At 35.5% G+C, this 72,089-nt stretch overlaps 2 protein-coding genes across 14 annotated transcripts in view; both read right to left on the bottom strand.

Annotated features, from left to right (window-relative positions):
- Positions 1-3,160: 3,160 nt before the first annotated feature.
- Positions 3,161-59,188, bottom strand: foi (fear-of-intimacy). 8 transcript variants are annotated; one of them, XM_067790659.1, is made up of 8 exons: positions 59,049-59,090; positions 29,281-29,368; positions 19,245-20,037; positions 18,725-19,178; positions 16,951-17,120; positions 16,100-16,877; positions 6,832-7,100; positions 3,161-6,764 (listed from the first exon to the last, which is right to left on the bottom strand). In XM_067790659.1, exons 3-8 carry the CDS (start codon positions 19,797-19,799, stop codon positions 6,588-6,590), a joined length of 2,403 nt encoding a protein of 800 aa, XP_067646760.1. In that variant the 5' UTR covers positions 19,800-20,037; positions 29,281-29,368; positions 59,049-59,090; the 3' UTR covers positions 3,161-6,587. The 8 variants fall into 8 exon arrangements, with proteins under 8 accessions (XP_067646760.1, XP_067646766.1, XP_067646758.1 ...); XM_067790665.1 differs by lacking the exon at positions 29,281-29,368 and having other exon boundaries at positions 18,833-19,178; positions 59,049-59,188; XM_067790657.1 differs by lacking the exon at positions 29,281-29,368 and having other exon boundaries at positions 59,049-59,188.
- Positions 59,189-65,115: 5,927 nt separating this feature from the next.
- The window catches only part of Ncc69 (sodium chloride cotransporter 69), an 86,475-nt gene continuing 79,501 nt past the window's right edge, over positions 65,116-72,089 (bottom strand). For 5 of the 6 annotated variants that reach the window (XM_067790654.1, XM_067790652.1, XM_067790650.1 and 2 more), the window contains 5 exons: positions 71,628-71,675; positions 68,842-68,939; positions 67,487-67,716; positions 66,749-66,972; positions 65,116-65,864 (listed from right to left, as the gene is read on the bottom strand). In XM_067790654.1, coding sequence (XP_067646755.1) covers positions 65,620-65,864; positions 66,749-66,972; positions 67,487-67,716; positions 68,842-68,939; positions 71,628-71,675 — 845 coding nt within the window. In that variant the 3' untranslated portion in view covers positions 65,116-65,619. The remainder of the gene's footprint in view (positions 65,865-66,748; positions 66,973-67,486; positions 67,717-68,841; positions 68,940-71,627; positions 71,676-72,089) is intronic. The other variant, XM_067790656.1, reaches the window with a different exon arrangement.

Here is a 72,089-nt window from a genome sequence, read left to right on the forward strand (position 1 = left end):
CGGCACCAATGACTCCAGCTTTACATGTATGATATGTATGAGAAGGAAACAATTCCTTTCTCTTTCTAACACACTGCAGTTTGACACTTCAGTCAGTGTCAAACTATTGTGGAACTCAGTGGAACCTGCGTGGGACATGCGGTTGACACTGAACGAAGTGTCAAAATTACCGGGGTTGCTGTGGTGGAAAGCGACACAGGGAAACAAAAAACGGAGTGGAATATCAGATATGGGTTGCTGTGATGGTAAATTTTTTTGAACGAATTTAGTTTGAAAATGTAGTGCACCTATATGGGTCCTACAGAAAATTATACAAAAGTCTTCGATTGGGGTATCTGAGGACGCGTAGTTATTCCAGTATTAAGAATACAAACACGGGTGCTAAGTTTTTCTACCCGCTCCAAAGTTCTCCGCGAAAAACAGTTTGAAACCGAGGTCGACTGCAATAAACCAGGGATGCCCTTAACGTTAAGGTAATCGTTTATCAAAAAATTTCCACCGTTTCCGTTGAAACACTTCGAAATATTATCGATAAAGGAATTATCAAGATAAATTGTATCTCGTTTTTAACCGAAGCGAAAAGCTTTCGTTAACGTTAAAAACGTTAACGAAAACGTGATACTTTTTGTTTGAATTGTGCTGTCAATCCTATAGCCATGGTGAAGCCGTAAGGTAGTAACAGCGAGCGGACGTACACACACAAACTCCATATAGTTTGTTTGTGTAATTCGTTGGTAGTAATGTCAAAAATACTCTGAGAAATGTTCGTACTGTCAAAATTCATGAGAAAAGTTGCAATCAGCTTGGCTAATGCTTTCACCTTTAATGACTCCGCCATCACAGCTTTGCCAGCATAGTTTGAAATTAATAATCAACATAAACTAATTGATTTCGTTTTGATATGGCAGAAAACGAAACGAAATCATTTCGTTAATTTGACGTTCTTAACGTTAATAAACGAAATGAAATCACTTTGTTTCGTTTATTAACGTTAATTATCGTAACGAAATGATATCGGTTCGTTGGTTAAGCATGCCTGCAATAAACCGTCCAAAAATGTGGAAAGAGAAATGAAAAGATGCGTTTTGTCCTGTTATCAATAGTCCAAAGGCGAAAAGGTATTCGAATTATTGGAAGCGAGGCAAAAACGCGTCTATTAATACCTCCCCCGACGGTTTTGGTTGCGTTTTAGCAGTCGTCCCCGGTAATAAAGTATCACAATTTGTTAATTAAAATTGTCCAAGACATATGGATTTTAAAGAGAGATGTAATTAAGTGCTCGTTTGAAAGTAAATAAGGATATTTCTTTGTAATATATCAATAAACATTTTACGCAGTTCTCGTTAGCAGCTAGTACACTTTTCTTGGACCTAAAGGGCGAATTAATGGGACTTATAACCATAAAGCCATAACCAGATAAAACAGCTCATCGAACCTACCTTAAGGAAATCAATGTAATCAAGTTAGCGGTATGTTATGGCACCATTAATCGATTACATTGATTTCCATAAGGTAGGTTCGATCAGCTGTTTTATCTGGTTATGGCTTTATGGTTATAAGTCACCATTAATTCGGCCTTAAGAAGTACAACAGTGCCAAATAGCATCCACAAAAAAAAAAGATCAAGAACAAGCATTTGCCGTCTTTCAGTGAGTTTTACAGCTCCGGCTCACGCTTAATTCTCACGGGAATGCTCTGGATCATTGAGAGACTTGAGAAGCAGATGTCGTAAAATTTTGGCACACGTGAAATGTTATAGGCAGATGTCGCCGCTGTTTTTCATTAAACTCATACGGCGAAAGGCTAAGCAGCGACATCTATTTTTGAAAAAGTAGGTATATTAAAGGCCGTTGCCAACCTAAAAAGAAGTAATTAACAAATTATCTGGCTCACAAATTGAACAAGACTTCTATCTGGATTTATCTGGCTCAAATCGTTGTTGTTGCATTTACGTGCAAAATTATTTATCTGGCTCAGGATTTTGCCACCGGATGATAAGCTATTTTATCAGATGAGCGTGGCTGTGTATGTGTGTGCTGGTACATATCCTACTTGTAGACCTGTACTAAGGCTTTATCTACTGACGTAGCTGCGGTCATAGTACATAGTAAACCTCTACTATGGCTGCGGTGCCAAACGCCAAATCTCAAAATGTGCAAAACTTGGTCCTTTCAAGTTCCTAGTTGAACATCAACGTAGTCTGTGGTATTTTAATTGTTGAACTGTGCCGATGTCTGTATCAAGCTCATACAGCACAATATAGTATCTTTTCTCATCAATCTTTCTCGAGTACTCGAGAAACCGTCTCATCTGATGTAAACGTCCAGGCTACTGCACCCTAAAGCAGGACGGCTACGATAGGTAGCTTATAGATCTTGGCTCTCGTTTGCAGAGAGGAGACTTCACTTCTCGAATGGTCGCTCAGTCCGTAGGGGAATTGTTTGGCAAGAGCAATTCTTTGCTGGGTTTCCAGGCTGACATTGTTGTTTGTGTTAATGCTTGTTCTTATAAAAGCGAAATACTTTGCAAACAGCCAATAGTGAGGTGTCAGCGGGTTAGGGGGTCAGAATATACCCGCGGTAGTAGGTATGCCTGTCGTAAGAGGCGACTAAAATACCAGATTCAAGGGGCTGTGTAGCGCAACCCTTCAGGTTGCCAGCGCAATATATAGCTTCTCCAAACCCAATTGTCAACCTCGCCTATCCGCGGCGAATCCTGTTTCACTAACAGACGAGGCTCTGGCGACCCCAAGCTCCTCATGGAACTTGGGGGTGGGGAGGGAGGGATGGCCTGAAGGTTCAATGTGGCCATATAAATCGTTCCCGAGATGGTCGGGCCAGCACCTTAATGGTGCTGTGTTACCGGAGCGTATCGGATCTGTATCCGACAAAGGACCATCACATCGATAGCACTCCCCAAAGCCTTCGGGGAGTAACCTAATCGCTACAACAACAACAACAACAGGGAGGGATGGCCTGAAGGTTTAATGTTACCATATAAATCGTTCCCGAGATGGTCGGGCTAGCACCTTAATGGATCTGTATCCCGCAAAGGACCATCACATCGACAACACTCCCCAAAGCCTTCGGGGAGCAACCTTATCGCTACAACAACAACAACAACGTGGTTGCATATGCATGCCGATATAATATGAGAACTATTTTCGTTATTTTAATTAAGTCAAGAAAGTTGTATTTATATAATTTGGTTTTTCTTGCACAGTTTAGATTTATAAATATATATATATATACATATATGTATGCATGTATGTGTGGAAATGTGTATTTATGCATATCGAGTAATAGCTTCATTAGGTAACTCCCTAAGAGTTTTGCTATGTTTTGTAAGTGTGTTGTAAAAAACATTTATTCTCAAAGTTATTTTTTATTTTGTTAAGTTACTGTTATTCCTATGAATTTAATTGAATTTAATTTTATGCATTCTATTTAATTTTATGAATTCACTTTAAAGGTAAACATCACAATTTTTAATTCGTTTTTTATTCATTCTTTGAAGTTCACAGTTACTATTAGGAAATCCTTTGCTTATTTTTTAATTAATTTAAATTTTGAAATGTTCCAATGAAAGTTGTCAGTAATAAATATTAAACAGACAGAGTATACTACTACATATGTGACCCGGTCTATGAAAGGGTGGCTTATGACTAAAAAAAAAAACAAAAACAGCTGTTAACAGCGGTTTCTCGCAATTTCTTTTTTGAGTCATAAGCCACCTTTTCATAGACCGGGTCACATATATGTATGTATGTACTATACGCCCTTGAGAGAGAAACTCTAAAACCGATAAATGGCAGTGTCCAAATTAAGCAAAATACATAAACAAAACGCAAATTATGTATGTGTGTATATAGGTAAAGTATTTATGTAAAACTAATTTATATATTTATTATTTTGCGCTTAAGTGAGCTGCCAAATTGCTTGCGATTGTTTACAAATATTTTTTTTTTTTTCGTGTGCCATTAATCTAATTTTAAATTTAAACAAAACTTAACTTACAACTTGTACAAATTTCATACTTAGTCAGTGATTTTAGAATTGTGTTAAGTACCAAATAAATGTAAAAAAATAAGATACTACAAGTACAATTGAATTGAATGATGAATGCAAAAGTGCTGTTTCGAAAATAAAATGAAATAACAAATAACCAGTGTCTAAAATATATGCTCTCATGATGAATATAGTTTACCTTGAACTTGTGTTAACCGATGATTCGACATATTGTTTTAAATACAAATTTGTATGTATTTTCTGTAACATTGTGGAAAATTATTTCAACGGAACTATTTTAAAAAATAAATGGATATACTTAATTTGGTTAAACTCCAACTACCAAGAGTTATCTTTTTTGGCATAGCATTTTTGTTATTCTACAAGAAAATAATCTTTTACATCAAATGTTATATTAACCTTCGGTTCACGCGGTGACAAATATCCAAAACCATAGCAAAAGGCATCAGTAAAAAAACAAAAACGGCCTGATGTGGCTGGTATGCGCTCGAAGCGTAGTTCTTACGTTATTTGCTAGCTTCCAGCGCATCACCCCATGTTAACATCCGCGGGTTATCGTTCTTCTGCCGTTGCAATCGGAACACTACATTTTAAAGAAAATCACCTTACTCAGTCTTTTTCCACCTCTATTGATAACAAAGAAAAAGATTTATCATTTCCGCGCTTCAAATAAATCTCGATAATGACTGCTCTACACGCTTCCGAATTGAATTATTAAATATAAAATGCTCGTCAAGAAGATTTGCGTTTCTACTTAACTTACAACTTATACAAAATGCATACTTAGTCAGTGATTTTAGAATTGTGTTAAGTACCAAATAAATGTAAAAAAATAAGATACTACAAGTACAATTGAATTGAATGATGAATGCAAAAGTGCTGTTTCGAAAATAAAATGAAATAACAAATAACCAGTGTCTAAAATATATGCTCTCATGATGAATATATTTTACCTTGAACTTGTGTTAACCAATGATTCGACATATTGTTTTAAATACAAATTTGTATGTATTTTCTATAAACATTGTGGAAAATTATTTCAACGGAACTATTTTAAAAAATAAATGGCTATACTTAATTTGGTTAAACTCCAACTACCAAGAGTTATCTTTTTTGGCATAGCATTTTTGTTATTCTACAAGAAAATAATCTTTTACATCAAATGTTATATTAACCTTCGGTTCACGCGGTGACAAATATCCAAAACCATAGCAAAAGGCATAAGTAAAAAAAACAAAAACGGCCTGATGTGGCTGGTATGCGCTCGAAGCGTAGTTCTTACGTTATTTGCTAGCTTCCAGCGCATCACCCCATGTTAACATCCGCGGGTTATCGTTCTTCTGCCGTTGCAATCGGAGCACTACATTTTAAAGAAAATCACCTTACTCAGTCTTTTTCCACCTCTATTGATAACAAAGAAAAAAGATTTATCATTTCCGCGCTTCAAATAAATCTCGATAATGACTGCTCTACACGCTTCCGAATTGAATTATTAAATATAAAATGCTCGTCAAGAAGATTTGCGTTTCTACTGCCGAAAATCTGGTGCGAGTATGATCAGTAGTTTCATAAAATGCTATGAGGCACATAGTTCAGCGAGTCAACCAAAACTTTATTTAGAATTGTTACGAGGATCTGTAACGTGTGCTTTTTTTAAATTTTACTATTGCAAAATACATATGCAAATAGTACCAGTAGTTTGAAGGAGTTGCACATCTACATTTTTTGCACTTTTTAAAAATAGTGTTCTGCATTTAGTCTTTGTTACAATTGTGTTTCTCAGGTGTACGATATAAAAAAGTATAAAAAATATAATTGCTAACGCGTTTTATAAAGCAACTTAATTTAGTAAAAAAATTGTATTTTCGACTGCTCATTTCTTTTTTTATTTTTGTATCTACAGAAATGGTACAATAAACTTTGAACGTACTTTAAAATATCAAGCAATTTATGGATTTTGAGATAATGCTGGCCTCAAATCAATTTTCTCTTGGCAAACAATTACATAAATTTTTCCTTGTTGTTGTTGCACTTGCACATGCAAAAATACTGCAGCACCATATTTTACATATCTTAGTTATAGAGCAGAAAAATATTAAATTCCACTGGTTACATTTCAATTGATTCCAAACCATTACTTTCTTATATTCTTAATACTAAAATGATTCACTTGCTTTGATGACATTATATGTTATTATAATAAAGTATGTAGTTAGGTAATATATTTAAAAAAAAGTGTTAATTTACGCGCATAGCCGCAGTTCAATTCATATTTGTTGGTATGCTTTTGAAAAGTTCACAAAAAACTTTAAGGCCAAAAATGATGCGTGCTTAAATTGCTCATATGTATGTACGTATGCTATGCAAATATTGGTTTATACAATTGCAATTAATAACATTATGTATTTTGCATGCATGTAGTTTATAAACAAAGAAACGCCACCTGCTATATGTTTTTGCGTTCATTGTACGTATGTGTGAGTAATTAGTTCGTTTAGATTGTTATTTGAGTACACTTTAGATCAAATAAATAAATAAATTTGTGTGTACTATTGTTAACTAATGCTTATGTTGATGGCTAATAGTTGATGTCGTTGACGATGAAGATGAAAATATGCCTAGCAGATCGCCCTCGTATAATGCAATTAATAACATAATAAAAATGCCTGTACACATGCCAAAAATTTGCAATACAAATTGAACCACCGTTTTGTGTGCTGATGACAATTCTGGCATCTGTTTCGAATAAAATAATTAATTATAGAAAGATATCAAAATTGATTAGTATTTTCTTTTTACTCACCATATCGACCAGTGCAATGTAAATGAAAAGACCAGCAGCAACAGCAAACATCCATTGGGCAACATTCGGTGATTGTCCGAAAATAATTCCAAATATCATGCCAATAAAGCTAAGTACACTCGTTAATAAGTTATAATAAACCGCCGATTTGATGGACATGCCTGCTTTGATTAATATCGCAAAGTCGCCAAGTTCATGTGGCAATTCATGACAAAATACAGCCAAGGATGTTGAGAAACCACCAGCAATGTTTTCAGCGAATGCTGCGCCTAAACATAATTTTATTGGTATCAATGGGATAAATCAGTTGTCTTATTATGTATAACCGCATTTTATAAAACGGATACCTAAAAATTATGACTAAGTGTTTCTGTATATGTTATGAATTGTTGGAATGGGAAATAATCATTTACTCTTTGGATTTGAAGGCAATCAAAATAAAATGCATGAGCTACTATTTCATAGATGTTGTATCTAACCAAATATATTCCTTTTTTTATAAAGCTATATAATCCTTTGCTTTAAAAATTAAATTTTGCATTTACTATAAAGTGATAAATTTTTGATTGTCATCTGTTATGATGAAATTAATATTCAGGGTTTCTCATTCCGTTAAATTTTTCCTTTATTATACCAAGATTGACATGCGTCTTTTAAGAAGGTTGCCTATCAAACATAACCGGAACACCATCTACATAATGATGCGAGAATACTCCCCATTAGGGAGAGAAATGAAATGCTAACCACACAGTTTCTGTTGAATACCCAGAAACACGGGCATCCCAACAGACATCTGACTGATGAGCCAACACCGCCCAGGGATTTAAGGAGTTGTTGTTGTTGTTGTTGTAGCAATGTTTCGCCCCACCTAATAGCTGCGACCGATCACAAATTGTCATCAATATCCTCTAACGGGAGTCCAAGGAAACTTGCTGTTTCGACAGGCGTGGACCATAATGAAAGGGGTGTTAGAGGCGTTGGTTCCACATTACCATTAAAGAGATGGTTGGTGTCATGTGGGGACACATTGCAAGCGGGGCATACATTTTGTATGTCGGGGTTGATTCTGGATATGTAAGAGTTTAACCTGTTACAGTATCCAGAACGAAGTTGAGCCAGAGTGACTCGCGTTTCCCTGGGGAGTATGCGTTCCTCTTCCGCAAGTTTTGGGTACTGTTCCCCGAGTACTGGATTCACCGGGAAATTCCCGGTATAAAGGTCCGAAGCCTGTTTGTGGAGTTCACCAAGGACCTGCTTGTGTTTTTTTGCTTCATACGGCTGAGTTCTCAGGTGCCGTATTTCCTCGAAAAGCTTACGGAGATGACTCCTTAAGTCCCTAGGCGGTGCTGGCTCATCAATCAGATGTCTGTTGGGATGCCTAGATTTCTGGGTATTCAACAGGAACTGTTTGGTTAGCATCTCATTTCTCTCCCTGATGGGGAGTATTCTCGCTTCATTGTGTAGATGGTGTTCTGGGGACATAAGAAGACAGCCCGTGGCGGTTCTGAGCGCAGTATTTTGGGAGGCCTGCAGCTTCTTCCAGTGGTTAATTTTTAGGCTTGGCGACCATATAGGGGACGCGTAGCACGCAAACGGCTGGCCAATTGCTTTGAATGTGGTAATGAGCGTTTCTTTGTCTTTTCCCGAAGTACTGCCAGCAAGAGATTTGAGGATTTTATTACGGTTCTGGATTTTCGGAACAATTGCGGCTGCGTGCTCACAAAAATGTAGTAAAATAAGGCCTGAAGAAGGAGTTAAACGAGTTAAGTGCTAGAATTAATCGCATGGAGGGTATGTTTGAGAGGATTGGGCACCTCAAAAATGAAATAGCCACACTAAAGCAGAGAGTATGTGTGCAGGAAAACTTTATATCTAAGCAAGAACTCCAAATTGCTGCATGCGACGTCCGAGTTCATGGGATTCCCTTCGAGGAAGGGGAAAACTTACAAAAGATTTTCCACCACCTCTGCTTCACGATAAACTTACAGCCACCCCCCCTAAAAAGTGTTTTCGGCCGAAACGTAAACTACCCCACGGTACGGTTGATCCGGCCGTTATCATTAAATTTTACACACCCGCGGACCGAAATACGCTGTTGAAAACGATTGCGAGCTTCAGGCGCCACAACAACACCAAAGGGCTGCGACTCGTGCATGTGGGAATAAATTCCAATCAGCCTATCTTTGTTAATGCATCGCTGACCAAAAACAACTATGAGATCTTCAAGGCTGCGATCCATCTAAAGAAGAGGAAAAAGGTTTCATCGGTCTTCACAATGCGGGTTATGGTGCATATAAAGCGAAAAATCAGCGACCGACCCGAAGCAGTCCCCAACTTGAGTTTTCTCGACAGTCTCGACCCGGAAAACAATACTTCCTTTCGTGAAAACGACACGCCGGTTGCGAACAACGCCCTGGAGGGCCACCAAAGGCTTAACTAACAGCCTCCTGCTAATAAATATTTCTCTTTGCTCTCTTCTAATCTATTCCTTCCCTGTCTTTTTCTCCACCTACAACATCACAAAATCTTTAATTATGTTGTTAGCCAAATTCAGTGTAAATCATTCACTTAATTATTTTTACAATGTTGGTCTCCGATAGTGAGTCCCCGAGTTCCAAAGACTGTCTATCTACTTTGTTGCGCATAGTCAGCAAAAAAGCCAACGGGCTGAAAGTTGTTCATATTAATGCGCAAAGCCTTTATAAAAAGCTTGACGAGTTGAGGTTTCTGTCAGAAGGCTCCGATATTGATGTCATATGTGTTTCAGAAACATGGTTTTCTTCGTTTCATAAAAATGATATGGTGAAGATAAATGGATACCAACTTTTCAGAGTTGATAGAAGTGGTCATGGTGATGGTGTTGCGATATATGTAAAAAGTAGTATGTCCTGTAAATTGTGTTGTTGTTCTAGTCCAGGTGATCCTGTGGAATATGTGTTTGTTCATATGTTTTCTGAGAATAATAGTAGGCTTCTTATCGGCTGTGTATACAGACCGAGGCGACTAGTAGATTTTTCCGCGTTTATTGAATTTCTTCAATCGTTACTATTAGACTATGACAATATTATCATAGCTGGAGATTTTAATAGTAACCTACTGTTGGATGCCACTTTAAAACAAAGCATGGAATCTCTGGGACTTTTTCCCACAAACTCTGCTATACCAACACATTTCACAAATACTAACTCTTCTCTATTAGATTTATTCTTTGTCAATGATCTTCATAAAATGATTCACTACAGGCAACTATCCGTCTCCTGCTTCTCAAAACACGACCTGATATTCCTAAACTACAACTTCCAAACATCATATAGGCCAAGTTCGTTCGCGTATCGCGATTACAGAAGTATAGATTATTATTCTCTTGCTGAGTCCGTTGAGTCCGTTGAATGGAGCTTGATTCGTACGTTAACATCGGTTGATGACCAGACAAAGTTTCTGCAGGATAACATAAATAAGTTATTCGATGATCACGTTCCACTAAAAATAAAAACACCTAAATACAAGAATAGCCCTTGGTTCAATGCTACATTAAAACACCTTATCCATCTTCGTAACCAAGCCTACTCACGGTGGAAAAGGTACAAAACAGTCGAAGCGCATAGCTGCTTTAAAACAGCTCGGCTTACTGCAAACAAAGCCATAAGGCTGGCTAAGGCAAATTATTTTAAGTATAAGTTTAGTTCTGATTTGAATACAAAAGAAAAGTGGAACAAAATCAAACAAATAGGAATTGGTAAGCCCAAAAGTGACCCGTCTCTTCCCCCTGATGTCGACATCAACGAAATAAATAACACTTTTGTAAGACTACCAAACTCAGCCGACAATGTGTGTATTGATAACTACTCCGTGCGTGTTAATGTTGACACTAGCCCTTTCGAGTTTGTTTGTGTCGACAATTGTGATGTTGTTCAAGCCATACTTTCTGTGAAGTCTAACGCAATGGGGCTTGATGGTATATGTTCAAAGATTTTAAAAGTCATTCTTCCCGAAATCCTTCCCCACATTACTTACTTGGTCAATTCAATTTTGACAACCGGTGTCTTCCCAACATAATGGAAAGCTGCAAAAGTAATTCCAATCCGTAAACAAAATGATGAGTATCGACCAATAGCCATACTCCCTTTCCTCTCTAAGGTCGTTGAACGTATTCTACATGGGCAAATCGTATCATATGTACATGAATACAAGCACCTGTCAAACAGTCAGTCTGGTTTCAGGTCAAAGCGGAGCTGTACAACGGCACTATTATCTGTGACAGAAGAAATTCGTGAGCGAGTGGATGAAAGTTACATTGCCTTCTACGGAATCCAAACATTATACCCGAGTCTAACTTCGCGAATCACATGGTCGAGAATGAATGTTCCCCAGCAAACATCAATAAAACAGTTAGGGTTCTTCACATACAAGAAAAGGGCCGACGTCTCAACGTACTCGAAAACATGGAAATCTACAAACAGAAAACATTCGACGGTAGAATAATAAACGAAAAGATAAACACAATTTCTGACACAATATTCGAGCCTTTAAAACTTGTTTACAGGAAACAACGTAATCACACAGGTACAACAGACAAACACACAACAACAAATAAATACAAAACAATTAACACAACAAAACAAAAAACCGACAAAGAAGGTCAAACGACTAAAATCACAGATTTTTACCTACCCCAGTCAGCCACACAAATCGATTAGTAAACCACCCTCGGTTCTGAATGAACACACAGCACAATTTGACAATACCTGCTCATATACCTACGAACTATAAATACAGGACAAACGACAACAACAGATCAGAACGAAAAGCGACACTGATGATGGCACAACGCCGAAACCGGTTTGTCTCAAAACCAAATTTGACAAGGGATGACGGAAAATCGTTCCAATATACATCACTTATTGACCACTCTAAAGCTTTTGATTCTGTAGACCACACTCTGCTCTGTAGGAAGCTGGTAAACTTATTTAACTTCTCTGGTCATGCAGTTGCCCTTATAATATCATATCTTGGCGATAGGACTCAAGCAGTATGTATAGATGGTGAAAAGTCTGACTTCCTACATGTCTTAAGAGGCGTCCCTCAAGGCTCTATCCTGGCTCCTCTGTTATTTGTTCTGTATATCAATGACTTACCCGATGTCCTTAAGTATTGTAATGTTCATATCTACGCTGATGATGTGCAGTTGTTTACGTGTTGTCCTCGTGATCAAACTAGCTTGGGCATAAGTAACTTAAGCCACGATTTGAATCAAATATTTTCATGGGCTAATATGAATGGCTTATGTATAATCCCGAATAAGTCAAAATGTATTGTTATTCATAGAAGGTCTTTTCCCACTAATGATTTGGAGAATGTAGTGTTCGACAATTCCGTTATAGAATACGTAGATACGGCGAAAAACTTAGGTGTAATTTTTAACAAAACATTGACATGGAAAGACCATATTTTCAGAACGGTTGGAAAAGTGTATGGAATGCTTCGTACACTATGGTTAACACAGTATTTCACGCCTTTGCACGTAAGACTACTTCTGGCTAAATCGTACTTAATACCTACGCTACTCCATGGTTGTGTGATTTACTCAAACTATGACTATCTGTGCAAGAACAAACTAAATGTTGTTTACAACAACATTGCTAGATATGTTTATGGGTTGAAAAGACTTGACCACGTATCACAACATGCTGAAAGGTTGCTAAGCATTTCTTTCGAAAATCTTTTAAAAGTCAAAACACTGTCCTTCCTCCATAAATTGATACACACGAAGGAACCTGACTATCTATATCGTAAGCTTATTTTTCTGCAATCATCAAGATCGGTGCTTCTTCTTAAGCACATTAGATACCGCACGCTAACCTCTGACCGCCATTTCGTGCAATACGTCTTGCGTCTACCTACAAGTCTTCGACTCTTAAGTAATGCTCTGCACTTAAAACAAGAGCTAACATCATTTTTTAACGACTCTTAAACTGGATCTCAAATTGTTGTTGTTAAAATGTTAATTTCTAAGTCCTTTTCCTTTCTCTGTGTCTTCTTCCTTTATTTATTTGTTAAATACTATTCGATCTATAACCAGCCAAAGGTTATCATCACTACTGCTGTCTTTTAATATTTATTAATTACTTTTCTTTAGTTTTAAGATTTACATTTACATACATAAATATTTCACTATTATCTGTTATATTTAATTTAATTCATCTAATTTATTATTATTATAAATGTTCAATTTTTATAGCTCATGCTATTCATGACTAGCACTGTAGAGATCAGGGAGGTAGCCGTTTATTCTGTTCCAAAGCTCATCGATCTTTGGGCCCGGGCCTGTGGCCATTATTGTGCAGTCATCGGCGTAAGAAACGATAGTAACTCCTTTTGGTGGCGAAGGTAGTTTTGATATGTAAAAATTAAACAAAAGTGGGGATAGGACACCACCCTGAGGCACCCTGAGGCACCCCTTGTTTAATTCTTCTTAGCTTTGATATTTCGTTTCTGAGTTGCACCGATGCCTGCCGACCACCCAGATAATTTGCGGTCCACCTTTTAAGACATGGGGGAAGGGTAGACCCTTACAAGTCTTGCAGTAACGTGCCATGGTTGACCGTATCAAAAGCTTTTGATAGGTCTAGCGCTACGAGTACTGTTCTATGGTGGGGCTTCTGATTTAAACCACAATTTATCTGGGTGTTAATGGCATTTAGCGCGGTGGTGGTGCTACGGAGTTTTCTAAAGCCATGCTGATGACAGGCTAGCTGCAAATTTGCTTTGAAGTGGGGGAGCAAAATGGCTTCAAGCGTCTTGGCTACTGGCGATAGGAGAGATATCGGGCGATATGACTCTCCTATGTTAGCTGATTTCCCAGGCTTTAGTAGCGGGACCACCTTGGCCATTTTCCATTTTTCGGGTATGACAAAGGTGGAAAGAGACAGGTTGAAGACATGTGCTAAATATTTGAAACCCTCTTTCCCTAGGCTTTTAAGGATCGGCATGGCTATGCCATCTGGGCCGACTGCTTTGGATAGTTTAGCATGACCGATGGCATCCACAACCTCTTTGGCGGTGATGGTAATTGGAGTCATCTCCGTAAGCATTATGAGGAAATACGCACCTGAGAACACAGCCGTATGAAGCCAAAAAACACAAGCAGGTCATCAGTGAACTCCACAAACAGGCGTCGGACCTCTATGTCAGGAATTGCCCGGTGAATCCTGTACTCAAAGAACAATATCCTAAACTTGCGGAAGAGGAACTCACACTCCCTAGGGAAAGGCAAGTCACTCTAGCCCAACTTCGATCTGGATACTGTAACAGGTTAAACTCTTACCTATCCAGAATCAATCCCGACATACAAAACATATGTCCTGCTTGTAACGTGTCCCCACATCAAACCAACCATCTCTTCAATTGTAATGTGGAACCAACGTCTCTAACACCCCTCTCATTATGGTCCACCCTGTTGAAACAGTAAGTTTCCTTGGACTTCTGTTAGAGGATATTGATGACAATTTGTGATCGGTCACACGTATTGGATGGGGCGAAGCACTGCTACAACAACAACATCAAACATAACTGTCTTTGAAACAGAGATCTGCTTTGAGTACTCATAAAATTAGTGCACTTAGTCATGCGCCAAAAAATTGTGTCAAAATGTGTACTGAGTCAAGTACAGCAAAATACTATAAGTGATTAGCACATAAATAATAAATTATATTACATCCATATCTCGAAGCTACCTTCTTTAACATTATTTTCCCCTAGACACCTATTAAATTTAATTCACACAATGTTGACAAGAAGCGATCTGGATATGAACCAACTGCAAGTAAAAACGATTTTTCCAAATTTCTTAAAACTTTCGCTATCTATGTAGAACATAATCATATATATCATTTCTAATTGCTGTTTTTATGTACGGGTCCCTTTTTTGCTCTTATTTGGAGTCCAAATCTATAAATAAAGTTTTAGTTGTAAAGATGGATATTCGGGCTATTAGCGAGCTTTGGACAATTTTGGTCGTAGTGCTTTTGTTTACCTATATTTTATTAAAATAATTTGTTAAAAACAAACGATTGGAGCACACAAAGAAATCTATTTGTACTATGGCACTATTGTGAATATTTGCACTGCATTACCGACAGTTGCTATCATACGCCAGATGGCAGCGCAAGCTGCTGTTGTTGTTGTAGCCATGCTTCGCCCCATCCAATAGGTGCGACCAATCACAAATTGTCATCAATGTCCTCTAACGGGAGTCCAAGGAAACTTGCAGTTTCAACAGGGGTGGACCATAATGAGGGGTGTTAGAGGCGTTGGTTCCACATTACAATTAAAGAGATGGTTGGTGTCATGTGGGGACACAATGCAAGCGGGGCATACATTTTGTATATTGATTCTGGATAGGTAAGAGTTTAACCTGTTGCAGTATCCAGATCGAAGTTGAGCTAGAGTGACTCGCGTTTCCCTGGGGAGTATGCGTTCCTCTTCCACAAGTTTTGGGTACTGTTCTTTGAGTACTGGATTCACCGGGCAATTCCTGGCATAAAGGTCCGACGCCTGTTTGTGGAGTTCGCTGAGGACCTGCTTGTGTTTCTTGGCTTCATACGGCTGAGTTCTCAGGTGCCGTATTTCCTCATAATGCATATGGAGATGACTCCTTAAGCCTGTGGGCGGTGTTGGCTCATCAATCACATGTCTGTTGGGATGCCCAGGTTGCTGGGTATTCAACAGGAAGTGTTTGGTTAGCATCTCATTTCTCTCCTGATGGGGAGTATTCTCGCCTCATTATGTTGATGGTGTTCTGGGGATATAAGAAGACAACCCGTGGGCAAGCTGTAAGTTTTAATTGATTGATAGTATAGCTAATTTCTGTTTATATTTGATAAGAGACTTTTATATTGGTTACGCAAGATGCGCACGGGTCCGGCTCGTTTCATTTAAAATTGTAACGCGTCATTGGGCTCTATACTACAAACGTTTAGCTCACGCGAAATTCTAATTAAAAATAGGCGCAAGATTTCACAAAAAATCTGGACAAACAAGAAAGCAAGTTTATAAAAGCGTTATAATACAAAGCATAAGTATGCATGTGTGTAAGCAATCACAACGTAAACTGAAATGTAAAATGCACTTTATGTCAAGTATAATTGATATATATCTTTAGAATTAGCAGCACTGAGCAGTTAACATCAGTATTCACTAAACTTGCATAGTAAATATTTAAATATTACAACGTGTGCACAATTCAAATTCTAAACTATGCAGATCATACCTATTGCCATGCCATCTGTAAAGTTGTGCAATCCATCGCCCATTATAATCATCCAAACAACTGCGCTCAATGATTCTGGTGGAGAGTGCACATGTCCATGCTTATGACTATGCCCATGGTGCGCTGATTCATGCTCACGCAATATTACAGTCGGTACTGACTCAGTGGTCATCGAACGCTCCTTGGCGTTACCATTAGTAGCTAACGTGGAATTATAGGCCAATGCATGCCTGTGTCCATCGCCTCCACCACCCATTGAATTACCATCCAAATCAGTGGATATTGTATTGCTATCGGGTAGATGAATGTGGTGGTGGTGTTGTTGTTGTTGATGATCCTCATGATTACGATGCCAACCAGGTATTAAGGACTGTGCTACAGCTTCATTACCGTCAGTATCTGTTTTTCCATTGCGTTTACGTTCAACATTATTACTAACGGCCAATATATCACCAGACAAATCCGATATATTATTCAGCTTGGAGCCAGGAAAATGCATATCATTCTTCGTATCCATTGCGATTTCATCATAACAATAAGGATATGAGCTGTATTTCGATTTGCAGACTTTATCACCGGCGACAGAATTGTTTACGGAAGAGTCGGGGTCGCGTACGACTTTAGCGCGCGATTGTTGCTTTGTATCGTTTTTTTCAATACGTTTTCGCCATTCCGAAATCATGGTAAGACCATGCTCTGTTATGTAAAAGAAAACAATGCCACTCATGCAAGCCAATCCTTTAAGTACCATATTTTGTTCGCTTTGTCCAGCTAAAGACTGCACAAATTCAATAATTTCAATATATAAATTAGAAATGTAATATGATGGAGATTTAGGAGTTTTTACTCACATGTGGTAATAAATGCAACAATGCGTCGCCAGTCATTGTTCCCACAGCCAATGATACGAAATATTGAATAATATATTTATAATATCTGGAATCCATAAATGGTATGATTCCCACTCCAACCAAACCCAAAATACTGCAGGCAAATACGGAAACAAATGCGTAAATCCACACTGAAGGAAAAATATACAAAATTTAAAAAAATCAAGTTTGCTTGAATTAAGTTGCAAACAAATATTTTTGGCTCTACTAGGGGTCGCATTTTTGTATTATTTTTTTTTTTCGTTTGGATGTCCGGATATTTGTTTTTTGTTCAACCACGTCAGAATAGTAGGAAATATGTATGTGTATGAAATTTGGCCCAAACGTAGTCTGGCTATATTTTTCTGAAAAAAAGGGGGCTTGAATGCCCCTAAGCAACAGTTTCTTTTAAATTATTTTTCATTCATCTCTGTGGTTGAATCACGCCTGACGTGACAGATAGACAGCCAATACTGTTGCAAGATCTACAGAACAAAGTTTTTTTGCGAAAACGGGAAGTAGGCTAAGCTTACTGGGAACAGTTATTTTTTATTACTATTTATTGTTTCTTGTTAAGTAACTTGACCTTCTTATATTATTATGCTATTAAGTCTATACTGCCGTCCATAGCAAACATGCAGTAAAGTGTAAAAAGTGAAATCAGAGAAATATGAAGTGCGAGTTTTTCGGTTGTTTTAACTAAATCAATAGTTTTATACAGTAAAAATTAACGAATATGGCCTAATAAATGACGTCATAGAGAGCCATTTTCATATGATTCTGTCTGGTACATAATTTTTTTCGGAGCCCAAAATCAGACGCGAACTGCATTTATGTCTTGGTATTATGAAAGCAGTAAAATGAAATTTATTGCTTTTTCTTTCGTTTTTTCATAACATAGTTTGAGTAACAATGCTTTTATGCTTCGAAATCATTCTTACAGAAACATGATAGTGTTTTTTTTTTCATCTTAAGATATAACATTTTTATGTAACACCAATTTTCAGAAAATAAAAGCAGTAATATTTACTTTATACTGCTTTCTTTCCTTGAAAAACTGATTTACTGCTTATTGGGTTGGGAAGTTTAGTTGTTGGAAACATGAAACAAATTTTAAATCTTACTTTATCTTTAAATTTGAATTTTTAAGTTAATGAGTAATGATGGTGTCGCAGAAATATATTGGCATACAAATTCCTAAAAGACAGTAAGTGAACTTTAAAGCCTTTTTGCTATGGACGGCAGCAGTTATAGCTACTTCGACTACAGCGCCATCTACGGAGCTCCAAGTCTATTTGACATAGACTATCTTGGGATAACATCGGGTTTGGGTTCCTTTCGGGATCTTTTTGGGTTTGTTTGGATGATTAAGGATCATAATGGGACTACTACGGTTTATTTCGGGATAAGTCTCGGATTATTTCGAACATTTCAGATTAGTTTTTAGAATTACTTTGAAAAATTAAATGCTGAGTCATAAGTTAGTGTTGAAAAACAGTTTACAGAAATAGATATTAAGCTTACAAAAAGCTGATTTTTCGTTTACAAAACGTAAGATAATCGAAATGGAACGTTGGTTAGAAGCTTAAAAATGTAAGCTTAGATACAATTTTAAGAGAAAGCAATACATTTGAGTTTTATATTTAAAACAAAATCATTAACATTCGGTCTCAACGCTTACAAAAAGATTATTGAAGAAAATTAAAATTGATTTAATATTGAAAGTGTTTATACTTTCTTTATTATGTAAACTTACTTAAAGCTATTTTCATAATATTTACAGAAACTCCTGTTGGGGTGCTATTTTCCTCCACATTTATACAAATTCGAAAATATATCCGAGTATTTTCGGTGTTAAACATACCATACACGATATCCTCTTTGTTGCTTTCCAATTGTCGCATTTCAATATCAGAAACATGCGATAGAATTGATGGATTTATGCAGCCAGCACGCTCGTATACAAGTGGTGACGCCATTTGGTACAGTAACACTGGACAGAGATGCAACATATCCTGTTTGCTTAGTGTATAGTTTTCAGAATGCTCGAGACCTTTGTCGGTATTATTTGATTGTTGTTGATGTGTTTGTTTACAGTGTTCGTTTGTACCGTTAGTACTATTGCCACTGCACACAACAACCTCACTATGTGATGGGTGGAACAGGACGTGTGATTGAACATGACGCACCAGTGCTGTGTCATCGACACACTGTGTAATGAAATATTTTATTTATTACATACTAATTCTCCTTTTATAGATCTTGTATATACTTACAGTTTTATTACTCGGGGCTTCTTGCTCTTTTTCCTCTTCAGCATGCGGCATGTATTGGGTGTGGTCTTCGGGTTGCTTTGATTTTTTCCTTTCAACTAACTGATTTAAGCCAAGCTGTTTTAGGATGCGTTGAAACTCATCAACTGTCAAAACACCATCTTTTTCATGGCCATACTCATCAAATATGCGCTGAAGAAAGTCTGCTGTGATTTCTGGCGTATGCGACATAGTCACCTCTTCGTCGTCACTATGCGCATGCCCGGCATGTCTTTTCCGCCGATTAGGACTTTTATGAGCTTTACTCGCGGGTAAAATTTGTGTTTCTGTAGAATCAAAATTAGTTCCATGTATTGTGGCTTCGCTACCAAACGATGCAGCATTGGAAGGTGAGGTATCGCGGCGCTCATAGACTTTGGCGTTTAGGTGCTGGTATTCAAGCTGCGACTGTTGTGAATTGGCATTGGTCAGGTAATCATTAACAATGTGCTCCTGGCAAGGGATGCGGTCAGCACATAGCAGACAAACTACACATACTGCCATTATATGACGAGCCATTTTTGTAAGCTCCTGAAGCCTCGACACAATTATTCAAGCGTAACTATTCAATATGTTGGTTGAGCACGAATGCTTATAGGAAATCAGTTTTGCCTCCACTTTTCTATTATTTCGCACACACCCACACATGCATAAACGTACACCGGCACACATGCGCTATGTTAGTGTATTTGATTGCGATTTTATTTAAATTTAAATTACCAATTGAGGCGTCTCGACGCGCATGCCCACTTGTTATCTTCAATCGAGAACAATAAAAATTAATGAATTTAGATCGTAATTTTTTATCAAATTTTGTTGGTAAAAGCAAAAAGCTTATTATTTAAAGACTGAATAAATGCATGCCAATCAGCACCTCAAGCAAATGAAAGAAATAAATAATCGCATCCCACTTGAGGAGTTTGCAACTGCCATAAATGAATCGACAACTTTGGCCACTTACTCAGTACTGAATTCCTTAACCAAAACAAATTAAATAAAACCTACACAACAATCCATAGATTGATAGTTTTTTATACATACATACATATGTACATCGGCTACATTTATGGCTTAGAACATATGAATAAATGCTTATTAAACCGAAACGAAAAAATAAGGTTGTCTGCTATGCACTTTCGACAAGAAATATATTTTGATTGTCAGCCTAGGCAACCGCCCAATTAAGTTGTTCATACAAAGTGTTTCGTCTTAATTGTCGTCTTTGTATCGTGTGTAACGCGCTTTCAAATAAAAATAAAGCATTTTCTCATGAAGGCCATTTTTATCTCTGGCCCTCTATTTTCAACAAAACAGCAGTGTATACATATCTTCCTGCACTTGCACGTATAAAAGTTGTGTATATGCTCAGAAGCTTTAATTAACATGTAGCTGACGTCTTTGCCTTGAGTTGCTGTGTGATTTCGCCCATATCAACTCTACCTTACACCTTGTTCCCACATTACGCTACATTTTAGCGACTACACTTACGCTCTCAGTCTCTAGCATACCAATAGCCCATACTACGCCTGCAATTACTTTCTTTATATATCCCCTTACGCTTATACTTGCGTTTACACCTTACTCTTAGATTCAGGATTCCCGCATACCGTGACCAAAGATGTTTACTTTATTTTTTGTTAAAACAGTTATACTTCTTTCATTGAAGGACACAGCATAAGATTGGAAGATAGCGTTCGGCGTTGGTAGATAAATACCGCCAAATTGTAGGCACTAGGGCCTAGTTTCTTATAAGGGGTTAAACTCAGGTTTGTCAAATTTCAATATTAACTCTGAGGAAACAAGTTATGCATGTGGGTCTAAGTGTGCCAGTGGATACGGGCTGGAAAATTCAAATTTCTTCTCGCGCTTTTGGGTGGGGCTAATTAGTAAGCTTTTTATGGTACGGTCTTCTAATGTGCATACATAAGCCATTTGTTTCATTTACAACTATTGCCATAAGCCGACTATTAAAAATTAAAATAATTCAATTTCAAACTCCGCCAATTAACAAAGAAAGTAAAACAGACTCAGGTTTTCCAAATTATTTTGATATTCGAAAAAATTTATTGATTTTCGGCAATCAATACTAGATGGAACAAAGTAAATTCGATATCAGACTTACGACGGGTACAGGTCTCTCAGAACTGTATTCGAATAAACGAGCATGGAGAAAAAAATAAATGAAAAATACTTGTCCCGATATACCTCCGAGGAGATTTGGGCCCGGAAATTTCTCTTGCAGTTTACGTCGTGCGACTTTTTAATTATTTCCACAAATTGGCTAGGCGGTATGTACCTTTTTAAGCCCACCCGAGCGGCATCTGCAAGCAGATGAATTTTCGCTGACATAAATAAACTCGAAGTATTTGCTAAAGACCTTTTGAGGGGCGAACTCGCTTAGAAACGCTTTTTCAAAAGTACTTTGATGTTGCTTTCCCAGGACCCAGAATTTTCAGTGTGCAAAGCGAAAACACTACCACAACACCTCGGCAGCCGCTGGGGAAAATGGCAGAAATAAAAACGAGATAACAAAGAGGAATATGGAAAAATCTTGGTACTCCAATTTTTTGACCACCCCACCTGAGGGAGTGTGGTTTAAGCACAACAAAATCATGAGGAAATGACAAATATGGCGGTGAAGCGTTAAAACATAAATAGGATACAGAATTGACTTCCTTTGCAATTTATAATTGGTTTCATGTTATCGTATATAAGAAGCCTGACGCGATTTGTTTAGCTCGGACAAAATGACGTACACCGGAGAAAATCTAAAATTTTGGTACAATAGTATTGCTGGACCTAAATTAAATTTTCATCATCATTTGACTACATATATGTATGTTATACTCCTACATTGCTACAAAAGGCTAGTACGTTTCCAAACATCAGAGTGCCGATATATTGCTGTTTAAACGTTTTTGTTTTTGTATTCAATAATCGAATGAACCTAATTTAAATTTTTTCTTGTCACACTTATGCTGCTACAAAAACAAAAATTTTATAGGCTGTCCGGTTACACCCGAACTTAGACACCTTTACTTGTTTTGATTTCGAATTCAAAACACATTGCGAGCATTTTCTATTAGCAATATAGGCAATATAGGAGATTTACATATATGTTTGACTATCATTGTTTGCTGAATTACATCAATTAATCCAATTATTTTTGTTGTTAATATTGTATGACGTCAAGAAAAGTGGGTACTATTGTCATTTATTGAATTGATTATGACAATACGGGATAAGTTTTAACAAAAGCATATTTTCAATAGAAGTCGGTTTCCGCATTCGGATTTCAATAACAACATATTAACCCATATTAAATTCATAGAATAATCACAGACGGTCGATTTGATTTTATGATCTATACATTAATCAATTCAGAATGGAGAACAACAACAACGTAACATGACCTTGATTAAATTAAGTAAGTCTATTTGATCATTTAAAGATTCCTCGTAAAATTTCACTATACATCCCAAAACAAAATACATATTTATCTCCGTAATGTTGTTTTGATCTTTGTTAAAATGGTCACAGCAAATAGGCGTCAGTTATCGCTAGGAAGAAAGGAGTGACGTATTTAGCTACGAGACGGGCAACACCGCCTAGGCGCTTCATCGCTAAGTAGTGATTAAATATTTTTAAATATTTAAATATACGAAAAATTGTTTAAATACAATAAAATAAAAATAATAAACACTTGGCGCAATTTACCTCCGAGGAGATTTAGGCCGAGTTTCTTTGCGTCGTGCTTTTTTTTATTTTTCCTACAAATTGGCGGGACGGAACCTACATTATCCATGCCGACTTCGAACGGCATCTGCAAGGCAAATTAATTTCCACTGAGAAACTTTTCATAGCAGAAATACACTCGGGAGTGTTTGCCAAATGACTTCCGAGGGGCGACCAGGATTAGAAAAACATTTCTAATTGAAAAAACATGTTTCTAAATTTTAGATGTTACTTTGCCCGGGAGTTGAACCCAGGATCCTCGGTGCGGTAGGCGGAGCACGCTACCACCAAATCATGGCGGCCGCCGTTTATATACAATTAAGGAAAGAAATGATAAATTTTCTAATTTCTTTGTTGAGCAATTTCCTTAAAGCAAATACATATTAAGTCCAAACAGAAGACTAACGGCAATTCATAAAAACGGAGTGCGAACGAACGATCGCTAGTTAACGTTCCCGACCGTTGCAAAACTGGTTAACTGTAAATAAGACGAAACACGCCGATCCAGGCAAATGTATACATATAATTAAAAAATTACGTTTAGGCCAACTAGTTTTAGTTTTCGCGCAAAAACTATTACACAACCCCATTCCGTCACCGCCTTTCTTTTACTGACAAAAATTACATCACTGCGGTTATTTTACTTGAATTTGCGTTAGATTTACGTTTGCGCGCCAATAAATGGCAGAGTAGGCACATTTAATGTATCGTATATCAGTTATTGATAAAACTTGCTAAACATTTGCAAAAAGCCAAAACTGCATTCGTATTACGTAAATTCACTTAACTCCCACGTTTGGAGCGTAGGCGGGCGTTAACACAATGCGTTGTTGTGGTTTGGATTAAGAAAGTTTAGTGCATAAACGTGCGAAATTCAAGGATTTACACCATAACCAACCCAAACTTAGCTTTCAATACCAACTACATACATACATACCATCCTAAAGAAAATACAAGTGATGATACTATCGAGTATCGCTTGCACGTCGCAACTATCAACAGGGGAACTCATTTAACCTTATAAATGCCTTATAAAGTGTGTAAACGCGTAAACGAACTGTCAAATTTTGTATGAAATATCATTTACACAATTTGTATAAATTTAGGCGCACATTTCATGGTGTAAACTCAAAGGAATGCAACCTTGCAAACATAACAGCCGTAATTTTCATCAGAAATCTCCAACATCAGCAAGTCATTTACAAGAATTTCTTAGTAAAGACGTTTTAGTTTTGATTTTGCACTTAAATCTTGGCATTTTTTAATTTGTATAACAATCAAAAATTTTTTGCCAATAATACAGCTTATCGACAATTAAGTTTATCAAGAATATTACTAGGTGCGTTCATATACCAGCGTGTGTTATTTACAAAAATTTCGGATGATATTTTGCAGTTTTATGAAATTTTCCAAATTTTAATAAGAATGTTTGAAAAACTTTTGTATACGCAGTTTTAAAATGTTTTCTAAATTTGTATTTTTTGCTGTTATAGTTATTTATTTGTTTTTAGTTTGGACAAAGTCTAATACCGTCAATGTTATCAACTACCATCGATATAAACTCACAATTAGGATAAGAAGCCTATGCTGACAAGAAAGAAAACTATTGGTCATGACTACCATCAATAGCTTGCCATCCCCCCACTAAATACTGTTTATTGCGACCATGAATGTTGAATAATTTTTATGAACAAAGCCGGCAAAACTTTGTTAAACATTATTGACATAATAAGGATTTTCGTACCATGTACCTACCAAGTTAATGGGAATACGATTTATATGAATGTGTGAAATAAAAATATACACTATTGTACAAAGATGGGTATTGAAGTTTTGGGAAACCGCGTAAATGACATTTGAAAAAGTTTCGTGGTCGATAATGTGACGACATATTTTTTCGCTGTACCTATTCCTTAGAAAAATTTTGGTTGTTCTTTTTTTGTTTTGACATTTTTTGACTTTTTTCAATTGGGGTATTCAAGCGACCCTGCCAACTTATCTGCTTAGGTGGTTCTATTTTTACACTGGACGAATATCCACTTTCATATTTTGTATTTCGTAGAAAGATTCATTAACTCATTTGGATTATGAAAGTATTTATCTGAATTGCACAGTACAAATTTTTTGTTTCATTATTCCTCCAAACCAGGCGCGGATCTACGGGGGTGGGGGATAGGGGACACCCCCCCCCCCCCCCCCCAAAGGTCGAGAAATTTTATTATTTTATTATTATTATTTTATTTAAGTCTAAGGTGTGGAAATAAAAATATCTAGCATCAATACTGCGGGTCATTGTTTTCTCAACGGAATATCATAGAGAGTAAAATTTTGCGTATGTGCTTTTCCTTGCGTGCAAAAATGTGCTCAAGAACAATTTTTTTGCACGGTTTTTGCAAAAATTTTAAAAATATACATTGTCAGTTTTATTTCATATAAAATAAGATTTACTGGAGCACTTACATAAACGAAATGTTAGATTTCATTGTTTGATTTGCTTACATTAATTTTTTCTAAATATGTACATTTTAAGAGCTTGAATCAGCCAAGGAAAACCTTCCGTGCTTTTTGGTCTGCGAATATGGAAATTACCGATTGAAAACTAATGCTGCGAGCAAGGCAGGACTTCAACGCCAATGTTCCATGGCTTGTCAAGCGATTGTGGCTCATAGAACGTAAAAAATTGTTCACGCGAGACAATAGACTAAAAGAACGCTCCCCTTCAGCCACACTGACTGGAAGTGTGCAAAATATTCCTAATGCTATGCAGATGTTCGGAAATAATACTTCCATCTTCAAGTAATGAAATTTTACAATTATTTTTTTTTTTTGGTATCCAGTTTTGTAGCTGATTGAATTTTAGTACAATAAAGTATTAATCTTACGGCGTTTTCTTTTATGAAAAAAATTTTACCCTCATGCTGCACTCCTAAATAACAACTTTTGAACTAAGTTACCTGGCGCTCTGCGAAAAGGCTGAATTTACGGTACCAATTTATTTATTCCCTAGGTTCTGTTTTGTAAAAGAAACATACAAACTTACCAGTGAGCTGAGAAAAATTAAAACAAGGCGACATTATTTTCAGGAGATTTGCCAATTTTTTTTGTGAGCATTTTCTTCCAACAAACTTTTAAATTTTTAATAAGGACGAAATTACTCAGCTCAACTGACAAAAAAAATGTCAGAAGACTTTTTAGAGGATTAAGATTAACGCTTCATCTCACTAAAATTCAACGATTTCCAATTTGCATATTCAGAAAAATTTTAAAAGTTCTTGTAAAAAATTTTATTAAAGATTCGTGTTTCGGATTCTAATTTTTGCGAGTTCCACTTGAGATGTTGATTTATATTGATTTTGTTTCATATCTGTACATTTTTTTATAAGAAAAGCTAAAAATTATTTTGCTTAAGCAAAACTAGTTGAAAAAAGTCCTTGTGCCAATACTTTTTCCCGTGAGTGTACATGCTATCTGCACCATAACTTTGTTAACAACATATGTATCTTGGAATTAAAAATTTGTCTCTTGCTTTCACGGTTTTGCAATTGCTATTTAAGCGATTTTGCACATTGACTACGTTATATAGAAAAAAAAGCGAGTGAGTCTTCAATCAGTAAATCAACTCGAACGAATTTCTCTATCACGTTGGTTACTTAGTTGGTCAAGTGCAATCGATTCTTCCCCTTTTGATGTAATCAAATTCATTTAAAATTCAATTCGCATAATTGCATGGAATTGAAATTAAAAAATATAACATCATTTTAGCGACAAATTTAAATGCAAAGTACACATCAAGCATACAATTTAACATAAATTATATGAAATATTAGAGTGGTCTTTAAATATAAAACTTTTCTTTTAAGAAACTGTTTTTTTTTTTTTTTTTTTTTTAACTGAAGAAGCAATCTGGAGCAAGTAAGAGCGGGACTGTCTTTGGCTTTGGCGAAGATCCTCTTACATGAATGGAACTTAACAACAATCTCATAAAGTTTTAAAAATTCACAAAATCTTTATGGGATATACATATATTATATCGTCGCTCGCTAGCCAGGAACATGAATGTACAAATTTTCGGATTTTGTGTTAGAAGCTTCGTTGGATTGCCCTTTAGATTCTTTAGGACCTACTTAAATCTACAGCTTCCTACCTTACATGGAAAGCCCAATAATTTGCAATGCCGTTTTCATAAATGTATAATTCAATCACATAAAGTTGGACCAGAAAAATGAATGTGGCACATTCATGTTTCTGGCTGGCAACAAAGTAATGATGTTCCTGTTTGTATGACACACTCGTTGATATGGCTCAACAATTTTTGAAAAAAAGTAAGAACAGCACACATTCGTACTCATATTTACTAATAATTTTAATTATTTTAAATATTTAATTATTTCTATAATAATTAAAAAAAAAAATGCTGTTCGGCACTACCTTGCTGATAATTACTGTGCTATAACAACGCTATTCGAAAAAAGGTCGTCGTTGTTTAATTGAAGGCAAACCAGTTTATTCGAGACCGTTGCCTATCGCCGAGGCAAAACTAAAAGACTTGAGAAAAATGTGCGCAAAACTGGTTATACTAAAAGAATATCAATCAAAATCTAAAGGGCAACAGTGATTTCAGAAGATTCTGATTCCGAAAATGAGAACTAGTTCTAAGTTTGCAATAATATCTTAGATAAAAACACATTAGTGTATATGAAATTTAATTTAATGTTTAATTTTTTTCATTTACATACTTTCTATGATTCCGCCAACGGAATTGGCCTGCATGAATTTTTTTTACGACTTTTGAAGTTGAGGCCATACCATGACCAGTTGGGCCAATTCTTATAGCGTATTCGGACTAAGCGCATATAAAGGCACAGAAAACATGAGTGGCATTACGTGCTCCGACTACTTTGAATTTTTTTTGTATAGATGTCTTAACAAAAAAATTAGATCAGTTTTTAAAACTTTTGTTGTGCCAGAAAAATTAATGTGCTAAATCTCGGAGAATAAAAGTGATGCGAGCAAAACAGCTATCTCAGTTGAAAGAGCATATTGTGAGTATAATTTATTGATAAATTTTTACATTAAAAACTAATACTTCTAATTTTAAGGGAGCAATAAACTTTGAAACTCGATTTTCCAACATTTTCATTTTGGCACATTCATGCTTCTGGCAAGCGGGCGACGATATATACAATCGATCCGACAATATTATATGCCATATATATAACCATCCAGTGAAATATCAAGCTGTTGCGTCAGCTTTCTTTGTATGCAATAAGCCGCATTTTAAACAAAATTTGAGCAGCTCACTATAAAAGCAATATATCTTATGAATGTACATACCAAATTTGCACTTTAAAACTAAAATGTAATATATGTACATACATATATATATCAATAAGTCAACAGCCTAAATATTTTGCCTAAGATTGACTCCTTCAAGATATAAGCTCAATATGAAAAATTGACTTATTTTTATTTACTAATGAGCCACCGTGGTGTGATGGTAGCGTGCTCCGCCATCAACACCGAAGATCCTGGGTCATCAAAGATTTAGAAAACAGTATTTTCAATTAGAATACAATTTTTCTAAGCGGGGTCGCCCCTCGGCAGTGTTTGGCAAGCACTCCGAGTGTATTTCTGCCATGAAAAGCTCTTAGTGAAAACTCATCGGCGTTGCAGATGCCGTTTGGAGTCGGCACAAAACAAGTAGGTCCCTTCCCGCCAATTTCTAGGAAAAACTAAAACGAAGCACGACGCAATTGGAAGAGAAGCTCGGCCTAAAATCTCTTCGGAGGTTATCGCGCCTTACATTTATTTTATTTTTAATGAGTTTTGATTAATCAAAATGATTTATTCCCGGATAAAAACATTTTATTTAATCAAAACATAAATCATTTGCAGCAGTATAAATAGGCTTTTTGACCATTATTTGCTTAGTGCAAAGCTAAATTAAACTCCACTATTTCGGCTCAACGTTTCGCTAAGCACCTTAGCTTCTTCAGGAGCGAAACTGAATTTATTTAGTAATTTTTGTCACAAACACGTAATTTTATCACAACAACAATGTACATGAAAGAAAGTTATTAAAAGAAATTTCGGTTAGAATTAAGCAAACAGATTGCTTAGTAAAAAACTTACATATATAAATGTATGTATCCCTAGATTACATTAGGCGTCACAAATTGCACAATTTTAGTATAAACTAACTAAGTTATGCATGAAGATTAAAAATATAAAAATGGTACTAGTAATATGTAGTAAGTACACTTACTTACTTACTGGACTTTGATCATCAAACATAATTGGTATGTTTTGTTTACATATGTACGTATGGATGAAAGGATGTGTTCAGTGAATACCTAAGAATGAGAAAATGTAAACAAAAACTTTATAAACATAAAAGATATGCGGCGGAGATATCAGCTGTGTCTTCCTTTCTATTGACAGTTCTCTCTCTATTTTGCATAATTCTTAAGCTTTCTGTTGTGTATTTCACTTTTTCCCGCCTTTCCTTGTCCAATTTTCTCACTTTACGTAGATCAACAGAAGGGCCCATTACTGATACTTAGCATAGACTTGACTTGACTTGAGAACTGTCACAGTTCTGTTAAATGAACATTGCATGTTACTGATTACTCAAAACTTAACTTGACGTAGAAGTCTGTTGAATTTTGATTTTCTATGTAAGTTCTAAGTGACGTTTACATTTTGAGATGCCATTTGTTTGTTTCCATTTCATTTTGACATTTTGTCATACAAATTGACATTTATTGATTATGATGCCAGATTGTATGCGCTAAGTGGAGTATAATCGTGGCTAAGTTGCCAAGTTTACGCCAATTCAAGTCAAGTCTATGCTAAGTGTCAGTAATGGGCTCTAGAGTGTCCGCTTTCCGTTGTGTGTTGCGATAGTGCTGTATTATTTTTATTTTTATTTATATCCGACTCATATTCTTTGAGTCGAATACCCAAAGTACGCTTTGTTGTACCTATATATATTTTATTACATTTTTCGTTTTCGGTTCCTTCACATGGTATTTCGTATACTATATTGTTGTGTTGTGAAAGGGGGATAGGGCTTTTTGTTTTAGTGAAAATACTTTGTAGAGTTCGATTTGACTAATACGCCAAGCATGTGTTATTTTTGTTGTATGGCATATCAGAGCCGAAGTTCTCTGTTAATTTTGGTATGTAAGTCACACTGAAGAACTTCTTCGTTTGGCTTGCGTAAAGTAAGAATATTGGACAAGGAAAGGCGGGAAAAAGTTAGATACACAACAGAAAGCTTAAAGGCTACATTACTGATACTTAGCATAGACTTGACTTGACTTGAGAACTGTCACTTACAGTTCTGTTAAATGAACTTTGCATGTTACTGATTACTCAAAACTTGGCGCAACACTTAACATATTACTAGTACCATTTTTATATTTTTAAGCTTCATGCATAACTTAGTTAGTTTATACTAAAATTGTGCAATTTGTGACGCCTAATGTAATCTAGGGATACATACATTTATATATGTAAGTTTTTTTACTAAACAATCTGTTTGCTTAATTCTAACCGAAATTTCTTTTAATAACTTTCTTTCATGTACATTGTTGTTGTGATAAAATTACGTGTTTGTGATAAAAATTACTAAATAAATTCAGTTTCGCTCCTGAGGAAGCTAAGGTGCTTAGCGAAACGTTGAGCCGAAATAGTGGAGTTTAATTTAGCTTTGCACTAAGTAAATAATGGTCAAAAAGCCTATTTATACTGCTGCTAAACACATAATTGACCGGCTATCTTTTAATTCATAAATCATTTGATTAATCAGAAGATTTAATTACATTTCTATTTAAGCGAATAATCGCACATCTCATATTTTGGACCAACTTTCGTCACTTACGATCACGGATCGAAAACTAATTTCACTCAAGCGATACAAATTAGGCTATCAAACTATTTAAAACAAGTAAGGAAGGCTAAGTTCGAACATTACATACTCAGTTGAGAGCTGTGGAGACAAAGTAAGGGAAAATCACCATGTTGTAAAAAGAACCTAGGGTAACCCTGGAATGTGTTTGTATGACATGTGTATCAAATGGAAGGTATTAAAGAGTTTTTTAAGAGGAAGTGGACCAGGCCTGACTCTAGAATTTGTTTGTACGATATGGGTATCAAATGAAATGTGTTAATGATAATTTTAAAAGGGAGTGGGCCTTAGTTCTGTATGTGCACGCCTTTTCGAGATATCGCCATAAAGGTGGACCAGGGGTGACTCTAGAATTTATTTTGTACGATATGGGTATCAAATGAAAGGTATTAATGAGTATTTTAAAAGGGCGTGGGCCTAAGTTCTATAGATGGACGCCTTTTCGAGATATCGCCATAAAGATGGACCAGGGGTGTCTCTAGAATTTGTTTGTACGATATGAGTATCAAATGAAAGGTGTTAATGAGTATTTTAAGAGGGCGTGGGCCCTATTTCTATATGAGGACGCCTTTTCGAGATATCGCCATAAAGGTGGACCAGGGGTGACTCTAGAATTTGTTTGTACGATATGGGTATCAAATGAAAGGTGTTAATGAGTATTTTAAAAGGGAGTGGGCCTTAGTTCTATAGGTGGACGCCTTTTCGGAATATCGTTATAAAAGTGGACCAGGGTTGACTCTAGAATGCGTTTGTACAATATGGGTATCAAACGAAAGGTGTTAATAACTGTTTTAAAAGGGAGTGGGCCTTAGTTCTATAGGTGGACGCCTTTTCGGAATATCGTTATAAAAGTGGACCAGGGTTGACTCTAGAATGCGTTTGTACAATATGGGTATCAAATGAAAGGTGTTAATAAGTGTTTTAAAAGGGAGTGGGCCTTAGTTCTATGGGTGGGCGCCTTTTCGGGATATCGCCATAAACGTGGACCAGGGGTGACTCTAGAATGCGTTTGTACAATATGGGTATCAAATGAAAGGTGTTAATGAGTATTTTAAAAGGGCGTGGGCCTTAGTTCTATAGGTGGACGCCTTTTCGAGATATCGCCATAAAGGTGGACCAGGAGTGACTCTAAAATTCGTTTGTACGATATGGGTATCAAATGAAAGGTGTTAATGAGTATTTTAAAAGGGCGTGGGCCTTAGTTCTATACGTGGACGCCTTTTCAAGATATCGCCATAAAGGTGGACCGGGGCCACTCTAGAATTTGTTTGTACGATATGGGTATCAAATGAAAGGTGTTAATGAGTATTTTAAAAGGGCGTGGGCCTTAGTTCTATAGGTGAACGCCTTTTCGAGATATCGCCATAAACGTGGACGAGGAGTGACTCTAGAATGTGTTTGTACGATATGGGTATCAAATTGAAGGTATTAATGAGGGTTTTAAAAGGGAGTGGCCCTTAGTTGTATATGTGAAGGCGCTTTCGAGATATCGACAAAAATGTGTACCAGGGTGATCCAGAACATCATCTGTCGGGTACCGCTAATTTATTTATATATGTAATACCACGAACAGTATTCCTTCCAAGATTCCAAGGGCTTTTGATTTCGCCCTGCAAAACTTTTTCATTTTCTTCTACTTAATATGGTAGGTGTCACACCCATTTTATCAAGTTTTTTCTAAAGTTATATTTTGCGTCAATAGACCAATACAATTACCATGTTTCATCCCTTTTTTCGTATTTGGTATATAATTATGGCATTTTTTTCATTTTTCGTAATTTTCGATATCGAAAAAGTGGGCGTGGTCATAGTCGGGTTTCGGCCATTTTTTACACCAATACAAAGTGAGTTCAGATAAGTACGTGAACTGAGTTTAGTAAAGATATATCGATTTTTGCTCAAGTTATCGTGTTAACGGCCGAGCGGAAGGACAGACGGTCGACTGTGTATAAAAACTGGGCGTGGCTTCAACCGATTTCGCCCTTTTTCACAGAAAACAGTTATCGTCCTAGAATCTAAGCCCCTGCCAAATTTCAAAAGCATTGGTACATTTTTGTTCGACTTGTGGCATTAAAAGTATCCTAGACAAATTAAATTAAAAAGGGCGGAGCCACGCCCATTTTGAAATTTTCTTTTATTTTTGTATTTTTTTGCACCATATCATTACTGGAGTTGAGTGTTGACATAATTTACTTATATACTGTAAAGATATTAAATTTTTTGTTAAAATTTTACTTTAAAAAAAATTTTTTTTAAAAGTGGGTGTGGTCCTTCTCCGATTTTGCTAATTTTTATTAAGCGTACATATTGTAATAGGAGTAACGTTCCTGCCAAATTTCATCATGATATCTTCAACGACTGCCAAATTACAGCTTGCAAAAGTTTTAAATTACCTTCTGTTAAAAGTGGGTGGTGCCATGCCCATTGTTCAAAATTTTACTAATTTTCTATTCTACGTCATAAGTTCAACCCACCTACCAAGTTTCATCGCTTTATCTGTCTTTGGTAATGAATTATCGCACTTTTTCGGTTTTTCGAAATTTTCGATATCGAAAAAGTGGGCGTGCTTATAGTCCGATATCGTTCATTTTAAATAGCGATCTGAGATGAGTGCTCAGGAACCTACATACCAAATTTCATCAAGATACCTCAAAATTTACTCAAGTTATCGTGTTAACGGACGGACGGACGGTCCTGATGATTTTGATATATGGAAGTCTATATCTATCTCGATTCTTTTATACCGGTACAACCAACCGTTATCCAATCAAACTTAATATACTCTGTGAGCTCTGCTCAACTGAGTATAAAAAACGGTGTTGTCGAAAATTTGATTATAAAAATTGCGCGAACTTCAAAAAACAGTGAATACACAAACAACACTTAAGTATATAGTTACAGATGCCAATATGTCAATTTATAGCTGGACTAAGAACTATCGCAGAAATCTGATTCGGCATTTTATGTAAAACTTCAAGCTGGCAAAGTGTGTGAATGTGTATGAAATATGAGTCTGGCGATTCAGACATTTTTGTATAATTTAAGGTAGTGAACAATTTTTGCGTTCCAATGAACAGTGATCCAAATACGGATGGAAATTTAACATGCAAATGCAGCAACAATGTGATCCATATGGATCAATTTGTTGTTGCATTTGCAAGTTAAATTTGTATCGGTATCTCGATCACTGTTCATTGGAACGCGAGGAATAGTGTTGGGAACTATCGAATGAAAACTATCGAGTTATTCAATTCATCGATAGTCATTTGAAATTCGTTCATTACTAATTTTTCGAATCCTTCGTTCTATTTAAATTTTTACTGTGCATATATCAATGATCTCTATTAAAAAGCTATTAAAATAAATTTTAGCACTTAGCATACTTCAACCTAATCGACAAACGTTTTAGGCGTGGTAATTATTTCAAATTTTTATCTGAGGAAGTGCTTTTAATTATTTAAATTGTGTAGGGATATTTATATAGCGGCCTGGATTGAAGAGATCTTCCGTTTGGGATTTTTTCACCAAAACTGGCAAAGAAGTTAAATGCCATATGTATATGAAAAACAAATTTTACATTTTCTGGAAAAATATCAAATTCATATGACCATCTACGCCGTAAGCATCCGTCTTCCTCAGAACAAAGGAAAGTAACTTCAGGAGAATTAGCGCCTGTAATTTCTGTAGAGGAACGTGGTTCTACTTCTCTTTCGTCAACTACTGCAGTAAGTACAGCGAGCAGTTCCTTAACAAGAAGAAAGACTTAGAGAAGAAAGACTGTTCAAACAAAATGGCTTGCTCCCAGCACAGCTTTGAACAATACAAATACAAATAAATTTTCACTAATTTTCTGTCCTGTTGTTGTTGTTGTATCAGCATAAAATCTCCCCAAAGGTTTGGGGGAGTACTGACATATTGGCCATATGAAGTGGTAAGACCAAAAAACTTAGTGGGTGCGAACCAAAACCTTTTGCATATCATGCATGCGTTTTGCATAATATGTCACAAAGGCATTTATATTGAATATCTGCATTTACTTGAAGCAAAATTTACCCCTTTTGAGTCACATTCAATATTTTGTCTTATATATGTTTGTTCTTTAGCTACCCCGGGGGGTAACCAAAACAATCCAAAAATTGTTCTTTGGTATAGTAAATGTACTACAAACAAGTAAGGAAGGTTAAGTTCGGGTGTAACCGAACATTACATACTCAGTTGTGAGCTATGGAGACAAAATAAGGAAAATCACCATGTAGGGAAATGAACCTAGGGTAACCTTGGAATGTGGTTGTATGACATGTGTATCAAATGGAAATATTAAAGAGTATTTTAAGAGAGAGTAGGCCATAGTTCTATGGATGGACGTCATTTAGGGATATCGCCATAAAGGTGGACCAGGGGTGACTCTAGAATATGTTTGTACGATATGGGTATCAAATGAAAGGTGTTAATGAGTATTTTAAAAGGGAGTGATCCTTAGTTCCATAGGTGGACGCCGTTTCGAGATATCGCCATAAAGGTGGACCAGGGGTGACTCTAGAATGTGTTTGTACGATATGGGAATCAAATGAAAGGTGTTACTGAGCATTTTAAGAGGGAGTGGGCATTAGGTCTATAGGTGGACGCCTTTTCGAGATATCGCCATTAGGGTGGGCCAGGGGTGCCTCTAGAATGTTTGTACGATATGGGTATCAAACGAAAGGTGTTACTGAGCATTTTAAGAGGGAGTGGGCATTAGGTCTATAGGTGGACGCCTTTTCGAAATATCGCCATTAGGGTGGGCCAGGGGTGACTCTAGAATGTGTTTGTACGATAAGGGTATCAAATGAAAGGTGGTAATGAGTATTTTAAAAGTGAGTAATCCTTAGTTCTATAGGTGTACGCCTTTTCGAGATATTGCCATAAGGTGGACCAAGGGTGACTCTAGAATGTTTGTACGATATGGGTATCAAACGAAAGGTGTTACTGAGAATTTTAAGGAGTGGGCATTAGGTCTATAGGTGGACGCCTTTTCGAGATATCGCCATTAGGGTGGGCCAGGGGTGACTCTAGAATGTTTGTACGATATGGGTATCAAACGAAAGGTGTTACTGAGCATTTTAAGAGGGAGTGGGCATTAGGTCTATAGGTGGACGCCTTTTCGAGATATCGCCATTAGGGTGGGCCAGTTTGCACGATATGGGTATCAAACGAAAGGTGTTACTGAGCATTTTAAGAGGGAGTGGGCATTAGGTCTATAGGTGGACGCCTTTTCGAGATATCGCCATTAGGGTGGGCCAGGGGTGACTCTAGAATGTGTTTGTACGATATGGGTATCAAATGAAAGGTGGTAATGAGTATTTTAAAAGGGAGTAATCCTTAGTTCTATAGGTGGACGCCTTTTCTAGATATCGCCATAAAGGTGGGCCAAGGGTGACTCTAGAATGTTTGTACGATATGGGCATCAAACGAAAGGTGTTACTGAGCATTTTAAGAGGGAGTGGGCATTAGGTCTATAGGTGGACGCCTTTTCGAGATATCGCCATTAGGGTGGGTCAGGGGTGACTCTAGAATGTGTTTGTACGATATGGATATCAAATTAAAGGTATTAATGAGGGTTTTAAAAGCGAGTGGCCCTTAGATGTATATGTGAAGGCGTTTTCGCGATATCGACCAAAATGTGGACCAGGGTGATCCAGAAAATCATATGTCGGGTACTGCTAATTTATTTATACATATATGCAATACCACGAACAGTATTCCTGCCAAGATTCCAAGGGCTGTTGATTTCGCCTTGTAGAACTTTTTCATTTTCTTTTACTTAATATGGTAGGTGTCGCACCCATTTTACAAAGTTTTTTTTTAAGTTATATTTTGCGTCAATAAACCAATCCAATTACCATGTTTCATCCCTTTTTTCGTATTTGGTATAGAATTATGGCATTTTTTTCATTTTTCGTAATTTTCGATATCGATAAAGTGGGCGTGGTTATAGTCGGATATCGGCCATTTTTTATACCAGATAAAGTGAGTTCAGATAAGTACGTGGACTAAGTTTAGTAAAGATATATCGGTTTCTGCTCAAGTTATCGTGTTAACGGCCGAGCGGAAGGACAGACGGTGGACTGTGTATAAAAACTGGGTGTGGCTTCCACCGATTCCGCCCATTTTCACAGAAAACAGTTACCGTCATAGAATCTATGCTTCCAAATTTGAGAAAGATTGGTAAATTTTTGTTCGACTTATGGCATTAAAAGTATTCTAGACAAACTAAATGAAAATGGGCGGAGCCACGCCCATTTTTAAATTTTCTTTTATTTTTGTATTTTGTTGCATCATATCATTACTGGAGTTTAATTTTGACTTAATTTACTTATATACAGTAAAGATATTAAATTTTTTGTTAAAATTTGACTTTTAAAAAATTTTTTTTTAAAAAGTGGGCGTGTTCTTCATCCGATTTTCCTAATTTTTATTTAACACATATATAGTAATAGTAATAACGTTCCTGCCAAATTTCATCATGATATCTTCAACGACTGCCAAATTACAGCTTGCAAAACTTTTAAATTACCTTCTTGTAAAAGTGGGCGGTGCCACGCCCATTGTCCAAAATCTTACTAATTTTCTATTCTGCGTCATAACGTCAACCCATCTACCAAGTTTCATCGCTTTATCCGCCTTTGGCAATGAATTATCGCATTTTTTCTGTTTTTCGAAATTTTCGATATCGAAAAAGTGGGCGTGGTTATAGTCCGATATCGTTCTTTTTAAATAGCGATCTGAGATTCATCAAGATACCTCAAAATTTACTCAAGTTATCATATTAACGGACAGACGGACGGACGGACGGACATGGCTCAATCAAATTTTTTTTCGATACTGATGATTTTGATATATGGAAGTCTATATCTATCTCGATTCCTTTATACCTGTACAACCAACCGTTATCCAATCAAAGTTAATATACTCTGTGAGCTCTGCTCAACTGAGTATAAAAACATCGATACTGGCCTCGGGCTAAAGAGGATAAATATAATAAAAGCCACCGGTCTGGCAAGTTATGCAAATGTGATTTTTGGGAAGAGAATTAAATAAATATTTAAATACAGTCGGAAAAATAAACACAAATACCCCACGAAAAGTTATAGAAGACATTTTATGCACATCTCTCCCAAAAAAAAACAGCGAATACCTCATAGAAAACATCGAGCAAATGGCTACGAGTAACGATTGACGTCTCTTATTATAATTTATCCCCTTTGCCTGGGCTAGCTAAAGAGCTTATCAAATGATGAAATGAAAAAAATTCATTCGATAGTTAAAATCATTCAGTAACTAGCTATCGATAGCTGAATTCTCATGCCAAAGTTCTCAACACTAGTGAACAATCCTATCCACACTGTCGATGAAGGTGCAATAACGCGTGAACAACATTTTGAATAAAAAAAATTATTTATTTTATGAATGTTGTGAAAATTATTGCAAAATTCTATAAATAACGAATTATCTTTACATATACATATGTAGTGGTTTTCATCACTTTTTTTACGAGTTTGCGATGCGCGGCATGTATTGCAATTTCAGCGGCAGAAAATTAATGAAACTTAACACATGTATTTCCGCTTATAATTTCAGATTTTGCGACCCGCACCGGAACTGAGTACGATATGATATTAAGGGCTCGATTTAATGTATTATACGTTTATTTATGTATGTACGAGTATGTCATTTGGATATATGTATGTACATTAGGGTGGGTCGATTTGTATGGAGGAAAGTTAACCGATATCGCGCCATTGATTTTTCGATAGGATTTGGGCTCAGGAAAAAAAGTTCCACTACGCATACCCAAAAAAATTATTTTCGAGCATGTGAAATTTCATTTGTTTTACTTTTTTCGACTTTGATTTTTAAGATTTTTTTCATGAACCTTGGCTCCTCTGCCATTAATTTAAAGTTAAAAAAAATAATAATAATAATAATTCACTCACTCGATGTAGATGTGATGTTTGCGTTAAATAGTTTCGCACCGTCCCAGCGCTTACTGCTAATGTGGCCTTCTCGGCAACCGTTTTGAGAACCCCCTATCCTAGAAAACATTTGAATAACGCCTAATTTAAGATTTTTTTTGTCTTATTATATAACTCGATTCGATAGAAATTATTTTCGCATTTGAAAAAAAAAAACCAATGTAATTTGACAGTTTGTCAATAGCATCTCCATTCAAATCGAGCAACAGAATAAGTCCTCTGAGCTTAAATTCAATACCTTTTACGATTAGCTGAGGCGTTTATAAAAAAAGTCTGAGCTAAGGTGTTCTTCAACCGAATTCTGAGTTCGGCTTTCTAGAAACAAATTCTGGAATAGTTTTTGAGAAATATTCTCAAATGGGTCGTTTCCGAACTGCCCCTGAAATAGAGTGAGTTTCTTCGAAAAGAGACTATAAACTATTGTTGGTATATACTTGAATGAACTACAAACTGCATACTCAAAAAGTTTCCTAAAAGGCTACACCAAAACTTAGAAAATTTCAGGAAGATTTTTTAAACTTCTAAAATTTCTGAATTTTTTCGTAAACGTTTTAGACTTTACTGTTTTAATCTAAAAAGCTGACAATGTTTATCCGGTTTTTTTTTAATACTGATGTTTAGTTTTTGTAAGTTGTTTATTGCAATATTTTTGTATGGTAAGTGTTTTGTGACCAAGCATCTCTAGTTAGAGCCAAGCTAAAGCCGTCGTCATTTTGATGATTTTCAAACAGAATGACGCTTGGACGATTTTGTACTGAAAAATGACGATTTAAGACTACCTCTAACATTTCCGAGCAAGAAAAAGTCAAATCTAAACAAGATTGTATTATTTTTCATAGTGAAATGTGTGATCAAATTAAAAAGCGTTTTGATTTTAACAAGGTTGTACTACAAAACTTAAGTTTCATGGATTCCAAAGAAGTTGTTCTTTGCATATGGTTGTAGTGCCATAGTAAATTGCATTAAAATAAATTGTAGATGGCAACCCTCTTTAGAAAAGTGCAAGATGCAACCATACATCAGATGCACTTGGCATCACTAAAATTGTTAGAGTCGAGCAACTCGGAGTTTCTGATTGGCTGAAACTGCCGTTGCTCGGCGCCATGATTTATTTCGACGCCATCATTAATTTCGTTGCTAAGCAACCTATGCAACAAGTCCTTAGTCACAAGGTTGCAACTGAAGAAGTTTTCAGTCAGAGTTGAGAGTTGAAGTCCGCCGGTTGTGAATTAAAACAAAAAAGTCATAAGACACAAAAACTAAAGCTGAAATTAAAAGCTTAAAATAACTGTAAAAAAAATCAAAGACTAACTTTATTAAAAATTAGAAAGTTAAAGAAATAGTTTACTGTGAAAACAAAAAGCTACAAGTTAAAACTATATTTACTGTAAAAATAAGCGAACAGAAACAAACTTAAATAAAGCGAAACTTAAAAATAGCATTTTTCCATTTGTGGTGTGTCTGTGCGTGGGGGGTTGCAAAAAGGCCAAAGAGTGTCAGTGTGTGCGCCAGCCAAGTGAGTGCGCTAGACGTTTTACAGGATCCATAAAATGGATCCTCCATATGGCGACCGTGGGCCGAAGCCCTGTAAATGCGGCGAGTGGCCGGAAGGAGGCAAGCCTCCCAACAGGCGTGGGAATTGAAAAAAAAAACCCACTTAAAATTTGAAATGTAAAAAAAAAAAAATTTTTTTTTATAATTAACAAAAAACCCATACATAGAAAGTTACAAAATCAAAAAATTTACAAAAAAAGTTTAAAACCAAAAAATTTACAAAAAAAGTATGAAACATTAAAAACCATTACAAAAAAATATAAAAATTTGAAAAATCTACAAAAAAAATACAAAATATACAAAAACCCTAAAAAAAAAACTTTAAAAACATTTTAAAATCTACAAAAAAAATACAAAAATTTAAAAAACCATTTACAAAAAAATATATATAAAATTTAAAAACCATTACAAAAAAATATAAAACCGAAAAAAAACTACAAAAAAAAATTTTTTTTGGAAAATATCTACAAAAAAATACATAAACACCTATAAATTACTAAAGCATGGTGGAATGGAATAGTCACCAGTCGAAACATTTGAAAAAAAAAACAAAATACATATGGAAAAATTTTAATACAAAAGTTACAGACATTAAAATTAGTAAAATCGACCATTTTTAATTTTTGGCGAAAAACGGCAGCAGCCACGCCAACCCCATAACGGAAGCATAATACGGTATATATATTTTTTAGTGGAAAAACGGCATTAGCCAAGACACGCTCATAACGGAACCACAAGAGACCCAATATAGCAGGAAGTAATCAGCAAAAGCAACGCCATCAGCAGCAGAGCAGAGAGCAGCGGTACCGTTGGTATGGCGAAATAAAATATTTCTACTTTTAACAAATTCACTTAAATTACATCAATACTCTTCAAAATTACAAAACTATTTTGCATTATATATTATATTTACAAATAAAATAAAAAAAAAATTTTTACTTTATATTAATCTTCCATTTTTTCAAAAATTATTTTTCATAAATATTTCAAAATTACAAAACATTATACTTAATTAATTATATTAATCACTACAAAAATTAAATTTTTCCACAAACATACAAATATACAGGTAGGCACTGTGGGTCAGGGTCGGACAAAAACGGGAAAATTTTATAAGTTATAGTAATTGGTCATCAAAAAAAAAAAAAAAGAAGTTGCCAATATAATTAACTATTCGAATAAAATTTTAGTTGTAGTTCCACCCTGCCCTACAGTGGGCTCCATCAACACAAAAATACAAAAATTATTTTTTTTTTCACTTTTCGTAAGCGGTGCGCCCGCGTAAAAATATGACATACATTTTTTTAAACCCCGGTGCGTCCGAGGACATTTATAATACAATTTTGGAAAGATGCGGTGCGCGCGTATATATATACAAATAAAAACAATACAATTTTGATAAAAGCGGTGCGTCCATTTAAAGCCTGTACAAAAATATTTGCCATTCTATAATCTTTGCATTTAAATTCAAATAAAATTATAATTTTGCCATACATTTCAGATTCAAATTTTTTTTCACATTCTGTACAATTAAAAATCCTTACATTTCAATAAATATATTCGTAAACAATATTCAACATCTTTTAAATTGCATGTGAATTCCAATTCCCACTTCCGTTTTGCATGAAAAACTTTCAGCTAATTTCAATCATTGGGTTTAAATTTGCGGACAACAAAAGCGTAAAGTAAATATTTTGAATCCCTTTATTAACTAATCACTAACTTTGGTATTTCAAAAAATTTACTAACTAAAGCTTTTTTTGCAATAAGTATTCGCTAACCAATTGTATAATTATAACTAAAATCTAAAAGCTTTCAAAAATACATAGTTTCACAAAATTCTTTTAAAATATTTTCATAAATTTCCTTTAAGAATACTTTCATAATTTTCTTTTTTCAACTCAACCCGTTCAAATTTAATTTCCTTTAAATTCAATTTCTATTCAATCTTCATAAACAAATTCCACATATCTTGCAACAAAAAATTTTAATATTTAGTCTATAGTTCCAACGCGTATGGACCTAAGAAGCGGGAAGGTTGTTTCTAAAGATTCCCATCCGATTTCAAGTTCCAAAAATTCAGAGCAAAATTTAGATTCCGAAAACTCAGAGCAAGATATAGATTCCAATAATTCAGATTCTGATTCATCTTCAAGTGCATCGTCAACTGATACCTTAACAAGTGCACATAATTATAAATTATCCCTGAGTGCAGACTTTTTAGGATTTGCTGATCAACCTGTAATTCCAAATTCTAGTTTTTCTATTCTAACTCAGGTTCTTAACGTTACAACCATGGCCACAATCGAGGAGAAAAAATCGTTTATTAATACTTGTGCCTCAATTATGCGAGACAACTACAGTGGAGACCCGTTAGCACTTGGCTCGTTTATAAATAAAGTTGAATTAATGGAAGTATTCTCTAACGAAAATTTAACTCCTACTTTTATTGCATTTTTAAAATCCAAGCTCGAAGGCAAAGCTCGCGAAGCCCTACCAACGCATATAGAATCTGTCAACCAAATTAAAGAAGCGCTATGTAGTGAAATTAGGCCAGACAACTCGAAAGTTGTCGCGGGAAAAATCGCAGCCTTAAGAGTAACCAATAACAATTTTTCAGAATTTTCAAAGTAGGTAGAAGAGCTTTCTGACTCGTTAGAGCGCTGTCTAATCATTGAAGGTATGACGAAGGCAAAAGCCCATGAGGTGGCAGTTGAACAAACCATTAGCGTTTGTAGATTAAATAGTAGGTCAGATATCGTGAAATCAATCCTTGCGTCAACAACCTTCAAAGACTCAAAGGACGTAGTAGCAAAAATGATTATAGAGCGAGATCAGGAAGTTAAAGAGCGGCAAGTGTTAGCGTTTCGGTCACGTCCGATAAGATATAATAATTTCCGTGGAAATTCCAGAGGCAACAGTAATTTCAGATACAACAATAGTAATTTTCGATTTAACAATAACTCAAATAGGCAACACAATAATACAAATTTCCGAAATAACAATTATAACAGAGGCAATAATCGCAATTACAATAGAGGCAATAGCAATTCCAACAATAACAATAATAATCGGTCCGGAAATAACAGAAATTCCAATAATCAGGATTCAAATTCTAGAAATTCAGCCAATGTTCGTTCTTTAAATGCCGAAGCCCCTCAGGCGCGAACACTGAGGGAGCAGGAGCAATTCGACTTCTCAGTCAATATATTGTCTAAATTTAAATTTTTCCGATTTCGTCGAAGTCGCTTGTAGCGATTCACATAAAATATGTTCTTTTCTAGTAGATTCACAGGCAGACATTTCATTAATAAAAATTTCCAGTTTGGCAAACGATGTAGAAGTAGACGATAGTAACGTAATAAATATAACAGGCGTAACAACAGACACGGTAACGACACTAGGAACAGTTAATACAAGTATAATCGCATCAAATACATTTTTTCCTCTGACTCTTCACGTTGTCAATGACAACTTTAATATTCCTTCGGACGGTATAATAGGGAGATTTTCTAAAAACGAACAAATGCATAATCAATTATGCTAATGACACAATTACATTCGGACAAGGGACAGAAAAGGTAAATATTTCAATTTTGCATAGCACTTCAACAAACACTCTTGTAATTCCACCAAGATGCGAAGTTTTTCGTGTTTTTAGTTTGAAAAATTCGACAAGTCCGGTTTTTGTAGATTCTCAGGAACTCTGTAACGGTGTTTTCACAGCAAAATGTATCGTTGATACAAAAAATCCAATAATAAAAGTTATCAACACCACCGACGAGGTCAAGTACGTAAAAGATTTCAATATTCAAACTGAAGACATTAAAAACTTCAATGTCTATCGCATAAATGATACACCTATCGATTCAAAACGTATAGAAGAGCTTAAATCAATTTTGGCAAAACAAATGCCTTCTTACGCTAAAAAGAAATTACTTGATTTATGTTTGAAATATTCTGATATTTTTGCATTAAAAACCGACTTAATGACGCTTAATAATTTCTACGATCAAAAACTTAGATTAACTGACAAAACCCCTGTCTATATTAAAAATTACCGTTTGCCATACACACAACGCGAAGAAATAAATAAACAAGTCGAAAACCTATTACAGAATGATTTAATCGAACCTAGTTTTTCAAATTATAACAGTCCTTTATTTTGGTACCGAAAAAAGATCCAACAGGCAAAAAATCGTATCGCATGTGCGTAGATTTTAGAGCAGTCAATAAAAAGCTTATAGCCGACAAATTTCCACTAGCACGCGTTGATGACATACTCGACAATCTTGGCAGAGCCAAATACTTTTTAAATTTAGACCTTTTTTTCTGGTTTTCACCAAATACCCCTTCACACTAAATCCAGAGACGTAACTTCTTTCAGTACAGATCGAGGAGCTTTTCGTTGGAAAGTTTTACCTTTCGGGTTAAATATTGCACCAAACTCTTTTTCTCGTATGATGTCAATAGCATTTTCAGGCATTTCGCCAAATCAGGCTTTTATGTATATTGACGACGTTATCGTCATTGGTTGTAGTGAGACACACCACCTTAAAAATTTAGAAAAAGTTTTCGAAACCTGTAGAAAGTTTAATTTAAAGCTGAATCCGAACAAATGCAATTTCCTTCGTTCCGAAGTAACTTTTCTAGGCCATAAATATACGTCAAAAGGTTTGCTGCCAGACGATTCAAAAATAGACGCTATTAAAAGGTATACTAAGCCCAAAGACAAAGATGCGGTCAGGCGATTTGTCGCATTTGCAAATTATTACAGGCGATTTATACCGAATTTTGCTTCACTGGCAGCGCCTTTAAATCGTTTAAATCGAAAAAGTTGAATTTGTTTGGGACGAAGCGTGCGAAAACGCTTTCGAAAAACTAAAACTAGCATTAATGTCTCCTCAACTACTACAATACCCTGACCTCACAAAAGAATTTATAATTACAGTAGATGCTTCTAAGAGTGGGTGTGGTGCTATATTAAGCCAAAAGCATGGTGATAACGATTTACCAATTTGTTTCGCGTCAAAATCTTTTAATAAAGCAGAACAGAAAAAAGCAATTATCGAATTAGAACTCCTAGCAATACATTTCGATATAAAGCATTTTCGTCCATATGTTTACGGTACAAATTTCACAGTAAAATCCGATCATAGACCACTAGTTTATCTTTTTAACATGAAATACCCTTCCTCTAACCTTTCTAGAATTCGATTAGAACTGTCAGAATATAAATTTACGATTGAATATATAAAAGGAAAATCTAACGTTGTGGCTGATGCTCTTTCACGCATTAGTATAGACGAAATAAAAGAATCTACAAAGCATGTTTTAGCAGTTCAAACGCGATCACAAACCAAACAAAAGGAATTACAAAATAAAGACGATAATTTTACTGATAATTTTTGCGAAACTCCTAAAGTACGAGTTTATGACAAATTTTCATACAATTTTTCAAAAAAGATACCGCGAATAAAGTCGACTATACAATTTAATAAGAATAATGAGATCTCCAATATACAAATTTATGCGCATTTAAAACATAAAAAACTAAACTTACTTAATTTTGTGAATGCTAACGGAAAAACAAATTTAGATGAGTTATTTTCGAGGCTTGAAAAAGCAGCCGGCAGTCACAATATTAAGCAGTTAGAATGGCCAAAAAATGATATATTTTTCAAAGAATTTTCAATTACAAATTTTAAAATCAGCGGTAATAAAATTTTAAAATCATTACAAATAATATTAACAGACCCCGTAGAAACTGTAACGGAAACAGAGCAAAAACAAAAACTTATGACAATTTATCATGAGGACCCTTTGTTAGGCGGTCATTGCGGTACAAAACGATTATATTCCAAATTAAGAACAAAATACTATTGGAAAAATATGACTCGTGACATAGCTAAATGTGTCAAAAATTGCAATAAATGCCTTTTAAATAAAGTAAAACCAAAAACAAAGGAAAATCTTGTGTTGACTCCGACACCCTGCAACCCCTTTGACATAGTAATTGTCGATACAATAGGTCCACTTCCGGAATCCAAATATGGTAACAAGGTCGCTGCTACTATGATTTGTGACTTTTCTAAATACCTGTCAACAGTAGCTGTACCAGATAAATCAGCAAAAACTATTGCTTGCGCTATTTTTGAAACCTTCATATTAACATATGGTACAATGAAAGCTATTAGATCCGATTTAGGAACGGAATATAAAAACGAATTATTCTCTGAATTGACAAAACTTTTAAAGATTGATCATGATTTCACAACAGCCTACCATCACGAAACTGTTGGTACTGTTGAAAGAAATCATAGAGTCTTTAACGAATACTTGCTTGTATACCTAAACGAAACGTATTCAGATTGGGATACATATTTAAAATACTTTACATTTTTACACAATACTACAAGTAGTTGGGTTTTTGATAATAAATTTACTCCGTTTGAATTAATATTTGGCAGAAAAACTACAATGCCACATGAATTGCAAAAAGAGCAAATTGACCCGATCTATAGCGTAGAAAATTACGCAAAAGAGCTTAAGTTTAGAATGCAAACATCGCATAAAATGGCAAAAAAATTGATTAATAAACATAAGATTAGAAATAAAGATTTATATGATAAAACAGCTAAGCCTTTAGAAATTAAAATTAATGATAAAGTATTAGTAGAAACAGAACCTAGGAATAAACATAAAAATATATATCAAGGTCCCTACATAGTAAAGAATATTGATGGGCCAAATGTAACTATTTGTGAGATAAGTAAAGAAAACAAAAAAATTGTACACAAAAATCGAGTACAAAAAATTAATTAATTTAATAGCCTATTACTAATCATCTTTAGATATAAATATATTTTAAAAATCCGCCAATGGAGGCTAAAAATGTAACAAATAAATATACATTTAATTAGGTAGATTTTACAATAAGAAAAAAAAAACCGGTTTACTTCAAACATTAAATTAAATGTTTCAAACTAACTTTTATATATTTCACTTTATTCAAAATTTTCTTTTCATTCTTAATCATCTTTTTAGAAGTTGCACTGTGATGAACGAATGAGTTCCGGGTTAGAGCACCCTAATGCTAGCAAACTCCTTCGTTCATAACATTACAACAACATATTAAAGCCTAAAGAAGAATGTGGCAAGATTAATTACTAATCTTACCAAATTCTTCTTTTCTAAAGGGGGATGATGTAGTGCAGGATCCTCCATATGGTCTTGCACCATTTTTCTCACACAATCGATCAGAAAATTGTGCAGGATATTATTAGCGAGTATAGGTATTTGAAGTTTTTAGAATTTAAGACATATTTTGAAGACATTTCTAAGGTTACTCCAGATGTTTTTTGGAAAACTATTTCTACTATCAAAATATCTGAATCTACATACGCTGCATACGTTGCAGATGTAATGTGCTTGTCATACTCATCAGCGAATCTAGAACGAATTGTTCTAAAATAAATTTAAATAAAATAAAAATTAGAAACCGTCTGGAAACTGATACATTAAAAGGAATATTGCTGGCTCAAGATTAAAATTTTTGTTGTTATATCAGCCTACTGACTTGTAAGATCGCGTGTTCGAATCAAGCTCAAGGCCTAACAATAATTATTTTATGATTGAGTTGGGCCAAATATTTGCTTAGCTATTTAATATGAATGTGGAGCTTTTAATTTTTAATTATTTTATCTTATTATTGTTATGATACATTTTTTCTTAAATGAAAAAATTGTTTTTTCTTTTATTCTAATTAGAGCTTAAGATTTCTCGAACACATTCGAGAAGAGATTTATCGCGAGTCTCGCCTTCTCTCGAGATTCTCGAATCTGAAATTACTCGTAGGGCTCGCGATATTCTCGAATTACTCGTATGGCTAGCGAGATTCTCGAATTACTCGTAAGGCTCGCGAGCTTCTCGACATTGAACTTAATCGATTCATTGGCTGTTTTATATATAGCTTTCGATTTCTTCTGGAGCACAAGCCAAAATGTCCGCAAAACCAAAAGTAAAAAACCCCGAAATGTATAGAATATTGCCAATGCAGCGACTGAATTGAAAGTCGAGAAGATCGCGAGTATTACGAGTAATTCGAGATTCGAGAATATCGCGAGAAGTCGAGTTCTCGATTTCTCGGGTCTAAATCTCGCTTGTATTCGAGAAGAAGTCGTAAGCTCTAATTCTAATTTAAGAAAAATTTTAAAACAACAATAATAAGATAAGAAACAGGATACAAGTAGAAATAATGAAGACAAACAAACAACCGCTGTGATAGCTGAATGGTTATAGCAGCGGCGCCTAAACGTTGCCGATGAAGGAATTTAGCAGTTCCCGAAACGAATCTATACAACGAGCTTTGTCAGTTGTCAAATTTTTTTTTTTTTCAATTCTAATTTAAAAAAATTTTTCATTTAAGAAGAAATGTATCGTAACAATAATAAGATAAAATAATTATTGTTAGGCCTGGAGCTCAAGATTATTTAAAATTAAATAACTTTTCCTGTCATAATATCGAACCGCAAATAAAAATGCTAAACAAATACCTTGTAAACAAATTAACGCGAAAATGTTTAACTAATGTTTTATATGTTATATGTGGCAACAAGAAATAACAACCAAAGACAATTTTCAGGAAAGCGCTTTTAAAGATAATATTGTTGATTATTTTTTCATCATTTTGGTTCTCGGCGAATACAATATAACCCAATTTCGTCCTAAATCGACTTGGGTTGTTATTGGTTGTTCCCATAGATATGACGATTTTTTGGGCGGCGTTTGACGACTTGGAAAAAAAATACTTGGCAACGCTGCTTGTCACTCACTAAAATCAACAGTCAATGCAAAAGGAAAAGTCCATGCTACTCTTTGGGCACATAATAAAAACAATATGCTGCAATTTATTTATTTATTTATCAGTCTACAAATTAAACAATTATACAGACCAAATATACCGACACTTAAATCTCAGATGTAATACACGATATAAACAACATAAGCAGTCATCAATTTTAAAGTAATATTTAAACAGTATTGAATTAAACGCTTGACAATTTCAATTAAAAACTTAGAAGTAAGCAAAAGATAAAATGTTGAAAATGTGTTAAAATGTACTCATGAAGGAGCTAGTAAATAATAATTTATGAAATTGACAATAAAGCAAATTAATAGTAGATAAAATATATACAGAATAGAATTTATACAGAGTAAATTTGATTGCATACATAAAAAAAAATAATGATCACAACGCAATTTTGCAAACAAGTTTCAAGTAACTGGTACTTCAAATTTGAAACAGAGGGTTGAACAGTATATCACGGTTTAGCGTTCTTTGCTTCATTTCGAATTACAAATTTAATTTAGTTAAAAGGTATTTTTTAATACCAATAAACGAGTTGCAGACGTCTAAATTTTTACAGTGTTTATTAAAATCACGACATAAGCAGTGAAGTGGTTCGTGCATTTCATAATTCGACCTGCATGTAGCTACAAAAATTGATTGAAAATGTCTAGATGGCCTAATAGGAACGTTAAACTTAATTTCACCAAGCAAAAATGGACTATTTATTGACCCTCTTATTAATTTAACAATAAATAAGACACCCAGCATCTCCCTGCGGCTCTGCAATGTAGGTAGCTGTATTAGTTTTAACCGGCTGCAATAGGGGGGAAGATTTTTAGAAGGATCCCATGGTAAGTGTTTTAAAGCGAAAAGCAAAAATTGTTTCTGGACCGATTCCAGCTTGTCAGAATGAATATGATAACGCGGATTCCAAATTATTGAAGCATATTCCAAAGTAGGTCTGACCAATGTGGTAAAAAGAGTTTTTGTAACGTATGGGTCATTAAATTCTTTAGACCAACGTTTAACGAAAGCCAAAGTACCTTTCGCGCTATTCACGCAAGATTCAATATGAAGTTTAAAATCGAGTTTTGGGTCCATTGTAACGCCTAAATCAATAAAATTAGTAACTTGCTTGATTACATAGTCGCCAATAACATGATCATGGGATTGGAAGGACTTCCTTGTAAAACACATGAACTTACATTTAGGTAGGTTTAGTGACATGGCGTTTACATTACACCAGTCACCAAGACTATTCAGATCAGCCTGAAGACATGCCCTATCCACGGGTGAGCGGATAGGCATTACAAGTTTGACATCATCAGCGTACATCAACGGCTTACAGCTCTTCAAAACACTAGGAAGGTCATTAATGAACAACAGGAACAAAACCGGACCAAGATGGCTGCCTTGGGGAACACCAGAACTTACGTTTATGAACCGAGACCAACAATTATTAAATATAACTGTTTGTTTTCTTTCCCTCACATAAGAAGAAACCCAAGATAGAAGCAAAGGAGGAAATCCTAACCGATCAAGTTTGAATAAAAGTATAGAATGAGAAACTTTATCAAATGCCTTACTAAAATCAATATAAATAACATCAACTTCACAATTAATCTTAAAACTTTTGGATACAAAGGTTGTAAACTCGAGCAGGTTGGACACCGTTGATTTACCCTTGCAAAAGCCGTGTTGTGAAAAGTCAATTAATGAAGATACTCTAAAAGCAATCTGTTTTGTGATAATCAATTCAAATAGCTTAGGAATAGTGTTGAGTTTGGCTATTCCTCTATAATTTATAACCCACGTTCTGCTTCCATTTTTATGCAGTGGTATAATGAATGATTCTTTCCACTTCTTGGGGAATACCCCTCCGCAAACCTATCCAAAACCTATCCGCAAACATGTTAGCAATTTCGAAGCTATCGTTGGAAATCTGATCATTTAGCTTCATTGTAGAAGGAAACCCTTTTATCTTCCTTTTTGAATTAACGAAGCTGTAAAACGACTTAGGATTGACAAAAATTTGGCATTTAATCCTACTGATATAGTTCTTGTAACAAATTCTGTTCAATATGTTATACTTGTGACGTAAAATTGAGTAGGCCGCATAGTCAGTCATTGATCCAGAAAGTTTGTAACGTTTGAATGAACGCGTCTTCTGGTTTTTCAGGCGTTTCAATTCTTTAGTGCTCCAAGCCGATGATGATATAGCAGTGGTTTCTGACGTAGGTATGCATTTTTTAAATATTCCGTATAATACATTATTAAAATGGGATATACAGTCATCAATATCCCCATCGTACTCAGGCCAATTTATTCTCGATACTTCGAGCAGGATGATACACATCTTCAGGCAGGGCAAGGGGGTCACATCGATTTACAAAACAATTTGAATCGTCTGAGAAAATTAAATCCAAGCATTTACCGAATTTATTCTGAATGTTGTTAACTTGAAAAAGTCCAACATCTGCAAACTCGTTTAGGAAATCATAGTCGATAGCACGAGAAGAAGTAGGGACTAGCTTCCCATCGATAAGACTCCATGACACACATGGCAGATTAAAATCGCCAAACACAGTGCAGAATCACAGGCCCTGGCAGTACTGCACACAGATTTCACTATTGAGGAATGATTCAAATATAAGGAAATGTCAGATTGTGGGGGAACGTAGTTGGCTATAAAATATTTGTAGGTTGAGGAAAGTTTTACTCTTACACAAAGAAGCTCAAAATCCTCAAAGTAAGAAAATGTATTTCCTCCGCGGAAAACCTAGTGTGAACGGCAATTAACACACCTCCACCAGCTCTGGCCAGTCGGTCTTTTCTAAACACTTGAAACGAACTCGATAAAACTTCAGCATTAAAAACTGTTGGTTTTAGCCAAGTCTCAGTAAAAACGAGTACATCATAAGGACTCTCATGACTCCGTAGAAAAGTTTCCGTTAGTTTGGTATTCAACCCCCTAACGTTCTGGTAAAGTATACTAAGTGAGATATTATTTACGTTTGATAAGACATAATTTAAGTTTGTACCACTTCTGGAGTGTTGTCTGGCAAGTTTTTTGATGCATTTAAAGTAGCGCGGTCACGGTTCGACTTTCTAGTAAATAAATGCACCACAGAGTGCTTCGGCCAGAAAGTCGAATCGAGTACGCTATCAAAAAATGTGTCAGGAACTAAGATTCTGAAAGAAGAGATCTCTCTCCCAGACTTAAAATTAAATTTATAAACATTAATATTAAGTTCAACACCAAGCTTTGAGCATACGTAGTTAGATATATCAGCTTCCGTCAGCGATGCGTGGAGCCGTGATACAAAAATGGACCTACGGGGGGGAACAGCAGTCACCTCCCTAGGAGCACCAGTTTCTAAAGCAACCGATTCGGAAACAGGGGCTGTGATTGGGGCTGCCAGTGCGGTTTTTGTTACAGCAGTCGAATCATTACCAGAATTGGGTTGCATAGCAGGAACATTAACAGCATCAGAATCATCAGCATTAACAGAATTAGTGCTGTTCCCAACAGCATTCGCTTTGTTTTTTGAAGCTGGAGTCTTGTTCTTAACAGACATTGCAATGTTAGCAGCAGCACTGGGGTTAACAGTTGTATTGGGAATATCAGCAGTATTAACAGGTACAGGAACATTAACACCATCAGAATCATCCGCATTGACAGAATTAGTGCTGTTCCCAACAGCATTCGCTTTGTTTTTTGAAGCTGGGGTTCTTCTTACTAGACATTGCAAAGTTAGCAGCAGCACTGGGGATAACAGTTGTATTAAGAATATCATCAGTATGAACAGGTGCTGTCAATCGTTTAGCATAAGACATTTGTGTATTGAAATCATGCGAGGGGGTGGCTGAGTGTACGCAAAAAGGCTCACTATTGTTATCAGCAGAAATTGGACTCGCATAAACAGGTGTTCGGGCGAGCAAGTCGCAATGTATACATGGCTGCATTAGTGTAGGTGAAATCGATAGAGTATGAGGTTTGAGCGCGCAACTAACATTACCACTAGTCAACGAGTTCGGATTAGTGATAGAGCTAACAACATTTTTTATTTTATTTATGCCATCAGCCATCACCTCCACACACCTTTCATTGTTTTTGTTAGAGTCGTCTTCATTATCTTTAAAATGTTTTTTGATGACACTTTTCATATCAGCCATCTCCGCAAACAAATCCTTAAATTTAAGGTCCAAGGCAAGCATTGTGGACTCCATTGTAGCTTTATGGGATGCCAACACAGCGTCATAGGCGTTACAAAGCTTGCCGTAGGCGTTTAGGCAATCCGCGCACATATAACTTAGGTGGCGGTTCTTCATAAGCAAATTCACGTCGTACTCTGAAAAGTTGCCTTCACAGCAAGAACGATGGTAGACTTTCTTGCAAAAGCCACCACAAGGCACAATAAGGGTATCCGAACGCGAAAAATGCTTGTCACACTTGGCACAATATTTATCCATTACACCAGATATCGTAATAGGTAAAATAAATATATAAAAACTGGATCAAAAGAATAAAAAACAGAGAGCGAGATAAAACACGTCTGTTCGGCACGAACGCAACTCACGTCAAGTGACTTTTAATACGGTTTAGTTAATTATTAAGTTCCTTTGAACATACATATTTTTAAAACTTAATGTGAAAATATTTTTACTTTTACATTGTTTTATAGTTCTTTGTATTTTGCTATCGCCTGTCATTCGCTGCATAAAGCCCCCATTACTGATACTTAGCACAGACTTGACTTGACTTGGCGTAAACTTGGCAACTTAGCCACGATTATACTCCACTTGGCACATACAATCTGGCATCATAATCAGCGTTGAAATTTATTTTTAAATAAATGTCAATTTGTATGACAAAATGTCAAAATGAAATTGAAACAAACAAATGGCATCTCAAAATGTAATCGTCACTTAGAACTTACATAGAAAATCAAAATTCAACAGACTTCTAAGTCAAGTCAAGTGTTGCCAAGTTTTGAGTAATCAGTAACATGCAATGTTCATTTAACAGAACTGTAAGTGACAGTTCCGAAGTCAAGTCAAGTCTATGCTAAGTATCAGTAATGGAGCCTTAACGCTTGAGCAAGCAAGACGGTTGCGCATGCTAAACAAAACCAGAATGAATGCAAAGGAAGACGTCCATGCTACTTTTTGCGCATTAAATAAAAACAATATGCTGCAATTTTTGCTGTGCCAGCGAATTTTCACATCAAAAAAACTTTTTTCCTAGAAAATGCATTTTAATAAGTGCCATAGACATAGCTTCCCTTTGACAAGCAGAAAAGCTCAGTTTATTTGATAAAGCCAAAAGGATATAGCAGATAGGAACTATGAAATAAAGAAGGCTTATTTTGTAGTCGCTTTATTTTTGGCAAAGAATTTTGCATTGAAGAAACAACATACCTCCTTTTATAAAAAAGTTGTATCTGGTTAGCTCGACCTCCGCGTTTTTAGTTATACGAATATAAATAAATATAGTCAGGATTAGCTTGATATCAAATGACCAAAGTCCTTCTTAATTTCAATCTTCACAGTCCATATTTTCTTTTAGCACACTGTAGGGAGTTGTCACTCAATTTTTACACACACTTATGCAATTGTTTTAGTATTTGTGTGGCCGGCTCTGTTTTACATTGTCGCAACGCATGCTTATTTCGGTCAAAGATTGATCGAAGAGTAATGCGGCAGTTACCCACGAACGTACGTAGAAAAAACGTGTCAGCTGACACGACCTATCTTATGAGTGTGCAATGTAAACGAAAACTCACCGACGTGCAACGCCCGTACGTACGTAGCCCGGAACGTAGAAATCAAAACAATTTTGATTTTTTCCGTAAGAACGTGTCAGCTGATCGCTCTCTCACTAGACAGAATTGCCTAGCATGTTGCCACGGTTCAGGCAACCACCCGGACTTGGCACGGCGTAGCCCAGGGTTATTTAAATAAGCGCGGCCGAAGGCCGCCAACTCGGAAAGGTGTTCTGCACATAAAGGCAACAAATACCAGGTGTTCTGCGCAGACTTACTGTTAATTTGCCCAAAATTAAGTTTTGGTATACCAGGAACAGGACAGTTGGTATTGCATTGATGGGACTAAGGATATTATATATAATTTTAAATGAAAGCTTAAATTATTTCCCATCTACCAAACTATATTTTCATATATTTAATACAGCAATTAAATAAAAAAAAATTAAGTTTTTAAAAATTTTGATACGTTTTTTAAAAAATTATATTATTTCAGGAAATTCTTTGCAGTTATATACTTAAGATATACATCAAATGAAAGGTATTGGAAATACATATCCAACGACGTCAAAATTTTGAAAATCGGTTCAATACTTTAGAAGTAATTTAGATTAAAAAAAAAGCTTATTATGAACTTTGACCTTTAATAACTTTTGTTGTTGTTGTTTGCCCAAAAAAAAATATACCGTTATGTTTCTTAGCATGCTTAGCTTCAACGTGTCGTTTGGGCGGGCTTTGCAGGATAAATTATTATATGGAGTTAGCAGGTTTTCATAATTTTGTTGGAGTTAGCATGTTTTGTTATTAGTAATTTTAAGGTATCCTGGACATTTAATACACACTTTTCTTTTACAACCATGTGCTGAAGTCGTTCCCATTCTATAAGTATCAAAAAGTGGTGTTGAGTGAAAAATGGAGTCAGCAGCTTTTACCGCGACGTCATCGATATGGTATGAGATATCGCGAAATTATCCTCTTCCAAAAAACAAGAAAACGCCATTTTATTCGAAAAATATTTAGTTCGGAAAAACTCGAATTCAATTCAAAATGTATTGTTTTGCATTTAAGACTATGTACGTTTTGTAAAAGCAGGTATGTTCATTATCACCATCATCAGAAGCAATTGAGCGATGCTAAATTGTAACAACATATGTAATAAAATATGCACTATTGGAAAAATTTTTATTTTAGGACATCAACAAATTTTTTATTTGGTTGTAAAAATAAATGCACATGCATACATATATATAAAATAATTTAGATATAAACCCAGCAAAAAATCCTACAAATCATCATAAGAAATATGTACTTAATACGGCGGAAGCGCAGCGTTATTCTAACCTATGTATGTATGTGTGATCTTCTTTAGAATCTAATATTAAGTTCATTGTATTTCAATAATTAAGTGGTTACATATTATTATTATTTTTACTAGGCCGAGATTCTCTTCCAATTTGCGTCGTGCTACTTTTAATTTTTCCTACAAATTGACGGGCCGGGACTTACATGTTTTATGCCGAATAGGAACGGCAGCTTCGTTTTCACTGAGAACCTTTAAATGGCAGAAATACACTCGGAGTTTTTGCCAAATCACTGCCGAGGGGCAACCCCACTTAGAAAAACTTTTTTCTAAATTTTCGATCTAACTTGTTGAACCCAGTACGCTACCAACACACCACGGCGGCCGCCATTTGTTAGTTTGTTAGTCTTAATTACATATTACTTTTAAACTTACATCACAGCATCATATAAAGTTTAGCTTAATCATCTTACTACTAGATTTTCATTACCGTATTTGATTTGTATCCCCCATATTTGGACAAAGTCTTCTTCGTCTATTGAACATTTGGTATTTTTTGAGTTTTAACAGCTTTTGAAACAGAATACAACTGAAGTGCTTTCGAGTATCAAGTCTCAAATGCTTCTAGGCTTTTTTAAATCATACGAAATTAGCCTTTGTGAGCAAATTTTTTTGGTGTGTATGTAAATATTTATACGCAAGTTTTATACAGGTACCTATGAGCTGCTGTGTGTGTAATATGTAGATATACGTCCTCCAAACTACACCGATTTATTTATAGTTTTATGAAACATTTGAGACAAACATGCAACTGTCAGTCAGTCACACCTCGTTTTGCGACCTATGCCAGTCAATAATTTCCAATTTCCACATTTTTTTATTTAATAAAAAGTAAATTGTGCAAATTCTTTATAACATCATATGTAGACCGGTCGGTAGGATGTAATGATCACCATATCGTCGAATTATTTATGAATATATAGCGAACATTTTTGCTTGGCTCCCAATATACAAACAATTCAACTGCAACTCATAAAATAAATGAACTACATAAAAATTCCATATTCCAACTGGCTGTAGGAGGGCAAGATGAAACTCTTCCTGCCTAAAGGGGAGGCATAATGTAAATGTTGCAGGATATTTTAGAAACTGTGAAAGACTGCCTCTATCTGGGATTCAATATTAACAGCGAAAACAAAGTCCGCTTCGATGTCAAAGAGAGAAACACTCTTGCCTACGGGTGGACCCATGGTTGAACTGAATAGGCAATTGAAAAGTAAAGTCCTCTCTCTACGTACAGAAACCACCCTTTAATGGTATTTATTAAAGATGATTCGGCCCTGTTACGATTCCCCTCGACACTCATTTTAGATCCGGTCTAATGAGGAGCTCTTCACTGAGTTGGAAATGGCAGGCGGTGGAAGGCTTCTTCTTCATACTTCTTTTTCATGCGTGGTTTCCACATTGCAATTGGTTTGTGTCATGTGGGAACACGTTACATGGAGGACACAAATTGCGGTATGTCACTTGTTGATTCTAGAACCTTAAATGTTTAACCTATTGCAGAGTGACGTTCGTTGCTCAACAAGTTAACCCAATTATCCATGTATTGGGATAACTTACACCAATTGGGCGGACCAAGGAACATTAAGTGTACCCCATATAATCTTCTTTGGTCATCCCAATTGGTGAAATAGTGGCGACGCATAAGAACAACCTTTTTCTTAGGTGTGTTTCTGTCCCCCAAATATTTGAATAACTTGCTTAATCGCAAGGATTCAAACTTGCAGATTGCAACACACTACAATAAGCTCGAGTTAAAATTAGGTGTCCAGGAAACAATTCTGCCTTCGATAATTCCGACTTAGAAGGATACTTATAAGACTAGAATCAAACCGCAAAAAGTTCCGATAAATATAAATTTCGAGACTGTTGTGGTTGTGAAGAACTTCGACTGAACTATAGCGCATCGGTCGCACTACAACTTCGTACACCCGTAGATGTACCCTATTTCTTTCATCGATTTACAAGGTACTCTTTCAATGCATTTTCCGTTGTCCGATGCATGGGTTAGGGGTATTACTAGAAATCTAATAGAATCAATGTAACTACTACGGGAGTATTTGCCATTTTGCCAAGCAAGGCGACAAAAACACGGCCCTTTGTTTTTGGTGATTATTATATAAGGAACAATTCTTAGCCAGAAATAAATCCGCCACCTTGCGGTGCAAGCCTGATAGTCCTAGGAATTGATTTATTCCTAATGATTGCTTGGAGTTCTTTAACTAGATGCTTCGAGTTAAAGAGAGCACCAAAACATATAGGATAAGCATATCTTCGGCATTGATTGTTCATTTTAACCTTAGTATTTCATATAAGCTTTAATCTGCCGCTGCTGATTTGAACTATCATAACTTTTGTTTTAATAGCTAAATTATGCTTAATGCTCTTATGGTATATTAACTCTTCTGGCATAACCCGGTATATTAAGTCGTCAGTAAATACATATTTGGTCGTGGTCTATGTAGAACATAGTCACCTCTTCAGTGGATTATTATTTATTATATTTCAAGCACTTGCAATTTGTAAATGTATACCTACATAAATGTATAATAATAATAGACTCACAAGAGATTTACCTTTGACACGCAGCCTTTGCTTATTATTTGCACATAGCTCGCAGTTTCCAAATTCTGAATTTGTTTTGCGCAAAAGATAAGGCAAGTGTGTGTAGGTAGACGCGTTTGCACGAGATATCCCCCACATGGGATACTTAACCGATGTTGAGCGAAGCGGTTTTACAATGGGTATTTACATACTTTCATTCATTCAAATTTCGGTTTCTGCTCAAAAGTGTATTCACCAACCGATAAATTTGCCAAATGATATTCTTCTTGTTTAGATTTCTACAATAGCAAAGCATCAATGCAGATTGCTTTTTTATTTTAAGTACAATTTGCAATAATTGGCGTTTGAAACAACAATTTTGTGAAAACACATGCATTCACCAACAGTTTCAACTTATTTCACCAATTTCATTAAACTGACTAAAAATCCGGAATTGATGATTTTGCCACCTTTACACAAAACAGGGAGCATCAGGCGCCACGTTTTCAAAAAGGGCATCTTTGTCATTAGTTCCAGTGACGCGTGAACCTTAAAGTTTGAGATATTGGTGCTTCATCGGCAACCGTATCGGTAATAACAGCTGATTCGACCAATCTTATGAGAATCAATGTAATCGATTATTGGTGCCGCTAAGGTCGTAACCGAATCGTAGCCAATCAATTGGGTTTTGGTTTACCGTCGTAACGATAAACAGCTGATTACGTTAGGGATACGGATACAGCGATACGACATACGGCACCAGTGACTCCGGCTTTATACGGGTAGAATGTTAACATGCAAATGCAACGACAACGTTAGTTACGTTCCATTGAGACTTGAGCGAGATACGGATAGAAATTTAACATGCAAATGCCACAACAACGTTCTGATCCTGATATTTATCTGGTTCAATTTGTGATCCATATAGCAGTTCTGCTCGTTTCGTTTTCTGTAGTCGATTTTTTGACAGCTAACTACTTTTGAGTTGGTAGCACTCATGGCTCAACTATATGGTTGGCTCATCTCTACAGCAATAACATACCTTTTGTTCACATTGCCAAAATCATCTTGTTGGTGTTAGACGAATGGAATGGAATGAAAACATAAAACTTATTAGCATTTGTAAGTAGTAAGCAAATGTTGTAAATTCGTTGGTTTCATTTTAAGTTTGCCATCTCCTTCTGACAATCCCTACTCCAGTGAAATGAAAAAAATAAATTCAGCTGGTGAGATGAGTCAACTATATAGTTGAGCCATTGTAGTACTGAACTAAATACGTGTACATTTCTGTATACATAAAATATTTCGATATTTAAAAGCAAAAACACTGAAAGAGTAAACAACTTGAGGGTGATTTAAGGAAAATAAATAGTTTGCTTATGTGCGAAACTATTTAAATGTTAATAATTCTATCAGTATCTTAAAATTTTGTGTACGTTATTTTCAACAAAACAGATATTTTATATTAGTGCTGCCAGCTCTCATAAAGTTGATCCAGATCGTTCCAATGAGATTTGAGCCAGAGCCAGAGCTCGATAAACAAATGGAACGGCCCTCTTGTGTTCCTGGTATTTATCTGGTTCAGTTTTTGATCCGTATAGCAGTTATGTTCGTTTCCTTTTCTGTAGTAGATTTTTTGACAGCTAACCACTTTTGAGTGGGTAGCACTCATGGCACAACTATATGGTTGACTCATCGGTATATCAACAATATACCATTGTTCAGATTGTCAAAATCAGCGTGTTGGTGTTAGACGAATGGAATGGAATGTGTATAGTCAGAAAATGTTGTTAATGTGTTGGTTTCATTTTGAGTTTGCCATTTCCTTTTGGCAATCCCTACTCCATCGAAATGAAAAAAATAAAATCAGCTGGTGAGATAAGCCAACCATATAGTTCAGCCATGGTAGCACTGAAATAAATATATGTACATATGTGTATACATAAAAGATTTCGCCATATTTAAAAGGAAAAAAAATACGGAAAGAGTAAACAACTTGAAGGATGTGAGGAAAACAAATAGTTTGTTTACGTGCGAAACTATTTAAATGTTAATAATTCTATTACCACTACTATACTATTTTCCGCCGACTTTTCTTCTTATTTTCAACAAAACAGATGTTTTATATTAGTGCTGTCAGCTCTCATAAAGTTGATCTAGATCGTTCCAATGAGATTTGATCGTGAGCCAGAGTTCGATAACTCAATGGAACGCTCCTATTTTAAACTAAAAAGTGCTATTAAGTTTTTAGTACTTCCATCAAGCAGATGGAAGGAAATTAAGCTTATTTCCTTTAAAATTATCTCGGCTTTGTATATATGTATATAAATAATGCGGGAGTCATTGGTGCCATATGTCGTATCGCTGTATCCGTATCCCTAACGTAATCAGCTGTTTATCGTTACGACGGTAAACCAAAACCCAATTGGTTGGCTACGATACGGCTATGACCTTAGTGGCACCAATAATCGATTGCATTGATTCTCATAAGGTTGCTCGAATCAGCTGTTAAAAGGTTACCGATACGGTTACCGATAAAGAAGCAATGTCTCCAGCTTAATAAATATTTTTTATTATTGAAGCTCTTCATCCAACAACTCTGGCTCTGCACAAATGCGGAATACGTTTTGCCTTGCCTCTCAGGTCAATAGTGAGAAAGCGCTATATTCCATGTGGTACCCTTCAATGGTTTGGGTCACAAATCACACACAGAAAATTGCGCATTCACGAGTTCAAAATTGCTTCGTTCTGCGCATCGAATTCACACTTGACTGCTTGAGCGAATGAAAGAAAGAGAGAAAAAACAAGAGCTAAAGGAAAGTAACGTAAAAAATGCCCATAAAAAACAGCTGATCTTATGTTTACATGCGCAATGCGCGATCTTGTTTTGTAATTTGTTGGTTTGGGTACTTGCTGAGCGTGCTCAAACAGAGGGTGACTAATGTCACCAAAAGAAATGCGTGGAATTTTTGGCTTCGGTGATATCTTGATAGACAGACGAAAAAATTTGGCTCTCATCGTAGTGAATAAGAAGTTCAGAGTTTTCCCTAGCCTATGAGGCTATTATGACATCATGACTGTTAATACGCGTCCAAAAATATCGACAGAGGTGCTGTCGTATAGAATTACCCAGACGAGGTTCTGGCGACCTCGTGCATGAAACGGGGGGGGGGGCGAGGGGGGCGGTGGATGGCCTGAAGGTTTAATGTGGCCATATAAATCGTTCCCGAGTTGGTACCTTAATAGTGCTGTGTTACCGGACCGTACCGGATCTGTATCCGGCAAAAGACCATCACATCGATAACCCTTCCCAAAGCCTTCGGGGAGTAACCTTATCGCTACAACAACAACAACAATGCGCAACACGTTTAAGCAAGAGTTTTTACACAGAAGCATCTAAATTTTCACTAAATTTCATTATTATTAGTTGTAAGAGTATTTTGTATTAGATTTGCGTTTGATCATGTTTATTGATTAATCTAACGTGACTACAGTAGTATCGATACACTCAAGTATACTACATATGACTCCGAATAGAACCCCTCTGAAGTAAAATATTATAAGAGCGTAGTTATATTTAATCAGGGATGCACCTTAACGTTAAGCTATACGTTTAAGCGCCAAATACACAACACGAACATTTCCGCGAACATTCCGCAATCTTGTTCGCAGCTTTGGCCATACACCATACGAACTTTTGGCCGAACATTAGTTCTCTTTCAGAAAGCGATGAATACGGACAACAATTGTTTTTTCGATTTTTTCGATTAAAGTCGCATAATCATTATTCCTTTTAATTCTATTACAATAATCTTTGCTTTTTACTTGCCACAATGATGGCAAAGATTTATACATTTCAATAAATTCACTCAGAAATTTTTTATTGTCCATTTTACTTTTCCGCGCACGTCTGTTCCGTTCAGAAATTACTACGATTATGAGCTATTTCGCCATACACGCACGAACAGTTCGCGCAAATGTTCGCCAAAAATTAAAATATTTTGATTTTTGGCGAACATTTACGCGAACTGGCAAACACCACCATACACGACAGAAAAGGTCGCAGAAACATGACATAACGGGAATGTTCGCGGAAATGTTCGTGTCGTCTATTTGGCGCTTTATCAAAAAATTTCCACCGTTTCCGTTGAAACACTTCGAAATATCATCGATAGAGAAATTATCAAGATAAATTGTATGTCGTTTTTAACCGAAACGAAAAGCTTTCGTTAACGTTAAAAACGTTAACAAAAACGTGATACTTTATGTTTGAATTGTGCTGGCAATGCTATAGCCCTGGTGAAACCGTAAGGTGGTAACAGCGAGCGAACATACACACAAACTCCATGTAATTTGTTTTTGTAATTCGTTGGTGGTAATGTCAAAAATACTCTGAGAAATGTTCGTACTGTCAAAATTCATGAGAAAAGTTGCAGTCAGCTTGGCTAATGCTTTCACCTATAATAACTCCGCCATCAATCAGCTTTGCCAGCATAGTTTGAAATTAATAATCAACATAAACGATTTGATTTCGTTTTGATATGGCAGAAAACGAAACAAAATCATTTCGTTAATTTGACGTTCTTAACGTTAATAAACGAAACGAAATGACTTTGTTTCGTTTATTAACGTTAATTATCGTAACGAAATGATATCGGTTCGTTGGTTAAGCATGCCTGTATTTAATACAGTATACTGGCCCACGATTTGTGAGTGTTCGAGATAAAGTTGTTTGGACCTCTACGCGATGGCAACGGAGATTACTGAAGAAGATTAAACGTTGTTCAACCAATCTAGAGCCAGCGCCTGGGTTGGCTCTTGCCTGTGCGAATGGACATGATGCTCTGTCCCATATGGTATTCTTACGGAAGTGTTATGGCAACTTTATTATGGACGCTTTCTTATTTTGTAAAAGATTAGAACTAAGCGAAATCTTAATTTATTTTAGTTGTGTTTTCATAATCTTGTCGAGCTTATTCACGTGAAAAATTCCAAGGATTTCACAGACAATAATTAAGTTATAAGTTGTGATCCACACTGGCTGCATATTGTTTTCAAAAATTTAAACGTGCTACTTCTATCGCCGGAATTACAAAAAACGCTTTTCCAAGAGGTGGAAATAAGAAAAATAAGCCCATCATATATTACAAATATCTTAAACTTTTTGCTTCAACTAACTTTTCTCCATATGTAAGACCATACTAAGGCATCGAACCCTGAAGCTCTTTTGTAATACCGGTAAATCAGGATTTGACAATGACAATCGCGGGATTTTCGGGATCATCAAGAAACAGTTAAAGTTGAAACACAATGCCCTGACGCTGCGAAATAAACGCAACGAACATCGCCTCGTCAAAAATAGAATCCCCATGATTACATGAGGGTGAACACAATGAACGCCAAGAGCGAAATTTACGCGACGTCATTTTGTGACGATAGATTTATTGCTATCGTCGCCGCCGGGCGATGACGACAAACATCCCAAGAGTTGCTGCTGTTCAATTTTTTAACTATAAAAAAAGAAAACATAATATCCAAAAACACATTTTTTTACTTTACATATAATTTTTAATATAATTTCTTAACATTTTTGTTTTGTTTTGTTAATTTCTTAACATTTTGGGTGTGTTGACTGCTAAAGTCAAGTGCTAAAGCAGAGAATTAAAAAAGTTTTAATTATTTTCATCTTTATTTCTAAATAATGTGCCACTCTGAATAAACAACGCCAATTTCGCCCGGCATTGTGTTTTAAGTAGACGAAATGTCTGGGCGTAATTTGAACGTCATCGCCCGACTCGGCGTATATCGTCGTCGCTCGGCATTGTGTTTCAAGAATTACCCTTGAATTTTAGGTATGCAACGTACACAAATATGAGTAGTATAACTAAAAACATTAGGGTAATTCTCTCAGTATAGGAAGCGTAGAAAACATAGAAAATATTCCCCGTTTTCTAGACCAAATACACAACACTTAGAGAACGCACTGCTTACTAAGGCTTCGAGTCCCAAAGGTCTTTTCACTCATTATATTAAGGTCGGGTTTTTCAGTGCGAGTGTGACTAGAGCAAAAGCACGCTAGTTAGAAGAAAACTAAAATACTTTCCGTGCTTCTTAACTTTTACATAATTTATTTACTAATTTTGCATTTTAAATGTCGATATACATAAGTATCTGCATACATTCATAAGTTTGTATGTATGTGGATTATAATACTTATTACAATTAAATAATAAATATACAATCTTGAAAAAATAAAACTGGTTTTTACAATAAAATTAGAGAAATATGTCAAAAGTCGAATGAAAATATAACGAACAATGAAGTTTAAGCTCACTCGATTTAATGCTACATAAATTTTCTAAAACGATATTTAATCGAATATAATAGGGGTATTCTTGTCAACGCGTTATCGACTTTTTTGCTTAATAAATAAATATATGTCTCCAGCGTATGCTGTTCTTGTGAACTGTGTGAAAAATATAACCTCATAACCTGGAAACGTGAATACCCCAAATATCTATATTAATCTAAAATAACTTTTGTACAAATTTATGTGTAGTTTATGCATATCCTAGTAATAACACATATAGGCTTAGCCTTTTTCTAAGAGTAAAATGTTAAAACACTTGTTTGGTTGCCTCTCACAAACAGGAACGGCGGCATATCTCGACTTACGCTCTCAAGCCACGCCATGTACAGTGGAGCCGAAACAATATTCTTGCGTGGCATCGGTAGAGTCATAACAACGAGATCGGATTTCATTGATTGCGCATGTAAATACTCACGCACACGCAAGTAACGATTCGTTTTATCTTGCACCGCCAATAAATCATCCTCGGTAATGATGGCTAAAAGAATTTGTAAGGAAAATGGATTATTCAATATAATACTGTTTTGAATGATCACTGAGTTTCAGGTGGAGGTGTCAATTTATACATCACACCATCCATAATATTGTGACGAATATTAGTGATACTAAGTGATACTCACATCACTAATCTGATACTAAGTAAATAAAGCCACAACAACAATAAAGCAAGCAGTCACTTGTATCTACATAAACGAATCAATCATTATGTCTACACATATGTACGTACATGCAGCAGAGAGAAGACGCACAAACACATTCATATATCTTATCTGAGATGCTCACAAAAGTAGGCAATAATTTGTGCAAGTATCACTCACGTATGCACGCGCATCTGTAGTTATAGCTGGTAATTTTATAGCTGGTAACTAAGTTAAATTCTAGAAATGCCTAGAAGTATGCGAACGAGGAAATCACAGAGTATAAAAGGAGGTAAAGCTGAGAATCAGTTTCAGTTCGATTTAAGCACGCTATCTGTTGAGAAGTAGAAGTGTTACTGTGAAGTACTTTAATAAAGGCCATTTTGCATTATTGAATATTGGAGTTATTTGTTCAACAGTTTAGTGATTCGAACGTTAGCAGAAGGTTGCAAATAAGCGGAGTTTCCCAAAATTCGTTAGAATATTGTCGGGCATGCACTAAATCAAAAAAAAATCCAACGTAGTTAATCTAAGCCAGTGGTCGTCAGTTGGCGCTCACTTCAATGACCTAATATTTCCATATGAAATTGAAAGAATTAGATCATTGATTGGGGTTACGATCGTAGAAGGAAATTTAGCAAAATATAAAAAAAATAAATTTTAGTTTGACACCTCCCGTAATATACCCACGACAAAATAAAATTTAAATATTTCACAAACTTACCTTCATCTTCGTGTATTGAGTTTGTTGGCCCATTGTCTTTGTCACTACTGACAAAGTCCTTTATAAGTTCGGTAAAAAACATTGTTGATGATTCTTGGGGTTTTTTCGTTATGTCTGGTATGAGTGTTAAATCGGAATAATCGATACGAAACTTCGATAATAAACTAGCCATTGAGCGCTGTTCGTATTCTAATTCTGCTTTTTTATTTGCCAAAGCGTATACCCTAAAAAAATATTGGTGTTATCAATCTAAGAAATATTTCAAATTCCTTTAGGTGCAATATATATATTAGACTGGGATCGATAGGATTTGGGCTCAAGAAAAAAATTCCACTACGCGTACCCAAAAAAATAATTTTCGAGCCTGCGAAATTTAATTTTTTTGACTTTTTTTGACTTTGATTTTAATGTTTTTTCATGACCTATTAAAAAGTTTTCATTTGATTGTACAATTGTCATGTAAAATATGTTTTTTGTTTTAAACTGTTGTCGCCAACGTTCTTAGCGGACATTTTTGGGTCGGACAGGGTATACATATGAAAATGTTTTAGTAGGTTATGCAAAAACCTTAAAAATCAAAGCCGAAAAAAGTAAAAAAAATTAAATTTCGCAGGCTCGAAAATTATTGTTTTGGGTATAACTTTTTTTCCTGAGCCCAAATCCTATCGAACAATCTATGGCGCGATATCGGTTAACTTTCGTCCATACAAATCGACCCACCCTAATATATATACATACCTCAATTTACACGATTGCCATGTTCGCCGGGTACTTATTATATAAGGCAAAAGTAAGGTTAGGCCACCATCGTCATATAGCCACCAGACATCAATGACAGCATGACTGCGTTTTCGTGTAAATTGTGACAATTCCATTAATACTTCTTTAGGTAATTCAGCACCCCCAGGACCTTTGTATAACGAAGCTGGATCATTATGTTTTTGCTTCGATTTACGCAGAGAATTTGTCTGAAATAGTAAATTGTAAAAACTTATTAATAGCACTTTAGGCAAAATTTATATTTATCATGGATCAAAGCAGTTTTGTTTAAGAAATCGAGCCATAAGAAACAAAAGTAGGGTAAAACTTTAGTTGAGGGGACGACTGCTAATACGCTACGAAAAATATCGAGAGAGGTGCCAAACGACGCGCCTTGACATCAATCAGTATTAATAATCCGAAGACGGCAAATAAAAATTTTAGTTAGTTACTTAAATGTCATTATTATTATTAATAATTTTTTTGTCATAAATAAAAAATATTTATAACAAAAAAGTTTTTGTCAAAATTCAAAAGTTTACGAAAAAATGCATAATAAGAATTTTTTCATACATTTCTCTTATTGAGAAATTATTTTAACTCGTTCAAAAAATATTAACGAAAAACCGAAAAATTACCCGCGGGTCCCTCCGAAACCGGGGGTGGGATCCATAGTATTTTTGCGCAGAACACCTTTCTGCATTGGCGGTCTTCGCCCGCGCTTATAAAAAATTACCATGGATCCAACAGCGGTTTGGAGACCAAAACTATATATGCAAAGCATTTATGTTCACAATTTTTTGTGTGGGTACAATAACATTACAACGACCACATGAAAATCGCCAACTTCAAATGCAAATATCTCCGTAGGTACAGAGATACACATTTTTCTTTTCCGCCTTCGGATTATTCTTGTCGAGGTCAATACGCGTCTGAGAGGTGTCAATCTCTCGATATTTTTTGACGCGTATTAGCAGTCGAACCCTCAACTAGACTTTTACCCACAAGTGGTTTCTCCGTTTTCAGTTATGGCTTACTTTTTTAAATTTTGAAGCCCATATGTTTTGGACGCCGTCTTCGTTTTCTTATTGCTCGATCTCATCGAACAAATTGGTTTGGTTCAACACCTAGCCCGATGCTGTGCAGTGTAATGTTTCAAAAGACCAGTTTCTAGTAAATTTTTGAAATTATTCAACACGTTCAAGTTTACAATGTTTATTATGTAATCCAAAATTTGAATGAGATTATGTCAAGTATTATAAAATAAACAAATACCCATAAAATAAAATTCTCTTCCATTGGTATGTGCAAAAATAAGCGAGATTAGTACATACCAAGAACGGAGCTGATTTTGGATCAATTGGATCTGGTAAACCAGATACTTCTTTAATTTGTGTCCCTGCTATGAACGATAAATCACTGGTGCTGGATGCTATTTGGGGAAAGAAATAAAACCCAGATTTTACTTATTTACTTAATAATAAGATATTTTATATACATACATGCATAAATATAATAGGCACATACATTTTATTTTGTCTTGAAAAAGTGTCTTAAGTATCTATAATTAGTGCTGCAGCTCCTCTTAGTGCCATTTTCATTAAAAAAAAGACATGGGCTTTTAATTTTAATGCACTTAATGCTGCATGCCTACAAAGTTAAAAGTTTTAGCCTATGACCAAACCAAATTGGTTTCAAATAATGATTATACCGGTCTTTCTGAAAATAAGTGCAAGAACTTAGCTATCACATCTTTATAAGATAACATATCATAACACCTCTTAAGTATGTGTAACAAAATGTTTCGAAAAAAATCTATGACTTGCAGCACTTTTCAAAACTAAATTTCTTTTATTTTTTAATTTTGGGTACAATGTTTAAAAACCAGACGTGTTTACAAGTTTCTATTTTTAGATTTTTGAAACTTTTATTAAAACAATTTTAAGATTTTAGACTTATTGTTCAAAACGTTTTAAATTGAAACTGAATAAAATTAGAAAAGACAGTAGTAAATTGAGGGGTTTCCAATTTAATACAAAAAGGGTTCCAACCGGTGAATGGTATAAAGCTTAGACTCGAATTTCTAACCGTGCAACTATAATTTTGACATGATTATTCGCGAGCAACGCTTATGGGGGATGAGCGTGAGGACTATCATGCCAGTATCAAAGAGTATACTGTCCTATATGAGAACCTCAGATACACATTTCGTTTGGTCGACACAGATCATCACTATATTTAGTGACATACATTGTTCCTAAGTTGCGGTGTCGATGCGAATTGTCGAAAAGTTGATTCAAAATAAAGCTAGAAACTACCATTTACTTCGAAAACAACGGCAAAAATAAATGAGATATCGAATTGCAAACCATTCTGTTAAAAGTCTCATTAGTATTGTTACTTTTAGGGATAGGAATTTTGGTAGGAAATGCTTCCATATTACTATTCGGCTACTCGGCAATGATATTTTCAAAAACTGACTTTAAGAATTGTCTTAGGATTTATTTATTAGTCTACGAATTTAACAATTAATTAGCAAAGACGACCGGGAAGAGGTCTTTGAATTTAATTCATGTAATGAAGTTGTATGAAAAAATACAATTTTTTTGCGTTTTCCCAACAACGAATCTGTCATGTAGGAAGCTGAATAAGTTTCAACGGCTGGAGAAGAGAGCAAGAGTCCTTGCGGGGTCCCACGGTAAGTCCCCTAACGCAAAAAGTCGAAGTTGCTTTTGAATCGATTCTAATTTATCGTAAAGAGTCTGATAACGCGAAGTTCAGATTAACGGACCATGTTCCAATATTGGCATCAACAAAGATATAAAGAGTGATTTAGTAATATATTGATCATTGAATTCTATAGACTATCGTTGATGAACGCAAAAGTTCATTTGGCTCTGTACACACAAAATTCTATGTGCAACTTAAAGTCGAGTTTAGGGTCCATTGTACCGTTTAAGAATATGAAGCCCGTGACTTGCTTAATGGTATAAACATCGATCATATACTCGTGGGATCCTTGTGAAGCACATAAATTTGCTCTTCGGCAGGTTTAGTAACATTACATTTACATTACACCATCGAATTAAGCTATTCGGATCGGATTGAAGACGTAATCTACTCTCTGGCTAGCGGATAGGCATGACAAGTTAACGTCCATGCAGTGCTTCAAAACATTTAGAAGGTCATTAATGAAAGTAGGACAAAACACTGGGTCAAGGTGGTTGCCCTGTTGAACACTAAGCCGGTAATTATATATACATATATATTAAGTTTGTTTGGCGGAATATAATAAATTATGGCATAAGATCTTTAATGGGGTGAAAGTCGTTTTCGCAAATCCATATAAAAAAACTGGAGGTTTTTTGAATAGTCGATTACTTCGAGAAATCTCAGAACCAATTAAATTTTTCAACTTTTCTCCCTCAAAATCCAATTATGTGAGTTTTTTTTACGCAATAAATTACTAACAAAATAACGATTATCATTACTTTTTTATGTAATGGTTTTTAAAATTTGCAAATGCAACGCGCTAAGAGTTATCCATTTCAATTGAAATTTTGCAGTTTATTTTTAGACCATACTTTATTATATTCCGCCCGGAAAAACGAATATTTGGATGATATCTAGATAGATTCAGATCGAAAATCATTAAACATAACCGTTTGTATTCTTTCCTTCAAGTATAAAGATAGCCAGGAGAGAAACCAAGACGGAAAGCCCAATCGATCGAGTTTGAACAGAACAAGGGGAAACTTTATTGAAATCTTTACTCAAATCAAGTTTATTATTTTTCTTGATGAGTACAATTAAAAATAACTGCCCAAATATAAATAAAATAGCCATATCTAAAGGGAACCAGCTCAAAAACGGCGAGTTTTCATTTTAAGCTGGGCTCCTTGCTAAACACCGATCGTATTAACAATATTTGCACTGATCATCGAAAAATCTGTGTAAAACTAAAAATTTATTTCGCGCACATAGGGGAAGCAGTCAGGTCATCGTGTTTTCTGAACAACATTTTTTTTTTTAAAGTTGATCGCGAGAGGTGTGCCCTATGTACAAAAAAGCGTCTAATTATATACATATTTCATAATATTTTAATAAGCATGCCACTTACATTTTAATTTTTTGGAGTCGCTATCCGTGCCAAGAATATCTCCAGCATCTGAAAGTGCCCCGCACAGTGCAGTGCATATAAGTAGGTTTAGGTTATCATAATCAGTGCAACCATTTTACAGTGCATCGGGGTGTATGATGCCATAACGGATTTATGTATATATTTACAACGAGCGATAAGAGCACATTCCGATTTTAATAAAATTAGTAAAACATGCAATACAAAAAAAAATAATTATAAAAAATATTATAAATTATCAAATTCAATCGAGTCAATGACTAACATAATTTTAAATCAAATAAGTATAATCGTATAATTATATGTACGGCCTACTGTTAACTTTGTCTGGTTTTAGAGTGGTACTTAACTGCCCAGGGTTCGGAGCAAGGCGAATCTATACAAGACAAGGTGAATTCAGTACCAGGTGTTATGCCAACAGCTGATTCCTTCTTCTTGATTATT

The sequence above is a fragment of the Eurosta solidaginis genome, chromosome 5, assembly GCF_040869045.1.
Source record: "Eurosta solidaginis isolate ZX-2024a chromosome 5, ASM4086904v1, whole genome shotgun sequence".
NCBI classification, from domain to species: Eukaryota; Metazoa; Arthropoda; class Insecta; order Diptera; family Tephritidae; genus Eurosta; species Eurosta solidaginis.

Coding starts and splice junctions, on each gene's coding strand:
- foi (XM_067790657.1), bottom strand. CDS start 19,799: ATGGCTCGTCATATAATGGCAGTATGTGTAGTTTGTCTGCTATGTGCT. Junction 17,121..18,724: donor TATTATGAAAATAGCTTTAA/GTAAGTTTACAT, acceptor TTTTTCCTTCAG/TGTGGATTTACGCATTTGTT. Junction 6,765..6,831: donor ACATTGCACTGGTCGATATG/GTGAGTAAAAAG, acceptor TATTCGAAACAG/ATGCCAGAATTGTCATCAGC.